The sequence below is a fragment of the Oryx dammah genome, unplaced genomic scaffold, assembly GCF_014754425.2.
Source record: "Oryx dammah isolate SB20612 unplaced genomic scaffold, SCBI_Odam_1.1 HiC_scaffold_21, whole genome shotgun sequence".
Classification (NCBI taxonomy): Eukaryota; Metazoa; Chordata; class Mammalia; order Artiodactyla; family Bovidae; genus Oryx; species Oryx dammah.
The window spans coordinates 35244840-35316928 of NW_024070205.1; the positions used below are offsets into that span (position 1 = coordinate 35244840).

At 43.4% G+C, this 72089-nt stretch overlaps 1 protein-coding gene across 3 annotated transcripts; it reads right to left on the reverse strand.

The window, feature by feature from the left end:
* Nucleotides 1-14432: 14432 nt before the first annotated feature.
* ERRFI1 (ERBB receptor feedback inhibitor 1) lies at nt 14433-28505 on the reverse strand. 3 transcript variants are annotated; one of them, XM_040263336.1, is made up of 4 exons: nt 28348-28505; nt 18098-18293; nt 17910-17986; nt 14433-17051 (listed from the first exon to the last, which is right to left on the reverse strand). In XM_040263336.1, the coding sequence occupies exons 2-4, from the start codon at nt 18217-18219 to the stop codon at nt 15868-15870; spliced, it is 1383 nt and encodes a 460-aa protein (XP_040119270.1). In that variant the 5' UTR covers nt 18220-18293; nt 28348-28505; the 3' UTR covers nt 14433-15867. The 3 variants fall into 3 exon arrangements, with proteins under 3 accessions (XP_040119270.1, XP_040119272.1, XP_040119271.1); XM_040263338.1 differs by lacking the exon at nt 28348-28505 and adding an exon at nt 17495-17610 and having other exon boundaries at nt 18098-18624; XM_040263337.1 differs by lacking the exon at nt 28348-28505 and having other exon boundaries at nt 18098-28249.
* Between the last annotated feature and the right edge of the window lie 43584 nt (nt 28506-72089).

Below are 72089 nucleotides of genomic sequence, written 5' to 3' on the forward strand. Positions count from 1 at the left end.
GGTCATGTATGGATGTGAGAGTTGGACTGTGAAGAAGGCTGAGCGCTGAAGAATTGATGCTTTTGAACTGTGGTGTTGGAGAAGACTCTTGAGAGTCCCTTGGACTGCAAGGAGATCCAACCACTCCATTCTAAAGGAGATCATCCCTGGAATTTCTTTGGAAGGAATGATGCTAAAGCTGAAACTCCAGTACTCTGGCCACCTCATGCGAAGAGTTGACTCATTGGAAAAGACTCTGATGCTGGGAGGGATTGGGGGCAGGAGGAGAAGAGGACAACAGAGGATGAGATGGGTGGATGGCATCACTGACTCGATGGCTGTGAGTCTGAGTGAACTCTGGGAGTTGGTGATGGACAGGGAGGCCTGACGTGCTGCAGTTCATGGGGTCACAAAGAGTCAGACACGATTGAGCGACTGAACTGAAGTGACTGAACTGAAGGTAGTATAATATCTATTTTTAGTTTTTTAAGGAACCTCCATGCTGTTCTCCATAGTGGCTGTAAATTTACATTCTTACCCACCGTGGAGGAGGGTTCCTTTTTTTCCATTCCTTTCCAGCATCTATTATTTATAGACTTTTTGGTGAGATTCATTCTGACCAGAGTGAGGTGATACCTCATTGTAGTGTTGATTTGCTTTTCTCTAATAATTAGTGAAGTTGGCCTGTTGGCCATCTGTATAATTTCTTTGGAGAAGTGTCTATTTAGGTCTTCTGTTTATTTTTGTTGTTGTTGTTTGCTTTTTTACATATTGAACTGTATGAGCTGTTTGTATATTTTAGAAATTAATTTGGAAATTAATCCTTTGTTGGTTGCGTGGCTTGCAAATATTTTCTCCTGTTCTGAGGTTATCTTTTCCTTTGCTGTGCAAAGCCTTTAATTCAGTCCCATTTGTTTATTTTTGTTTTTATATTTTGTTTTTATTTCCACTGTTGCAGTTTATGTCAAAGAGGGTTAATGGGAATTTAACTTATTCCCCTTCTGTGATTACTGAAATGTTTTGACTTATTCTTGCTATCTTATGTTTGCTTTTTACCATGATTTTTCATGTTAAATTTCTTCTCTTTCACCATTTGTTGGATTAATCATTCTCTTAAAGTTTCGTTTTCTTTTTCATCAAGTGTTTTAGGGGCCGTACATCCAATTTCTACCTTCCCTCCTGAGACAATTTTGTAGTCTTGTTTCTTTTTGTGCTGTAGTTTGAATACCATCTGTGCGTGTGTGCATGCTCACTCTCTCAGTAGTGTCTGACTCTTTGCAACCCCATAGACTGTAGCCCAGCGGGCTCTTCTGTCCACCGGATTTCCCAGGCAAGTGTGTTACCATTTCCTCCTTCAGGGGATCTTCCTGACCAGGGTTTGAAACCAAGTCTTCTGTGTCTCCTGCACTGGCAGGTGGATTCTTTACTACTGAGCCACCTGGGAAGGCCCTTGAATACCTTCTACTTACCTTAAAGTTTGTTTTCATGTTCACATTAAAAATCCTTTCTTTTGCATCATCTAATCTGTTGTCAGACTCCTAAAATTTTTTTCAGGTATAACATTTTTCAGGTTTAAGACTTCCATTTGGCTCTCTTTTTACAGTTTCTGTATCATTCCTAAAAAGTTGTCCCTAGTAGGGACTTCCCTTCTGGTCCAGTGGCTAGGACTCCCCACTCCCAGCACAGGGAACTGGGGTTCAATCTCTGATCAGGGAACTAAATCCCACATGTGGTAAGTTAAGAGTTTGCATCACACAACTAAAGATCCCAAGGGCCTCAGCTAAGACCTGGCCCAGCCAAATAAATAAATGTTAGAAAAAGTCAACCCTAAATCTTCACCCATTATATCCATCGTTTCCTGTCAAATCTTTAACACGTATAATAATTATTTTCACATCTTCACTAAGTCTGGCACATGGCTTTTCTGTGGGCCTTCTTCTATGGACTGCTTTTTCTCTTGATTATGGGATGCACTCTCCTGCTTCTTTGCAGGCCTCATAAATTCTGATGTACCCTGAACATTATGGGTGAGGCACTATAGTACAGTGGTTTCTGTCATCTTCCTCTGAAAGGTGATGAACTTTGTTCTAGAAAGCAGTTCAATTACTGGCAGATAAGCTTTGATCCCATGGCAGCTTAGTTCTCTGCTTTGTTCAGGTAGGTTTACTTCAGTTTTGCCCTCAGTCTGGGATGTGGGCTTCACTTCTAAAACATCACCCTTCTGGGGTTTTAGTAGAAAGTCTGAGAGGTTTACCAAGCACCTCGAACTTGAGTGGACTTAAATTCCAAACTCTGTGTATGCAGTTGGGCAGCTGCTGAAATCTCAGCTCCATCCTTTGCCCCTCCAGGTGTCACTTTCAGCCAGGCTCCTTGGAGGCATGACCCATACACATACTGTACTTGAGCCAGCCAAGGACTGAAGAGGTGTTTGTACACAGATTTTGGGCATTCCTCCTTTTGGGATCTGCCCTCCCTCAATTCCCAGCTACTCTGGCAGACCTGAAACCCAACTTCTATCTTTTCAGCCCTGTAAGACGGCCAGCCAAGCAAGAGATGTGGGTTCGATCCCTGAACTGGAAAGATCCTGGAGAAGGAAATAGCCACCCACTCCAGTATTTTTGCCTGGGAAATGCCATGGACAGAGGAGCTTGGTGGGCTACAGTCCATGAGCTCACAAAAGTGTCAGGCACGATTTAGCAACTAAACAACAAGATGGCCACTTTCTGTTTGAGTTCTGTTTCTTGTGTGCAGAGAAAATTAAGAACTCTCAGGGGAAAGCTGGCTACTCATGGATCACCCCTGGATTCCTTCCTTGTAGGGCACTGGTTGCTTTCTAGCACCTTCACATAGTTGTTGTTTATATTTTTCCTGAGTTTATAATTGTCACAAGTAGGCTGGGTGAATCTGACACAAGCTTCTGTGCTATTATCTGAAGTGAAACTTATCCTGTAGATTTTGAAAAAAACATTATTTATTTGACTGCACTGGGTCTTAGTTGTGGCATGCGGGCTCTAGCTCCCTGACCAGGGATTGAACCCAGGCCCCCTGTGTTAGGAGCACAGAGTCTTGGCCACTGGACCACCAGATTTTTAATATACACTGTGTGTGCTCTGTTGCTCAGTCATGTCTGATTCTTTGTGGCCCCATGGACTATAGCCCATTGCATGCTCAGTTGCTTCAGTCATGTCCAACTCTTTGCCACACTATGAACCACAGTTTGCCAGGCTCCTCTGTCCATGGGATTCTCCAGGCAAGAATACTGGAGTGGGTTGCCTGCCCTCCTCCAGGGGGTCTTCCCCCACTAGGTGATCGAAATTCACATCTCTTACCTCTCCTGCACTGGCAGGCAGGTTCTTTACCACTAGCGCAACCTGGGAAGCCCATAGCCCATTAGGCTCCTCTGTCCATGGAATTCTCCAGGCAATACAGAAGTGGGTTGCCATTTCCTTCTTCAGGGATATTCCTGGTCCAGGGGTCAAACCCATGTCTCCAGGCAGATTTTTTACCACTGAGCCACCAGGGAAGCCCCATGTATACTAACAATATTAAAAATATCCAGAATTAATCAATTCTATCCTCTTCTCCAAAAAGACAAAAATGTGCATTTGATTTCACTTCCTCCATCATTCTCCTTTTCCCTGAATTAATCTGGGATCTTAGTTTTCTGTTATTATTAATTTTTTAACTATGCAACGAAATGTGTAGAAATTATTTAAATTTCACTAGAAGTTATAATGGCTGTCCTATTTGCCTCTGGCCCATTGGATAACACAGTTTCCTCCTTCTTGGATTCTCTCTTTCTTGCTCTGTTTCACCTTGAGGAATTCCTTCAGAGAGCAAATCGGAGAGTTACAGATGTCCTGAGGTTTATATGCCCTAAATACTCCATGTGGCCTTTCACCGGAATGCTGATTTGGCTGGGAAAAAGACTCTGGGATCAAAGTCATTTTTTCTTAGATTCTTGATATTGATATTGCTCCATTTTCTTCCAACATCCTGTGTTGCTGGGCCTCATATAATTCCTAACTCTTTGTAGATAAGTGTCTCCTTGTTTTCCTTTGGAAAGGATTTCCCCCTCCTTTCTTCGTATTCTGAAGTTTTGGGAAAGGTGTCTGGGAGTGTCTTATTTCCAGGTAAGTCATTTGTCACCTGAGGGTCCTTCCCATGTGAAGACCTGTATCTTTTCTTCAGATCTGGGAAATTCTCTTCTATTATGATTTTTTAAAAATATTTATTTATTTGTCTATCTTAGCTGCAGCACACAGGATCTTCCACTGTGGCATGTGGGCTCAGTACCCCTACACATGTTCAGCCACCTGATGCAAAGATTGGACTCATTGGAAAAGACCCTGATGCTGGGAAAGATTGAAGGCAGGAGGAGAAGGGGATGACAGAGGATGAGATGGTTGGATGGTATCATTGACTCAATGGACATGAATTTGAACAAACTCTTGATAGTGAAGGACAGGGAAGCCTGGTGTGCCGCAGTCCATGGGGTTGCAAAGAGTTAGCGACTTAGCGACACAACTTAGCGACTGAACAACAACAAGGCTTGGGGGATCTTGTTCCCCAACCAGGGACTGAACACTTGTCCCCTGCATTGCAAGGCAGATTCTTAACCACTGTGCCACTAGAGAAATCCCTGTTAAGTTTTAACAGTATTTCTTTCATGCCATTCTTCATTCCTGCCTCCTCAGATTCTACCTGTGTCTTTACTTTTCTTCCCCTTTTCTGTTCCTTGGATCTTTTTTCCCCATATGTGCTTAGTCACTCAGTCGTGTCCAACTCTTTGCGACCCCATGGACTGCAGCCCATCAGGCTCCTCTGTCTACGGGGATTCTCCAGGCAAGAATATTGGACTGGGTTGCCATGCCCTCCTCCAGGGGATCTGCCCAACCCAGGGATCAAACCCAGGCCTCCCACTTTGCAGACAGATTCTTTTACCAACTGAGCCACCACGGAAGCCCAAGAATACTGGAGTGGGTAGCCTATCCCTTCTCCAGAGGATCTTCCTGACCCAGGAATCAAACCAGGTCTTTTGCACTGCAGGCGGATTCTTTACCAGCTGAGCTACCAGGGAAGCCCTTTTTCTTTTTTTTTTTAATGCCTTGTTTTTGAGTCATGTAATACTGTGTCTAATCTCTGAGGATTATTTTCATGTGTTTGCTTTGTGAAATGTTTGCACGAGTGTTGGTCTCTGTTTATAGAGTTTTGTGCTCTTCTTGATATTAATTTTTTCCCAAAGGCTCAATGATTTTTCATTTTATGCTCATGTTTGCGTTTGAAAACTCCCCTTCTTCTGTCGGTGGATCCAGGCTCAGATCTCATGTCCTAGGAAGAGGAACGGTCCGTGCTTCTGGACAGGGTGTGTGCAGTGGGGACGGGTCCTTTTCATCAGGTAGGGCTTTCCACCCCACCTGGAGACTTCCTTGTCACCTGGGGCCTGTCTCTTGGACACCAGCACTCTAGCCTGGAGGCAGACACTCACTGGCACGGCTGAGCGGGTTGGGGGTGGGAGCGGCTGGCCAGCAGATCCTCTGCAAGTGGTTCCGCAGATAATCACCCTGACAACTGCCCCAGGGCTGCTTCCTGTTCTGTGCCCATAAACACAGAACTTTCGCAGAACTCTTGGAACGGCTTTCACAGAAGTCATTGCCTGCGAATATTTTAGCCTTCCTTTCCCTTTGATCCGATTGCTCCGTCAGACCACACCTATCTGCTCTGAGTCTTTCATGAATTCCTGAAACAGTCTGCGCTGCCAGAGAGATGTTTTTGGCTTTTATTCTTCATTTCGGGAGATTTCAGGAGATGTTTAGCAGGGAGGCAGGAGGGCTATACGTGTTAGGCCGTGGATGGACTCCCCACAGCCCTGCTGTGTTACATCCCTAGCTGTGAACTACAAGAGGGGCTCTGACAACTGCCAAGACCATGTGCCACGGTTGCAGAAACCTGTGCACTTAGAACCCGTGCTCTGCACCAAAAGAAGCCACCTTGACGAGAAGCCTGTGTACCGCAGCTAGAGAGTAGCCCCCACTCTCCACAATGAGGGAAAGCCCGTGCGTAGCAGTGAAGACCCAGAGCATCCCAGAAATAAACGGAGGCAGTTAAAAAAAGGGGGGGGGGGTGCTCTGCACCACTCCAAATAAGCTCCAACTTTAGGAAAAAGACCTTTCAACAGTAACCAGAAAAGGAGTTGAAAGCATAAATTAGACTACAAAATTTTAGAAGGAAACCTTTGTGTGCAATTCCCACCTAGAACCAGTTATGGGGAAGTGAGGTGATCAATAATTCCAGAAAAGTATAAATGGGCTCTTCTAAGTCAGCCACAACTTGTGTCAGTACACACTGATGCATAAATAACACAGCAAGGTTTTATATGCAACTCAGGGCGTGGCACTTCTGTATGATTCAGAAAGAATAATATGAGTTTGCATAGCTGGAAATGAGCATTGGGTGGGGATTAAGCAAGGACAGAATTATAATGCACACTGGGTGGGATGATGTGTGTGCGTGTTGTCACTCGGTCACGTCCGACTCTTTGTGACCCCATGGACTGTAGCCTGCCAGTCTCCTCTGTCCATGAAATTCTCCAGGCAAGAATACTGGAGTAGGTTGCCATTCCCTCCTCCAGGGGATCTTCCCACCCCAGGGATTGAACCTGGGTCTCTTGCATTGTAGCCAGATTCTTTATCATCTGAGCCACCAGGGTAGGAATAGAACACCCCTTTTTGCCTATAAGGCTGTTCAGAGAAAGCTCTGTATCCAGAAAACTGTCTTGTTAGGATTACTGAATACATAAAATCATTAAGAATAGGATTTGAGAAAAAAAAATAGACACAAATAGATGTCTACAGATTGATCAAAACTTCAAATAAGCAGATGATACCATTCTAATGGCAGAAAGTGAGGAGGAACTAAAGGGCCTCTTGATGAAGGTGAAAGAGGAGAGTGAAAAAGCTGAGTTGAAATTGAGCATTCAAAAAACTAAGATCTTGGCATCAGGTCCCATCACTTCACAGCGACTAGAAAGGGAAAAGGTGGAAGCAGAGACAGATTTTGTTTTCTTGGGCTCTCAAATCACTGCAGATGGTGATTGCAGCTTTGAAATTAAAAGGTGCTTGCTCCTTGGAAGAAAAGCTATAGCAAACTTAGAGTAGAGACATCTCTTTGCCGACGAAAGTCCATCTAGTCAAAGCTATGGTTTTTTCCAATAGTCATGTATGGATGTGAGAGTTGGACCCTAAAGAAAGCCGAGTGCTAAAGAACTGATGCTTTTGAATTGTGGTGCTGGAGAAGACTCTTGAGAGTCTCTTGGACTGCAAGGAGATCAAACCAGTCAATCCTAAAGGAAATCAACCTTAAATCGTCATTGGAAGGGCTGATGCTGAAGCTGAAGCTCTAATACTTTGACCACCTAATGCGAAGAGCCAACTCATTGGAAAAGACCCTGATGCTGGGCAAGAATGAAGGCAAAAGGAAAAGAGGGTGGCAGAAGATGTGATTAGATAGCATCACCGACTCAATGGACATAAATTTGAGCAAACTCCGAGAGATAGTGAGGGATAGGGAAGCCTGGCATGCTGTAGTCCATAGGGTCACAAACGGTCGGAGACTGAACAATAGCCGGATACTCCAAGATTTAGAGGAAAATATTTAAAATGAGGATTTCATGGACTTTCTTGGTGGTCCAGTGGCTGAGACTCTGTGCTCCCAACGCAGGGGGCCTGGGTTTGATCCCTGATCAAGGAACTAGATGCCACAAGAGTTCACATGCTGCAGCTGAAGACTGAAGATCCCATGTGTCGTGGCTAAGACCGGTGAAGTCAAATAAATGAAACAAATATTTTTAAAAAATAATAAAATGGGGATTTCAGTTTGATAAATCAATTTCTTTATAAGATCCTTATCAATGACCAGATAAGTGGCTATTTGCTTAATCCCATTAAAGTGTGTGGTTTCTTGCAGAAGGAACAATCGAACTGATTCAGCATCCAGTGAGCCTGGAAGAAAAAAAAAAAAAAACAAACCTATAGCTTTGAAAACAAAAACAAAAACAGATTTCTGGCTGCTCTCCTCAAAATCCTCCCACACAGCTGACTGACGACAGGATCAACACCTGTTGTGTTACCCCCTCCCACGGCTCAGCTTTCTTTCCTGAATAAGCTGCTGACCGGCATGTGCCAGTTGAGATTTTGGTCTCAGTGACAGTGACTTGGTTGCTTGGCTCCAACAGGTGTCTTTTCCTCTTATATGTTCTATTTTTTAAAATATGTATTTATATATTTGGCCATGCCAGGTCTTAGTTGTGGCCTGTGGGATCTAGTTCCCTGACCAAGGATTGAACCCAGGCCGCTGCATTGGGAGCGCTGATTCTTAGACTCTGGACCACGAGGGAAGTCCCCAAGTGTCTTTTCTTTCGAAGAAGATGGCTTGGTTGTAAAGTGGATGCTGATGTCTTCACAGAAGATTTCAGGGTGCCTTGTGAAGACCCTGGGAAACAGAAGTTTCTAACTGTTGGCTGTCAATATGGTCAAGGAGCTGTAGGAAGAGGGTCCACCAGTCAAAGTGGCTTCCCACGATCTGCCTCGTGGGCCACAGCTTCATTGTATGGGGGAAAATCCAGCTGCTTGGGGGCCTGATGTTGTGTTTTTTTGCATTGGTTCTGCTGCGATGCTCAGGAGTTTTCTGCTATGCAAGTTGGAGATCTGGAGGAGATGGAAAGTTGAGCTGAAAGTCTGCAAAGGTAGAGCTTGGTCGGAACCTTGATGGGAGGATACAATGGTGGCAATGCTTGGAGAAGAGCCGCCTGGTTAAATGAACTCTTGTTGTCTTTGGAAGGCAGTTGTTATAATTTATATTGAAATGACGCACGGAGCTCAGAGGAGCCTCGCCCACCGGCTGCGAGGGCAGTGAGAACTGTTCCCGCAATCTCTTCACAGTTCTGGGATCATGTGAGCTGGGCCACCTGGGCTCCTGTGAGCCCCAGACGTGTAATTAGAGGCTCCTGGGCCGGGACGATGCGTGGACAAGTCTTATCATGCATCTGGGCTGCTGTGGGTGCGCTGAGCTGGGCTCCCAGGCTTCCCTGTGCCTTGGGATCCTGCATTGGCTTCTGCTTAGCCAGGAACTGTGATTGGTTACTATCAATAGACATAAAGCTGTGTATAGGACACCAGTACCTGCAGGAACCCCAGCACAGCCAGGGAAACCAGCAAAATAAGCTTCCTGCGCACTAAGCTGGGGACTGCTCCGGGCTCAGCCAGACAGACGGACTCATCCTGCCTTACACAAGAGGGGAGGGGACAGAAGTCACACAGTCCCCGGAGGAGGCACTGGGCTCATCCCTCATGACTGTGATCTTTGAAGAAGCACACCAGAAGCATGTGATGAAGATGTTTATTTGACGTGGATCCACAGTGATTGCCAAGGAATGAAGCTTGCCTTTCTGCATCAGGGCAAAAAGTCAAGATGATGAATGTTCCTACATTCCCAGGGATTGGTCCCTTGATTATAACCAGTTGGTTCCCCCCTTGCCGGCTTCTACTTTGGTTGGGGGAAGGGGAAAGGTAGGCTTATCTGCCATCAGGAATGCTGTTTTAGAGGACTTGCTACAGGTGAGCTCGCTTGGGGTTCCTGGCTGTTTTATGAGATCACGAGGTGAAGGACGACGGCATAGGGGAGGCACGTGTAAGCCTAGTGGCCTGCCAGCAGCTCTCTTTCTAGGCAGAGAAAACCTTCCCAACCAGCTCCACCCACCAGGTGGCCATGGGCTGAGGAACAAAGGGCTGTCAAGGGCTGCTCTGATGTGAAAGCACTTCTGCAAGTGTGGGGAAACATGCACGGTGTACGTAGGTTTGCCACTGAATTCTGGGCATATCATGTGAGAGCCGAGGTGCGCTTGTTTAAACATGCTCTAGTCACAGTTCTGGGTGGCTGAGGGAGAAGTACCTTGAAATTTGATACATGCAAGTGAAAAAGCAAGCATGAAAATTCACACCCTCAGATTGCATTACGCATGCTTGAGTTACATTATTTCACTCAGTTTTTTTTTTTTTTTCATTCCCTGAGCTCTTTTTTTAAAAAAAATAATTTATTCATTTGGGTCTTCGTTGCTGCGCAAGGGCTTTCACTAGTTAAGTGAGCAGGTGCGACTCTCTACATGTTCGAGGCTTCTCCTTGTGGAGCACAGGCCCTAGAGCATGTGGGCTCAGCAGTTGTGGCGCACAGGCTTCGTTGCCCCAAGGCATATAGGATCTTCCCAGACCACGGCTGGCACCCGTGTCTCCTGCATCGGCAGGCAGACTCTTAACTACTGGACCACCAGGGAAGCCCCTCACTTAGTCCTGATAAAAGGAGAGGCAGCCAACTTTGAATGGACTTGAACCGTCTATCCCGTTCTCACTTCTACTTTTTCCAAATAAAACTCCAAAACTTCTCTTAAAGGGTGTAAGGTTTGAATGTGGAGAGGAGAAGGGTCAGAACATTTGTCAAATGGCCTAGTCTGCAAAGCAAACAAGTCCCTCAGTGTGTTTTTGTTTGACCCAAACTTACTTTCTTAAGAACAAGAATTCAAACACCGACACCTCAAGGTTTAGGACTGGTTTAGAAATTCAGTGTGCCTCCTGGCTTGTCTCAGGTTCAGATTCAAAGATATGGAACATTAAGTCTCTGTCTATTTTGAAGGCCTTTAAAGGAAAAATCATTCATGAATCCTCAAAGTCTGAAGTAATATCTTTACTCGAGTTAATGAAAATTAATCTTGCAGAAAATCTTGGCAGATCAAAATGAACATGAGTCAGTTCTATCTTCTCAACTACCATTACCAAAATGTAGAAATTTTTACAAGGTAACATAGTTTTAAAGCTTTATTAGCTTTTCACAAAATGGCTAACAGAATGACGGAACGAATTTCTAAGTTAATTTTTAAAAGTAGGACCTAAGTCTATTTTGATGTAACTATTGCTAAATAAAATATTGTATTATGCATGTTGTTACAATGTAGTCAGCTTCCTGGGGTTATTTTTGGCCATACCCCGGAACTCCCCAACCAAGAATTGAACCCATGCCTCTTGCCATGGAAGTGTCTTAGCCACTGGACCACCAGAAGTCCTCACTTTCCTGGTTTTGATAATGGATGATGATTATATCTTATTGTTGGGGGAAATGGGTAATGGGTCCAGGGGACCTCTCTGTACTGATTTTGAAACTTTAGAATCTATAATTAATCTCAAAATGAAAGTTAAAAAAAAAAAGAAAGAAAGAAAAGCTATATATGAAATAACCAGGAGCTTATTTTTGAGAAAAAGTCTCCATGTACCCTAAAATAATAGATTATGTGATCAAATTAAGAACTAAATTACTGGGACTGCTCTGGCAGTCCTGTAGTTAAGATTCCTTACTTCCACTGTAGAGGGCATGGGTTTGATCTCTGGTCTGGGAAATAAGATCTCGTAGGCCTAGAAGTGTAGCCGAAAAAGGGGAGAAATGAAATAGAGAACAGCATAATAAATATCTTGATTCTTGAACTAGTGGGCGGATGTAGTTCTCTTTTCTGTGAACTGCTCTAGAAAAATATACAGCTTTCTTGTTTTGACTCAGGGCCCTAGCATTGAAGAAACATCCTCTTAATCTTTTCATGACATACTTAAGACAGCCCTTGAGACCTAAGGAAAAATAAGCAACATATAAACCAGGTTAAACTTCATTAGAATGTGGAATTTGGTGAGATTGGCAATGCATATTTGATTGTTGCAGCCAGAGAGACTTTGAATTTAATTTCAGATTTGGAGTTGACTTACAAAAGAGTCCTCTTGAACTTAGCTGTCTACCATGAAACAATCCCTAATAAAAATAGGGCTGGGCCCTGCTCTGCCATGGTCTCCCATGGATGGGGAATAGAGATTGTGGGAGGCTGAGAGGCACCTGCATTTCCTGACTTAAAGCCAGAGCTTTGTTACTGGGTATGACCTCTCTTTAAGAGAGACCTCAACAGTGCGTTCAGTGGCTGCTAAGAGTGGCCATTTCCTTGACATAATGGCCTTATCAACACTAAGAGAGTAGGCCCAGGGCTGTCGTAGGCCAGGGAAGTGCTTAGCATTCCCTCTGCTCTGTGTGCTGGCTGAGGACTGAGTTGGCAAATGGATAACATTCTGGTTGCTAGTGGCAATGGCCAAGAAGAAATAGGAAAAGATAATATTTTTGCAGGACTTCCCTGGGAGTTCAGTGGTTAAGAATCCGCCTTCTAATGCAGGGACACAGGTTAGATCCCTGGTTGAGGAACTAAGATCTCACATGTCCCAGGGCAGCTGAGCCTGTGGGCTGCAACTAATGAAGTCTGCACACCACAATGAAGACCCAACGCAGCCTGTCCCCTACCAATATATATATATATATATATATATATACACACACATATATAATTGCAAAATCAAGGAAAAACTCAAAGGTGAAGAGGGAAGCAAATACACAATGAATTAAGGATTGTCTTGACCACAGCGGACTTCCCATGTGGCTTACAGTAAAGAATCTGCCTGCCAACAAAGGAGACATGCACTCCATCCCTGGGTTGGGAAGATTCCCTGGAGAAAAAAATGGCTACCCACTCCAGTATTCTTGCTTGGAGAATCCCATGGACAGAGGAGCCTGGCGGGCTTCAGTCCACGGGATTGTGAAAGAGTCAGACGTGATTTGGCGACTAAACAACTTGACCACTGTACAAAGAAAAGGCATGCAGAAAGCTGCTGCTGCTGCTGCTAAGTCGCTTCAGTCGTGTTCGACTCTGTGCGATGCCATAGACGGCAGCCCACCAGGCTCCCCCATCCCTGGGATTCTTCAGGCAAGAACACTGGAGTGAGTTGCCATTTCCTTCTCCAATGCATGAAAGTGAAAAGTGAAAGTGAAGTCGCTCAGTCGTGTCCGACTCCCAGTGACCCCATGGACTGCAGCCCACCAGGCTCCTCCGTAGAAAGCTGGGGGATACTTAAGGCACCCCAGGCCACATACCCGGGACTGCCTCCCACATGAGGTCCCCAGCCTGCTGTTTCTACCTTGAAGTATTATCTTCAAAGCCAATTTTTCTTCTTTCCCACTGTCCAATGCTCAGATCTCAGTTCTGACAGCCTGTCCTGAAGTCTCCTTGTTTCCAATCTGTTCTCCATACGACTGGCCTTTTGAAAACACATCCCACCACATCCGTCCTCTGCTTGGACCTCTGGGTGGACCCACCACCCTTTCCCATTGTCCATCTCACTGTATAACTTCTGGCTTTTGGAAAACATCCAGCTCTCCTCTGGCCTCAGTGTCTCCTCTCCTGTCCCTCCCTGTTCACTCTGCCTCCTTCAGCTCAGATTCCACCCCTTCAGACCCTATCACCTTGGGGGATGCAGCAAGGGGACGGTGTGCTTTGTCACCCTGTCACCACCACCGTTCACGCCTTCCTAGGGTTTATCACAAATGGTCATTATGTACTGCTTCAAATTCCTGGGTGTGTGTTCCAAGGATGTAGTTACTCAACGTATGTCTGATAAATGAACTCAAGTCCATTTCTTCATTTGTTAAATGCCAGAAATAATGCCCAACTTGCAGGCTTAGGGCGAGCAACACAGAATCACAAAATCAACTCCCGAACCAGGCCCTCATTATGTGCGTTCCTGGTTTACATGTAATTGTCAAAGGTAATTCCCGTAGGTATCATCCCTGCCCCCCTACTAACTTTACCAGTGAGAAAATCAAGGTACAGATTTTGAAGAATCTGCCCAACGGGTCATTAGAAAGAGCCCGAGCTGAACTTTCAGCCCAGACTGTCTGTGTTGAATCCTCACTCTTGACCCTGGCAGAAACCGAGTATGGGCGGGGATGCAGTCAACGTCATGGAAGCTCTGCCGTCATGTGGGAAGCTTGAGGGGAGAGGAAAGCAAAGCAAACTAGGCGAGTGACGCTGGACAGGAGGATGCCTTCCCCAACAGCATCTCCGTTTCCTCCTACTTCCCAAAACTGTGACTCTGAGAGACCAGGGCAGGCTGTACTTTCTTTGGGGGCCTCAGGTCAAGCAAAAAGCAGGGCCTTCCAAAGGACCCACAGCAATCCAGACCTAGTCCTCAAGCCCAAGATGAGACATGTCACATCCACGTCAGAGCTGGTTCCTTCCTGTTACAATCCACTTCATGGGGACATCCCTCCCCACATGGAAACTGTTTCTATGGCAACATACCAGCATCAATTCAAAAGGACCCTTTTAATTACAGGTAAATACAAACAGCTCATTTTTGCTGTTGTCTGTATACTACTTAAATCTAAACTGCTCAAATTATTTGTCATTTTAGGGAATGATGGTAAATTTCAAGTGTACATTAGATATAAAACATCTTCCTTTGTGCTTAAAAATGGTCAAGTTGTCATATTACTTGAGACACAAAATTATATAAGAGTGTAGGCAAGAAACATTATTAACGGTGTCATAAATAAGTATTATAACTTTATTAAAATGAAAAGACAATATTCAAAATAATGCAACAAAAAATGAATAAAATCCTTTGTCCAATACTGTACACATAAATGCAGAAATCAGTGCCTTTTTCTAAAGCATGTTTTAACCTTCATTTAGTTCATACTAAAATATAAGCTTTAAATAGCTCAAATAACATCACTCAGCAGTTTAAACTGTAAACAGCTTGTTTAATGTGGAGAACATTGTAGTAAGGTACTTCTGTTAATGAGCACCATCTCTTCTGTGCTGCTCTACACGAGATAAATACAGCGAAGCATGTGAAAGTGGAACACAAGCTCTGTGTCTCACCAGATCCAAGCGAGCAGCCTGCCGTGAGAATTTCCAAAGTAGATGATGTGACCTCTGGTCTTAAGACATACTGGGCTATTGGTCAGAAGGGTTTTACTTAGAAAGCAAATAATCCCCAGGAAATACTGAAGAGGAACCAGCAACACAAGGCCAGCTTGTGTTGTATTTGTTTATTCATATGCAACTATAATAGGGGAGAAAAAAAAAAAAAAGAAACCCACAACACACATCTCCACACAGATACTCTCAACCCAACAGCTGACTGTTTCATTATTGCTTCAACTGACATCCTCAACACTGGCCAAGAGTTTGCTTTTCCCCATGTGTCCTGCGTTTCCTGGGGGTGGAACAGAGAAGGAATGGTAAGGAAAAATGACTTATTCTGTTACCTTCCCATTTTTTATGACCCAGACAGGTTCGAATACAGTACCAAAGGTGCTGCCACCCCTCCAGCAAGACCTACAGGATTTAGGTCTCAGGACGATTTAAACCAGGCAGGTGAAGTCATGGAAAGAACGTACGGCCTGCCCTCCATGGAAAAACTGCTTATAGAAATAAATGAAACAAAACAGAACAGGCCTCAGAGCTGGCAATCTTCAACCTTATTATGCAAAAAATAATAATATATATATAATATTTTATGATTCTGAGCTAAACAATACTGTATTCTCTCCCATTTGCTCAATTTTCAGTCTCTCAGGAGCCATCCTCCAGCTTGAGTTTTCATTGTTCTAAATATATATTACTCTAAGACAGGAACTACTGGGTTAACTTGCAACTAGAATCTATGATTTTACCACAAGTGTAGATGCAGGCGTCTAACGTGCACACGTATGCGTGTCCCTCGTCCTTCCTCCCTGCAGTGCACCTTTAAATGACAGGCTTGAGCAGACTTTTCTCTGACGCTCACACGGTCAGGGATGCTCAGCACCTCAGCACCTCCCGACTCTCTAAGCCCTTCCCATTCAGACGGAGAGCTCAACTCTCTGATCCTGTGATCTGGACTATTCTCCTGGGGAGCCTTGACAGGTCTGGGGAACTGCGAGAGAACCACTTGCTCCCATGGCGCCTCTGCTGAGCCGGGACTCCAGCGTCTAAGGAGAAACCACATAGGAGAAATGTTTGCGCTTCACATGGCCTCCCGGGTCCACTCGTGCCTTTAGGTCCAGCTTTTCTGGGGCTGAAGAGATACTGCCATTGGCCAGGAGTGGGTGGACAGGGGTGTTCCCGTGTGTTTCTTCTGCTTCCCTAAAAAATTTTTCAAATCTGTCCAGGTAGGGTGGCCTCTCAGGGAGCAGGTAGTAGTGCGTGGAGCTTGCCTTCTTCCCGTTTTCAATGATGGGCAGGATGCAGGGTGCCTTGCCAGCAGCCCCCTCGCTGTGCTGTCTCTGCAGGGCTTTGCTGCTCACGTACTTGGGGTCGGGGGCAAAGCTCTGCGTGGGGGGCATGACCCCGTTGAGGTAAGATGGGAGGCTTTTGGGGCTTGGGGTGCGGGAGTTGCTCCGGGACAAGGGCTCTCTAGGTGGGACTTTGGGGGGCCTGTCCTCATCGCTATAGGTACTGGAGGTGACCTCGGCCGACCACCTTCTGTAGTCTGGCTTGGCCGGCCGGGGAGGGATGGGGACCCGAGGGGGAACTTCGGGCTTGTCGTCGTCGGAATTGGGAGAAGCCCTGTGCACAGAGCTGGAGATCCTGATGGCCGGCTTGTTGAAGGAGCCCGCGGGGCCTGAGTGAGACCTCCTCAGTCTCCGGTGGGCCTGGGGCGGAGGGGGGTTGGCACTCGGCGCCCCGGCTGCCTGGTCGGGCTCTTGGCTGAGATCCACGGCGGAGACGGTCGGGGTGTCGAAATATGCATAGTTGATCTGTCCGCAGCCTCGGAAGCTGCGCCTGCCGGGGCCGTCAGCCCTGAAGTCGGAGAGCCCGCAGTCTTCCAGAAGGAAGTCTGTGTCCGAGCTGGTGAGGAACTCGACCTCGCAGTCTGTCTCGTCTAGGGCCAGGTCCTCGGAGATGGGCAGTGGTGGCAGGGGCCGGGAGCCCCGCTCGCAGGGCGCTGAGCCGGAGAAGAGGGACAGGGGACTCTTGACAGGGGTCAGCGGGGGTGTGGCGGCACAGACCCCGTTCACCGCCAGCTTCTTCAGTCCACACGCCACCCGGTCCTGCTCTTGCTGGCCCCAGCCTTCACTTGGGGGGATGATGAGGGGAGGTAGGCGGGACTTCAGAGGGGGGCCGTGCTCTGCACAGTGGCTGCTGCTCATCGGGGTGGATCTGGAGGTGCGCCCTGGAAGGAGACGAGAGGTTATGGAGGATGGTCTGTGCTCTCCCCACGCGGGGAACTGGACCCCACCCCAGCAGCCTGGATTCCTGTCGCCTTCGGCTGGGTCACTCGTGGTGAAACACCAGCTGCTGGAACGCTGAGCACACCCAGGCAACTGCCACGGGTGTAATCAACGGCCTGGAGGCGGGGAACGCACCTGATCTGGTTCAAAGAACAAATTATCTCTTCCATCGTCTTGGCCGTGTGCACGGCGCACGCCCACACGCCCCAGACAGGTTCTGTGACATGTGCGAAGTCCACTGAAGGTGAACAGCATGTAATTTGGGGAGCCAGGCCACACCAACCTGGCCATTTGCGAGACGGGCCACCCAGGACACGCAGGGCAGGCCTGAGATAAGACGAGGCCTTACCTGGCCCATTGCGATACCCAGAGCCGGTAGACTCACCCGTGATATGACAGGCAGCCCTTGGCAAAAATCTAGAAGGGCTGATGATACACACATTCGTCCAAGTTTCTGTCAGTATCTGTACTATTCTGTTACTTTCAAACAGGTGTTCGAAGCTAGTAAGGAAGAAGAGAGTTCACGTCTGAGGTTCTGGAGAGTTCAGTGTGTCTCCTGGCTGGGGTGGCTGCATGTCTCCACACAGAGACCCAGGGACTCCGGCTGAGCCACCGAGAGCCTGACAGGATCATGCTTACTTCAGGATCTGCTGCCACTAGGGGTCAGACTCCTGTCGGAAATGGCCTCGGTCACTGCCTCATTTAGAACACAGCACTGGGGGGCAGGCTCCCTCGGGGCTGCCAGTCTCCTCTCCCCACACCCAGGGCACCCGGGTTCTCACGACGCTCTGGATACGTACCAATGGAGGTTAGCTGCTCTTGTGCCCGCGAGTTCAGACTGTAGGCCATGGTTATGGGGTCGATGTTTAAAAAGCCGCTGAAAGGGAAAGACGGACATCTGGGTCACAAACAAGTAGCAACCGCGTCCCCTCTCTCGTTCTGATGTCACCTGCTTAGGGGCTCTGGCGACCCCACATCTTGCACTTACTTCTCAAACTCGCTGCGGCCACCCCAGCAGGCCTTCAGGCTTCCCAAGGCTTGGCCATCGTGCAGAAACCCAGTTTTTAACGGGACTCTGATCTCCTGAGCAGCCACTCCTGCCATGGACATTGTGCCTTATTCTGGGATGTCTTCAGACTTGTGATGCCCAGGGATGCGTACGGTCAACCAGTGGCTTTCATTCCCTGGTTGGGGGGAGGGGAGGGTACAGAGGAGGTTAGGAGCAGCATAAACAATCCCAAAACACGAGGAACTCGAGGGGAGAGAATTTCAGGGCCTGCGGAACAGAAACATCCAGTTACAGACTTACATTTGCTGTTGCTGCTGTTCAGTTACCAAGTTGTGTCCGACTCTTTGCGACCCCATGGACTGCAGCACGTCGTAACACTCCTGAGTTCTTACTTTTCACAAGGTTACTTAAATGCAGACATTAAAAGTCTTTTTGGGGTGGTGGTGGTGCTAAATACAGGCTTCCCAGGTGGCACTAGTGGTAAAGAACCTCCTTGCCAATGCAGGAGGCATGAAGAGATGTGGACTCGATCCCCGGGTTGGGAAGATGCCCTGGAGCAGGCAATGGCAACCCATTCCAGTATTCTTGCCCCGAGAATCCCATGGACTGAGGAGCCTGGTAGGCTACAGTCTACAGAGGTTGCAGAGAGTCGGATATGACTGAAGCAACTTAGCATGCATGCGGAAATACTAAGATTTGAGATGTTTTCAGCCAATGAGAAACAGTCCGTCTCAGGCCAGGGCAGACTTTGAGGTTGGGCGTGGGGGGCAGACAAGTGCACACAGAGAGGCCTCACACAGACATCTCTCCTGCCTCCTAGTAGACCGACCTGCCCGTGTGTGGTTGCACTGAGCGTGGAGCTCATTCCCTACTCCCTGCACCCCACCCTGTCCCAAGCTAAGAAAGTCATTTTAGGAATTACTGTGTTCAATATGGCAGACCCAACACTTTGATGAAGCAGAGGGTCTACAGCTGTCACTGACCCCACAAGCCCAGCACTTATTTAGATTCTGTGTTTCAGGGGTGGGGGGTGGGGGTGGAGGTGGAGATGGGCCCGGGGAAGACAAATTCTCCAGTCACTACTTGTGCAGAAATCAAGAAGTCCTCACACACAGAGGACACTCATTCCCGTTCTCCTGTAAAAAAAAATCAAGTTCTGCAGGATGACCGGCTTCGGGCAGAGGCCTGGACAGCATCCTCCTCCCTTTTGAAGGCAAACTGTGGTCTGCATTCTCTGCATTCTCCCCGGTGAAGTGCCTAGTAATTTATGTGCTGCCTCGCTGCAAGGCATGGGCGACAGAGGCCAAGTCAGTGCAACTTCTCCTACTCCAGCTGCCCCCCTTCAGACCCCTCCAACCACACTGGATGCCACGTTTCTGGAGCCCCCCTCTCCCCTCAGTCCCCACTGCCTCACTTTAGTTTCCTGTATCCACTCGCAAGGTATACTCATGATTAGCACACATCTCTGCCCCCTCTTCAGATACTCATATCTGCTTAGAACAAGTTGAGAACATACCCTGTCGACCCTCTGTGTCACAATGATCCCCCTGTGATGTGTAGATACACTTTATGATCCGTTCTCATCCTCTCGGCAACTGTGTCTGCACAAACTGAGAGCTGGGTGCTGCACTGAGGGCTGTGGGCAACGTGAGTACAAGAGAGATGAGTGTGTGGAGCAGAGGGAGGTGGCACATGGGCCAGGGTTCTGTTTTAGGGACCAGTCTGTCACCCCCTACAGGACTCTGAGCTCAGGAAAGAAGCTGTGTCCCTGTTATTATCACCACCTGAACAGGAGCAGGTGCTGGGTAAGTAGACGTTTGTTGAATGTATGTTTGAACAACGCCATCAAACTATTAGCATTGTCAATATCAACTGAATGTATACAATATGTAAGGCACAGAGTTGTTTTTAAGGTAAGGGTCTAAACAACACTCTGCAATTTTTTTTTTTTTTTTTTTCATAAAAAGCAATGAAGAGAAGGTACTGTTTCAGTGACAAAGGACCAGGGGGCCCAATTACCACTTCTCAGCTTTTTTACTCTCCCAAAGTCAGCTGTTTGAATATACCAGGCAGAGACTTAATAGGTTTGAAATATTATTTCTGTAAGTCAAAATTTATCTTTCATCAGTCTCTAAAGATAAAGAAGAGTTGGGGAGAACCCATCATTTCAGAAATCTAAGTTATTTAGGGGAGGTCTTTGCTGTTGTTTTTGAGGGTTGGTTTTTAGATTAGGAACACAGCAAAATGTGTTTTTACTTCCTCTGAATTCAGTTTAAGCTCTAAGAAAAAAATTTTAAAGACAAGTTTTAGAAAAAGATTTGCTAGACACTTCTTCTCTGTCCCTGCCTGGTGGTTTAGAGTGCTCTTCCTAAGAGATCTACAAGCGCTGGCAGGACGACAAGGAGCGTATCTGCGCTGATAGAAAAATGAAAGGCCAGAGAGGAAGAAGAATATGGCATTTAAGTGGTTTGAAAGCACACGTTTGAAGATCGCCCATCCAGATTACAGGAAAGTGCTGCGGGGGACTGTGGAGGCCCAGCCCCCACCTGTCTGCAGGCCAACAAGAACTACCAGTAATTACTGTGTGTCAGACTCCTAATGCCATCTAAATCTTCGCTTTCAACAGACTGATTGTGTAACCATCGCCTCTGCTGAAATGGCCTCGGAATCCTGGCCCTCCATGTCAATGGTCCCTTAACATCCTGTATATGTTCTATAAAAAGTTATTTTTCGGTCATTGTTTCTGTCACCTACTTGTTAGCTTTCTTAAAGGGAAAAAAAAAAATTTTTTTTTTTTTTTTAGTATAAAAAGAATTGTGTTCACTAAGGCAGCTCGCTTGTAACCACAATAGTGTCTTTGTGCATTCATCGAAGGTGACCTGCCTCTACATTTCAATGGGGAATTGTGAATGGGCTGTGTTATGAAACTGTCCAAACCTCCCACTGGCTCGCACGGGGAGCTCCGCAGCAGTGTCACTGCTCTCTCTCTCTCCTTCTGGAGAATAACTCCCCCCACAGTGGACTCCCAGGAGGGCAGCCTGCTCGGGGTCCAGAAGCCAACTTCTACAGGGTGTTCCCCAGGCAATAAACTGTGGGTGTGGGACGGAACCACCTGGAATTCTTTTATGTCCCTCAAAAAACTCTAGAAGCATTCAATATATGTACTCCTTGGAGTAGGGGTGGTGGATCCATCCATTGGTCAACCCTGAATTAAAAGAAATGTGTGCGGAGCTTAAGGAAACTTAAGCTGATACTGCTGCGTTGTGAATTTTGTCCCCTTACATGTGTAAAATGAGCTCTGCCTTCCAATTCATTAGGAAAACAACTGCAAAAGATACCCCCCTCCCCCACCCTGGGGAAAACCAGGATCTACAAGTCCAAGATGACACTGGGTGACGAAATGCAGAAACACGAAACCTGATTGGAATCCGGGCAGCCTAGCACACTGACCAGGGTCTCCATAATCTTGGGCATGGTAGCTCTTCTGAAATATGTGGACTAATCTTTAGCCTTTTAGGGTTGAAAATGCTGTTCAATACCAATGGCAGGTGTGAACTCCTTTTTCCTACTAACATGACTTGATTTTTTTTTTTTAATTCAAGGAAAAACAAAGGACAACCCTAAAACCATCTGTTTCTTGAGGTTGCCCCTTTACTTTCTGTCCTAACAACCTGGGCCCCGCCTTGAGTTCTGATCCCCGTAGAGGGCTTCAACCCCGCATCACAGCTCCTGAATCCCAGGTCCAGCCCTGGCTCAAGCCTCCACTTTGTATGTCCTATTGTCTGGTGACTACCTTTCCACTTGGATGGTCCCCTGGCATCTGGAACTCCACAAACCAAACCCCTCTTGCCACACTCCCTTCCCAAACTAGTTCACGGTCTAAGCAGATCACATGTCTCCCAAAGGCACCATTTTTATCCTGAGCCACAGCAGACGTGTGTTGAATCACCAAGGGCCAGAGCTTATTTCTATGCTGTTTTTCTCAAATCTATCTTCCTTCCGTCCTAATCTGCCTCGGCTATGAAGATCCTCAATCCACCCTTCACGCTGGATCTCTGTCCCTGACCTAACCTAAGCTCAAGCTTAGATCTTCCGCTGCTCAAAGACCTTCAAAGGCTTCTCCATACATGCCGCTCAGCCTGCCATTGAAGGCCTCAGGAACAAGGCCCCCGTCCACCTTTTTCAAGCTCTTGCTTCTCCTTTCCCCAAACTGCTGTTAGAAATCAACGTATCCTTTAGGGCGGCTTCTCACGCTATCTTCTCCGTGAACCTGCTTCCTCCGGAAAAGCCAGAGAAGTGTCTCCGGGGCCTGATTATTCTGCGCTGTGCCCTAGTCCCCTTCTGTCATCCTGATTTTCTAAAACAGGACTCTCCGCCTCCTCTCCTCCAACAGATCCTGGCCTCATTCATCTCCAACATGTGCTTATTAAGTGGACTCAGACAACATTCACCTCATTTTTTTAAAAAAAGTAATTACATGAAAGACTCATGTAATTTATAATATAAATCAGTGAAGAAGGGAAAAAGCACAGACTTGTAAGGGATAAACTTAACATTTGGTAACACTGCTCCATTATAATACAAGTCTAGGGACATGGAACCAGCAAGGAATGCTCACTAAATTCCAGATGGTTTTGAGACTGGGTAGTAAAAAGATTAGAAGCTTAAATGGTTAACACTGTAACTTTCCAAACTAGCAGCTGTTACTACATGCTTGCTTGAAGCAATCAGGTGGGGGCTTCCTAACAACAATGTCAGCTTCTCTTCTGGATTATAAGGCACCTACTGTGTTTTTGCTGCTAAATTTAAGTTCATTTTCCTAAAAAAAAAAAGGGGGGGGGGGAGGGTACACCCAAAAGCATATTCCACATTCTTTATTAAATAGGTGAAATCACGTTTTTTGTTTGAGGATAACCTCTTTGATACTGTTCTTTAAAAAAAACCAGGCTACCTTAAGACAGTAACCTAGATATGCTTACCTGGCCACAGATCTCATTAATAAATCTCAGAAGCAATCCACGAGAGGGGGAGGGGCACATTTTTGTCACACAACTCATCCAGTTCTACTCAGTGCTTCCTTATTTAAAAGTGTGATGTAATTTCCTTCTTTCAATCTGGTTTAAGAACCTGATTTCTGTTTATTCAGAGTGATAAATGGTCTCCTCAGCTGCATTTAACAATTACCTCCCTAACAATTTCCATATCCAGGGAGATATCAGGTAACTCTATTTAGAGCCAAAATTTGAGAAAAAAGAAACAGACTTCAGACTGTGACAAATACCAGGATTTTAGATTCTCCCCCCACCCCACCCCCTAAAGAAACCAACTCATCTTTCATTCTGAAAATGTCTAAAATAGTCACCTTTGGGAAAGTGAAAAAAGAAAACCAAACCAAGCCTCACTATTTTTCCTGTGATCAGTGTCTACAGCACTAATGGCCGAGCGATCTGCACTGAACATTCAGTCTGGCTGTTCTAGAGGGTTTTCATTTTCATTAGGAATATGAGAAAACTTACTGATTTGCTCCTCACCTAACACATTCCGTGTTCATAACTGCTATGGTGTTGTGTGGTCTGAGCTGATTCACTGAAAGCAGAAGGCTCTTCAAGAATCACTGGCTTTAATTCAGGGTGTTGCTCAGATTTTAACAGGTGTGATCTGATGGCGGGCGGAGGGGAGAGGAAGAGAGGGGGCCGCAAGGTAGGGGCCGCTCTGTGGCAGCATCAACAGCTTCACCCTGAATGCCCAGATGACCTACAAGGGTGTTGAACGAAGTTAATAACATGGAAGGAAACTCGGTGGTTTCTGTGAAGACACGAGTGGCCCAGTGCAGTGGGAATGGACATATTTTGTCCTCCTGAGGCTCCAGACCTGGTACCCAATAGCCCATTGGTAGGTGGTAAAAACCAACGCGACCAGGAGAATATTCCACCTTCACTCTGTCACAGTCAAAGCTGGATGACCTAAGTTCAGGAATAACTCAGAATATTTTCTAGCTAAGTATTTTAAGAAATGGCAAGCCAATGGAAAACCTATTTGCTCAGCTCCACGGTCACTGCCAGCCTCTGGACTCCCGCCATCTCCCACGGGCCCTGGTGACCCAGCAGGAACACCCCGCGGCAAGAACAGACGCTTCTGTCCTTTGTCCCTTCCCTACAGACCACCGCTAGTATCAGCAGAACACACAGACACACCGGAGGGGAAAACATTATACCTTTCAGACACGGGCATGGTAGGTTTCCAATTGTAGGAGATGCAGGATTTCTATTCAAATCTTAATGACGATGAACACAATAGTCTAATGATGGGAAGCGTATCTTTCAAACTTCAAATTTACTTAACGAGCGTTTAAGTCACCCAGTGGGTAACCTGGGATTGTTACAGTGAACAGAAACCCAGCAAGCATAATCACTAGTTCCCTGGATGCTTATCTGACGGGCATTGTTCTAAGTGCTTTACCTAATTTAATCCACAGCCCTGGGAGCTGGGTGCCTGTGATTACCCTCATTTACAGACAAGGGACTGGAGGCACAGAGCTGAGGGGCCCAGGCTCCAGGCTTGAGCCAGGTTCTCCCACACACCTCGCCGACAGATGATCTGAGCCACTATGGAGCCCAAGTCTTCGGTGGGGGGGCTCAGACAGGCTGTCCTGGGGCTCTGTTGACTGGTAACAGTTTTTCTTGGTTAACTTTTAGTGTATCAAAGTTCCTATTTAACCTCCAGTCCCTCAAATCTCCAGAAAGAGTTATTACTTGCAGTTCTGTCCTATCATCCTCTAAAAGGAGAGGGGGGATTAAGGTAGTGATCTGTTCTGTGACCTCCTCAAACAGTTCTTTGAGACCCTCGACCTTCAGTGACACAGGGACGCTCCGCCGTCATATAATCTGTTTGATAATAACGCAGGTCTGTCTTGACCCATAAAAAGGGGTCACAACATATACCCAGAGAGCCCCCCGGCCTGGATCTCTGTGGGGCATTATTACAATAGAGTCTCATAATCAGGCTCTACTGTAAGACCCAGAATATAATGATAGAATGTCTTGTATTTGGAAAGTGTTCCACAAATGACAAAACACTTTCTAACATATCATCCCACTTGATCCCGACAACATCCCTGTAAGAAGTGGCAGGGATCATGATCTCCATTTTGCAGAGGAGGAAGTGAAGTGAGGTGAAGCATCCTCCTATCTGCTAAAGGTCAGCACGGTACAGCATCTTCCTCACTACACTTTCCTCACCTCTCCTTTTCTAGAGTGTCTGCTTTGTAGGCGACAGCCACGTTTCTCCTCCTCTTGGTTACAGGTGGGGAGACTGATACACAGAACAGGACCCGAGCGCTGGTCCACTGGGCAGAGCAAGACTGAACTCAGCTCCTGTGTTTAGCTCATGGGTTCTTAAGAGGGCAGGGTTTCACTGATATTTTCACAAACAGCTACCAGATGCTTACTCTTTTTGACTAGATACGACGCTCATTGAAAGGGACATGGTGCTGCCAGAGGAAGGCCCAGTCTAGCGAGGAGAGAGTTAACAGGCAGGCAAGCAGTTTCAGATTGTGGTCACTGTCAAGGGACCAAATGGGGAACAGTAGAGGACAAGGAGGGATGATGACCTATTCACGCAGGCAGTGAAGGCAGGCTTCTCTTGCGTGATTTTTCAAATGTGAATCTAAAGGATGAAGAAAAGGCAGCCGTGAGAAGACTCAGGAGGAGAGCATTTCATGCAGAGGGGAACAGTATCTTCAAAAGACAACCTGTGACTTATCGAGTTTCATATTCTGGGGGGGCCTTTATTTAACAAGAGCTCTTGGACAGTATCTTCTCATCCTTACCTTCCTACTGTGTCCTCTGTTAGACTGTAATGTTTTGTGGGATCATGGCGCTCTGGAGTTGAAAAGGGCTAACTCATGTAGCCAGGGCCTCATATTTAAAAAATATATTCGATGGCCTTTTGGTAATATTGCCCAATTTGATGGTACAAGGGACTGGATTCAAGTATCAGCAGTGACTCCAAATGGCAGAACCCTTTTTTTCTCTCTTCTGAAATCTGAATCCCATGCTAACTCTCCCTTACCTTAAAATAATTGCTGTATGAAGCTAGTCACTTAGGTTCAGAACCCTCGAAACTCACCAATTTTATCTATCTTTATAAAGCATGTGTTTAATGCTGTGCGGATAATGCCAGAATGCCACAATGAAATTTTGTTTCTCTAGTGAGTTATCCATCAGCTTTTAAAATGTGTGACCAAACAGCAGCACCAAAGGATGCTCCAGGAATCCTGATGCTGCTGCACGGATTCAACTGTATTTAGATCAAGAAAAGAGTTGTGCCTCTGCTAGGGGGAGCCTGTGACATTCAAATTCCTGGAATTACCCTTGGCACCACCTTTCCCCTCCTCTGCTCATCCTTCTAAAGAAACCTGATGGTATGCAGAAATTCAGGTCAGTTTCCAGCATGTTAGACTGCACCTGTAATTTGGGTGACTTGCTTTTAAAAGCTACCATTACTACCAGCAGAAGGGAAGTACTATCTGGTTCGGCTTCCGAGGAGCGGCAGTTGAGAGCTCTTTCCACACAAAAACTCAGGTATACACTGTAATTAAATCTCACAGAACCGAGCGACTAGCATCCACTGTGAACTTAAAGTAGGAAACCCAGTGCATCACAATGCTGGTTCTCCCTATCTGTCAAAAATACAAATAATCCAAACATTTCATAACAGCCATTCGAAAAAAGCAGATTTGTTTTCTGAGGTTTATCAGTGACTGGTGCAATCCTGCTGAATTTTAAACTGTAAAAATATGCTTTCCTGAAATTATTTATCAATCATCAACTAATGTGCAAAGCTGCCTAAGACAAGAGAAGCTGTGCAAGCCAGGGTTCCTGCCCTTAAGGAGTTTACCATCTAGTATCTGTTGGGTTATATACTGTTAGTCCCAGTGAGTGTCCACAAGAACACACAGCTGAAAAGGAAACCTCTGTGTTTGAAGTGAAGGCAATGAACTCTATGCTATAACCAATTTGTAGTTCTTTTCAAATATGCTAATATCTGCAAACAAGCCTGACTGATTGATAACACACTGCTAACCAATCACCGTCAGCCTGTTAACAAGGACCTGATTTCTTTCATTTTGGTCTTAACAAAATTTGGTCATTTCCTGAAATGGGTATCAAAACGCCTTTAAGGAAAACTGCACTTACAACTACATAATTCCAGTGAGGTTTAAAAAAGAAAAGAAAAAGGAAAAACAAAAAAACAGAAATGCAGTTTAAAAAAAGAAAGCAAGACAAGGTATGGTGAACTTAATCCGATGCTTCAGTCTTCTCAACAAATGCTTTCTCACTGCATTCTTAACAGATTTATAAAAGCTTGAAATTTTGCAGAACACTTGTTCTCCAGAAGAGAAGGGGGAGAAAAAGCATTTTAACCTCACCTTTCTTCACCCCTGACAGTTGCCTAGAAACCAGTCTTGCCCTACCTGTGTTGCAGGTGTACCTAAAGTCACCAACACATCTCTTTTAAAGCTACAGTCTCTATTCTGACTGCACTTAAGTTTATGACTAACAATCTATTCATATTTTTTATCAGGTAAGAGACTGGTTTCTTTCAAGCAATGACGAAATCCTAATAAAGACTTTCCAAGTACCAATACAGTACTAATCCTGGTTAAAGAGTCATCTAATTTGTACAAGACTACGATATACATATAAATACACGCACAGAGGCGAAATATCTAATAAGCGTTCGCGTTTCGAACACAATTCTGCACTTCTTTCCCTTTTGAGACAGCATTTAGGACGTTCTAGCAAAGAATCGCGTTCCTGGGAGGAGGGCACAGGGCTGCTCGGATGAATTAAGAACACCGACTGGGGATGACCGTCGTCGCCGAGACCAAGCAGTGGGACCGCGGGTCAGAACCCGCGCCGATCCCGGCCCCCAGCAGCTCTCCGACCCAGTCTGCGGGCGCGCGATGTGGACCAGACTCGCGCAGCCCCGGGAAAGAGAAGGAAAGAGCCCGAGGCCGCCGCCAACCCGCGGCCGCAGGACCCCCAGCTCGCCGCTCCTGGAGCCGCGCGTCTCCAGCGCGCCGGGCCGGCCCCTCCCTCCCTCCCGGGAGACTCCGCACCGGGAGACCCTCTCCGCGCCCGGGGACCCGCCCCGCGTCGGGAGCCGCCCGGAGTCCCGAGGGGCGCGGCGCCGCCCTTCCCGCCCCGGGCCCATAGGCCCCTTACCCCAGCAGAGCCGCAGCTGCCCCACGGAGCCCTCCCGCGCATGTCCGTCCCGGCTGTCTCAGCGCCTCGGGCTCAGGGGCCAGACACCGCGCAGGCGCCTCGCCCCACGCCGGCCGCTCGCTCCCGCTCGCACTCCAAGCTCGCACCCGGCAGCCGTCGTCGCTGCTGCCGCCGCCTCACTATATAGTAAGGGGGCGGGGCCGTGACGTCACCGCTCACCGCCCCACCTCCGCCGCGCAGCCAATCCCGGCCTCCAGCCGCTTAAAGGGGCGATGTCGCGGTCAAGGTGCTCGCGTGGGGTCCACTGGCGTCGGATGGCCCCTCGCCAGGGAAGCAGTCTTTGTCTCCCGAGGGACATGTTTTTGGCCTGCTGCGGCCCGGGCGTCCCTGCTCTGCCGAATCCGGGAGGCCGCTGCCCGGCTCCTGGCACTCCTTCCCCTGAATCTTCCTCTGAATAGTGCAGGCCGCCCGGCCTCGGCCACGGTTCCTGCCCGAACCGAAGGCGGCGTCATGCCTCGCACGGGGTTTCCGTCGTTTGCATCCCTGGGGAGGGTTTTCCCTTCCTCTGTCCGCGGGCCGCGTGGGTGGGCCGAGGTCACCGCCGGGAGGCGAGCGGAGCCTCTGCGGGCCGGCCTGGGGAGGTGGGGGGCGCATCTCCTGCAGGACCCGGGCTCACCACGAGGCCCGCGGGCCAAGGCGTTGGAGGGACAGCGCGGGGCATCAAGGGTCTGCGCAAGACAAGAAAGGACAGAGCGGGGCATCGGAGGACAGCGTGGGCAGAGTGGTACAGTGTGAGACGGCGAGGGTCAGGAGGCCACATTCGTGAGGGTGCCCAGCCATCTCTCGTGACCACACGTCTGCACATGGAGGCCAGGCCTGGTTGGCAGTTGACTCGGATAGGGCCGCCCACAGGCTTCCAGAAGGTGTCCCCCACCCCCAACCCGGTGTCCGCTTGAGTTCCAACCTCTTGTTTACTTAATAGACCCACGCAGACCTCAACATCTCTTGGCATCAGGGCAGCCACTGATGTCCAAGGACAAAACACCAGCGAGCCGGCGGGAGGAGGTTTCTCAGGGCGCCAGTGATGCAACTTAGGCTTATAGTTTAACCGTAAAATAAATAATACAAATGATAACAAACCAAGAGTAACTAAAGTAAGAAAAAAAGCAAACAGACAGAAACCCTCCAGTTTTAACTAGAACAAATCCCCTGAATGGTACTCTGTTGAGTAGAGGCCAGAGACCTCCTGCTGACCTCTTTGGTCTCTGCAGAGGCCCGTTTTGCATTTCAGCAGTAAAGCCCGATAGTTAGACATTTAGCGCTGCCTAATTGGGGTAGTTTAACATATGGAATGAGATTGCGACCTCATTATCAGGTTAACTATTAACTTTACACTGCATGGAATGATTTGCCTTCTCCACACTGTTATTTACTTACTTTCTTTTAAATTTCATTCAAAGGCCCAATTTTGAATTCAAGGCCTTAAACACCAAAAAAAAAAAAAAGAAAGAAAAGATAAAACAAGAAAACAAAACTCTTTTGTGTACAAGATGTTTAGCCAAGAGAACTCTATCCCCCCATTTTGATGGGCTCCTTTGGGTCATTTTCATGGCTAGGCTACTTATCAACAGTTCAGTTGTTCCATCTTTCTTTTAAGTTTTCTTATTGCCATTTAGTATTATTTTAGGAAACGATGGCAATTAGGCATAACTAATTGCTAACTTTCTTATTGAATCAACTAGGTTTTTCGATTCACAGTTACAATCCCCCCCCCACCGCCATTTTGGTTTCACAAAAGTTTACAGCTTACCCATACAACTGTTATCAGTGTAAAAAAGGGATCAGCATGAGAACTTGCCAGAGAACATCTTTTCAGACCTCACAGTCCAGCATTTAATGAATGGGGACTTAGCTGAGCTCAAGTTTCACCCAAAAGGAACTCTAGTTGCACTATTTCAAGTCACCACAATACAGCTGTAATTTGTGCTTTGGCCTCATTGGCGAGCTTTTACATTCTCCCATTCATTAAACAGTGATAATCACTAGAGCAACCATCGAACACAACCCTTCTTTGGAGAAAGAAGATCAACAGGATACTCACTATAGGATTGGGAGCTGGGAGCCGAATGAGGGGCTGTTTTGGTAAATTATTAAAAAAACCAAAACCCACAAAATCACAGGAGTCACTCCTCATGAATCCAATTTTTTTCCTCTGATCTATTTAAAACTTGCAAAATAAATATCTTAAAAATTTTTCTTTATTGAAGTAAAGTCGACTTACAATGTAGTGTTAGTTTCAGAAATACAACAAAGTGATTCAGTTATATATATATGTATATATTTTTCTTTTTTTAACATTCTCTTCTATTATAGGTTATTATAAGATATTGAGTATAGTTTCCTGTGCTATACAGTAGGCTCTTGATTATCTATTTTAGATATAATGTGTATATTTTAGTTCCAAACTCCTAATTTATCCTCCTCCCCAAAATAAACATTTTGATTTATTCATTTTGGAGGAAAAACCAGTTATAGCTGATGGCTTACTGAATTTTGCTTATAATTATATTCACATAATATGACTTTCTCAGCTGTGGATGAATTACATGAGAAGACTTAACCCCACAAATCTTTTAACTCAGACTCTATTAATGATATTTTGTAATAGCACTAGCATGTCAATAATACTGTGGAATATTTGGGGAAGAGTTTAAATGGAAAATGCTAAGCAAGTTGAAATGAGCCTTTTTTGTTTATCAAGTGATCATTTGGTGACTTTTCACAGATTAGAACACTAAGAGGTTTAGGGGGAAAAGTACCTTCTTTGTACTGAATCTAGCATGTTTTTAAATTATCTCCAGTAAGGAAGAAATTTAAAGTCAGAATGTTTTTTCACATCTCTCTGAATCCATCTAATTTCGAGGTTACCTCCCAAGGAATGTATATTATCTGATGTTATTTAATATAAAAGATTCTAAACATAGCATCTAGAACATTAGACTTATATCACATTGACCCAGATTGTCACTTGGCACTTGTGCTTCTTTCAGAGTAAGAGGCTGTCCTTGGAGTAAGAACAGGGGGAGGTTCTGGCTCAGAAGTCTTACAATCACAATCTCTGCTTTCCTGAGGACATTGTTCCTGTCTGTCCTTTCCCAGCACACTTGCAAGTCGTGTGTAAGCTCAGATTGTGCCAGAGAGGGGCCTTGCAACCCTTCTGAATTTCTGTTTTGATATTATGTGAATCCTATAAAAGAGGATCACAATTTGGCATTTATTCATCTTGATTACAGATGTTTTTGCATTTTGACTTGTTTATAGAGACATATTTTAAAGTGAGACACTTTCTGCATACCTGCTTAGTCCTAGAGCCTTTTCTATTCATGATATATGTAGATATGCACTTTCAAAAAACTAATTTATAGTTGTGTGCAACTAAAAAATACATGACAATAAAAGAATTGCATTTCATATAGGTCATTAGTTGTCACTTTATGTTTTGGAAACAGCTGGGCACACACACACACACACACACACACATAGATACATGCACATATATATGTATTGGAAATATACATGTGTATATATATAATATATATTTATGTAGTATTTCCAATAAACTTTGTGGATTATTTTAGACACTCACACTGATAAGGGCTGAGATTCACCCATAAGGATTGCCTCGTCGAATCAAAGTCTGCATGGAGCGTCCAAATTTAGCAGTCATTTGCAAAGTTTCACAGAAGAAGATTTTCTTTACAACTTCCATTTTCCCCAGGGATATTAATGAAGGATATTACTTCACCTTCTTAGCTTTCCCCCTAAATATATATATATATATATATTTATGCAGTATATTCAGCCTGGGAAAAGACCAAACAGGCTGGTTTTAATTTATCTGTCTACTGGTTTAAGTGTTAGGGCCAGGGCTTACCTGTCTTTGCTTAGTATGAGTTTTGGAGGGCTGTTTGTATAGTTTTCTTTCAACTGGGCCACTTTTTCATTTAATGCTCCCTTAACAAACATTTGATGCTGTTGGCAGTTATTGTATTTCTAGTTTTATCCCATTTCTAGAATTTGAAAACTTTTTTTATTGTCCTATAGATACATTAATGTATAGATGTTTATAAGACAATTTTTTTCAAATTGCTTTGAAACACTAATCTGATTTTTATCTTCAAATTTTAACATGACATTTTCTTCCAAGTAAATGCTGTATTTCCCATGAGCTGGCCAGTAGGGTGTGCTCTAGCCCCTTGCCAAATTAATTAATTAATTAAAAATATTAATGTCAGCTCTCCATTAAGAGATTTCAGAAATATATTTCAACTCCTTCACTGCCACCAGCATTGATGAGGTATGGTTATATAGACACAAGCTAATAGTTCAGCACACACAACATATATGGAAAGTTACATCATTATATGAAAGCAGGAAAACTTAGAGCTATTTACTTCTTTGGATTTAGTTCTAAAATAATTTGGTATGGGGACTTCCCTGGAGGTCCAGTGTTTAAGACTCCTTGCTTCCATTGCAAGAGGCCTGGGTTCGATCCCTGGTTAGGGAACTAAGATCCTACATGCCACAGCTAAAGGTCCCACGAGCCACAAGTAAGACCCTACAAAGCCAGTATGTAGTCAGTGCTTGTGTGTGTGCTCCATCATGGCCAATTGTTTTGTGACCCTGTGGACCAGGCTTCCCTGTCCATGGAATTTTCCAGGCAGGAATACTTTAGCAGATTGCCATTTCCTTCTCCAGGGGATATTGCTGACCCAGGGATCAAACCTACATGTCTTGGGTCTCCTGCATTGGCAGACAGATTCTTTACCACTTTGCCACCTGAGAATCCCTAAAATCTGAAATAGCCAAAGAAATAAAAATAATATTTTTTAAAAGGCCAACGTGGTGTGATTTTACCAAATTGGTTCCTTGGTAAGAGATATTTTCTTTTCTTCAGGATGAAAGAAGAATAAGGAAAATGGTGCAGTGATGAAGGGTCTGTATTTGGAGGGATGAGTTTGAATCTCCACTCTGTCACTAGCTATGAGCTGGGGCTAACAGTGCTTCCTACTCTGTAGGGTTACTGTTCCAATAAATAAGATTGTACACCTAAAAGTATTTAGATCATGGCCTGGTCCCAATCAGGATTCAATATGTGTTGTTATTCAGTTACTAAGTCATCTCTTATTCCTTGCAACCCCATGGACTTCAGCCCTCCAGGCTGGTCTGTCCTTTACCATCTCCCAGAGCTTGCTCAAATTCATGTCCATTGAGTTGGTGATGCAATCCAACCATGTCATCCTCTGTCATCCTCTTTTCCATTTGCCTTTAATCTTTCCCAGCATCAGGGTCTTTTTCCAGTGAGTCAGCTTTTTGCATCAGGTGGCCAAAGTACTGGAGCTTCAGCTTCAGCATCAGTCCTTCTAGTGAATATTCAGGGTTGATTTCCCTTAGGATTAACTGATTTGCTCTCCTTGCAGTCCAAGGGATTCTTAAGAGTCATCTCCAACACCACACTTGGAAAGCATCAATTCTTCAGTGTTTAGCCTTCTTTATGGTCCAACTCTCACATCCATACATGACTACTGGAAAAACTATAACTCTGACTATCTGGACTTTTTTTGGCAAAGTGATGTCTCTGCTTTTAAAAATGCTGTCAAAGTTTGTCGTAGCTTTTCTTCCAAGAAGCAAGTGTCTTTTAATTTTGTGGCTGCAGTCACTGTCTGCAGTGATTTTGGAGCCCAAGAAGATAAAAATCTGTCCCCGTATCCACTATTTCTCCATCTATTTGCTATGAAGTGATGGAACTGGATACCATGAACTTCGTTTTTTTGAATGTTGAGTTTTAAGCCAGCTTATTCACTCTCTTCCTTCACCCTCATCAAGAGATTCTTTAGTTCCTCTTTGCTTTCTGCCATTAGATGTTCAGTTCAGTTCAGTCACTCAGTCGTGTCCAACTCTTTTCGACCCCATGGACTGCAGCAGGCCAGGCTTCCCTGTCCATCACCAGCTCCTGGAGCTTGCTCAAAACTCATGTCCATCAAGTCAGTGGTGCCATCCAACCATCTCATCCTTTGGCGTCCCCTTCTCCTCCTGCTTTCAATCTTTCCCCAGCATCAGGATCTTTTCCAGTGAGTCAGTTCTTTGCGTCAGGTGGCCAAAGTATTGGAGCTTCAGCTTCAGCATCAGTCCTTCCAATGAATATTCAGGACTGATTTCCTTTAAGATTGACTGGTCTGATCTCCTTGCAGTCCAAGTGACTCTCAAGAGTCTTCTCCAACGCCACAGTTCAAATGAATCAGTTTTTCCGTGCTCAGCTTTCTTTATGATCCAACTCTCACATCCATATATGACTACTGGAAAAAACATAGCTTTGACTAGATGGATCTTTGTAGGCAAAGTAAGGTCTCTGCTCTTTAATGTGCTGTCTAGGTTGGTCTTAGCTTTTCTTCCAAGGAGCAAGCATCTTTTAATTTCATGGCTGCAGTCACCACCTGCAGTGATTTTAGAGCCCCCCCCAAAATAAAGTCTCCATTGTTTCCCCATATATTTGCTATTAAGTGATGGGACTGGATGCCATGATCTTCATTTTTTGAATGTTGAGTTTTAAGCCAACTTTTTCACTCTCTTCTTTCAATTTCATCAAGAAGCTCTTTAGTTCCTCTTCGCTTTCTGCCATAAGGATGGTGGCATCTGCATATCTGAAGTTACTGATATTTCTCCTGTCTATCTTGATTCCAGCTTGTGCTTCATCCAGCCTGGCATTTCACATGATGCACTCTGCATATAAGTTAAATAAGCAGGGTGACAATATGCAGCCTTGACATACTCCTTTCCCAATTTGGAATCAGTCTGTTGTTCCATGTCCGGTTCTAACTGTTGCTTCTTGACCTGCATACAGATTTCTCAGGAGGCAGGTCAGGTGGTCTGGTATTCCCATCTCTTGAAGAATTTTCCATAGTTAGATCCACATAGTCAAAGACTTTGGCATAGTCAATGAAGCAGAACTAGATGTTTTTCTGGAACTCTCTTGCTTTTTCAATGTTCCAGTAGATGTTGGCAATTTGGTCTCTGGTTCCCCTGCCTTTTCTAAATCCAGCTTGAATATCTGGAAGTTCTTGGTTCACATACTGTTGAAGCCTGGCTTGGGGAATTTTGAGCATTACTTTGCTAGCGTGTGAGATGAGTGTAATTGTGAGGTAGTTTGAACATTCTTTGGCATTGCCTTTCTTTTGGATTGGAATCAAAACTGAGTTTTTCCAGTCCTGTGACCACTGCTGAGTTTTCCAAATTTGCTGGGATATTGAATGCAGCACTTTCACAGCATCATGTTTTAGGATTTGAAATAGCTCAGCTGGAATTCCATCACCTCCACTAGCTTTGTTCGTAGTGATGCTTTCTAAGGCCCACTTGACTTCACATTCCAGGATGTCTGGCTCTAGGTGAGTAATCACAGCATTGTGGTTACCTGGGTTCATTAAGGTCTTTTTTGTATAGTTCTTCTGTGTATTCTTGCCACCTCTCTTAATATCTTCTGCTTCAGTTAGATCCATATCGCTTCTGTTGTATTGTGCCCATCTTTGCATGAAATGTTCCCTTGGTATCTCTAGTTTTCTTGAAGAGCTCTCTAGTCTTTCCCATTCTATTGTTTTCCTCTATTTCTTTGCATTGGTCACTGAGGAAGGCTTTCTTACCTTGTCTTGCTATTCTTTGGAACACTGCATTCAGATGGATATATCTTCCCTTTTCTCCTTTGCCTTTTACTTCTTTTCTCAGCTATTTGTAAGGCCTCCTCAGACAACCATTTTGTCTTTTTGCATTTCTTTTTCTTGGTGATAGTCTTGATTACTACCTCCTGTACAATGTCACGAACCTCCGTCCATAGTTCTTCAGGCACTCCGTTTATCATATTTAATCCCTTTAATCTATTTGTCACTTCTATTGTTGAATCATAAAGGATTTGATTCAGGTCATACATGAGTGGTCTAGTGGTTTTCCCTACTTTCTTCAATTTAAGTCTGAATTTTGCAATAAGAAGTTCATGATCTGAGCCACAGTCAGCTCCTGATCTTGTTTTTCTGACTGTATAGAGCTTCTCCATCTTTGGCTGCATAGAATATAATCAATCCAATTTTGGTATTGACCATCTGATGATGTCCATGTGTAGAGTCTTCTCTTGTGTTGTTGGAAGCGGATGTTTGCTATGACCAGTGCCTTCTCTTGGCAGAACTCTGTTAGCCTTTGCCCTGCTTTATTTGTACTCCAAGGCCAAACTTGCCTGTTACTCCAGGTATCACTTGACTTCCTACTTTTGCATTGCCATCCCCTATGATGAAAAGGATATCTTTTGGGGGTGTTAGTTCTAGAAGGTCTTGGAGGTCATCATAGAACTGAAGTTCAGACTTGGTGCTAAAATAGGGGAGGGTGGGCATTAGAAAGGTTTAAGTTTGCATGTTAGAGATGTCACTCCTATTGCCATGGGTATTGTGTGACCAAAAGAGTTTTAATTTGGGGCTGTGATGGTGGCTAAATTATCTTCCTAGTTCTGCACCATCATTTCTTGTTAGGGCATCGGTTCTTCTAATCCTGGGATGTGGAGACCTGCACCAATGCTTGGCAGTGATTACAAAGTGAATGCGAAATAAGAAGAAAAGGGAAAGGCAAATACAGAGATTTGGGGTCAGTTCCTTGGTTTTCAGCTTCCCTAGAGGCTGCTGTCTCTGGGGTCGCACAAAGTCGGACACGACTGAAGCGACTTAGCAGCAGCAGCAGAGGCTCAGACAGTAAAGAATCTGCCTGCAATATAGGAGACCTGGGTTGGATATCTGGGTTGGGAAGATCCCCTGGAGAAAGAAGAGGCTTTTGTGGTACTTATTATATTTTTCTCATCCCAATTTAGAGGTTTTACCCTCTGTTTTTCTTTTTTAATGTGCTTATATAGATTGTAAAATGGATACTTGACATGCTGCTAAGTCGCTTCAGTCACGTCTAACTCTGTGCGACCCCATAGATGGCAGCCCACCAGGCTCCCCCATCCCTGGGATTCTCCAGGCAAGAACATTGGAGTGGGTTTCCATTTCCTTCTCCAATGCATGAAAGTGAAAAGTGAAAGTGAAGTCGCTCAGTCGTGTCCAACTCTTAGCGACCCCATGAACTGCAGCCTACCAGGCTCCTCCATCCATGGGATTTTCCAGGCAAGAGTACTGGAGGGGGGTGTCATTGCCTTCTCCTATACTTGACATAGAAAAGTCTAAAACGATTATTTTTATCCTCCTGAAAAATAGGATGAATACTTTGGGAATATGTTAACTCAAATTGCTGCCTCCCACTTTTCATTGCATTGTCTATAATTGTATTCCCTTTCTTCATCACCCCAATTAGACATTGTTATCACTGTTTATACAGTCAATATTTATTTAGATTTAACTTTATATCTTTTTTGTTCATCATGCCTTTTTGTCCCTCAGATGTTATTTTAGGGTTAGTTTTCTATCTACCTACTATATATTTCTTTTGAAAGTTCCTTTGAAGTTGATATGTTGATTATAAACTCTATCAGTTTTTTTTGCTGATAGATGTCTTTTTATATCACCCTTAGGGCTTCCCTGGTGGCTCAGAGGTTAAAGCGTCTGCCTGCAATGTGGGAGACCTGGGTTCGATCCCTGGGTCGGGAAGATCCCCTGGAGAAGGAAATGGCAACCCACTCCAGTATTCTTGCCTGGAGAATCCCATGGACGGAGGAGCCTGGAGGGCTACAGTCCACGGGGTCGCAAAGAGTCGGACACGACTGAGTGACTTTCACTTTCTCAAGAGATGATTTCATGTATGTACAACTCTGAGTTGACAATTTTTTTCCTCAGAAATTTGAAAGTGTTATTTCACCGTCTTTTAATATTATCATTATTGATGAAAAATTATTTGTCAGTTTAATTGTCTTTTCTTGCAGGTATCATCTTTTCTTTCTGTCTTTAAAGACTTTCTTTTTGTTGATCATTGCTGGTTTATGGAAGTTCTTTCATTTATATTTGAGGAATGTTGTATTTCTTTTGTTCTGGGAAAATGTTAGGCATTATTTCTTTTGCCTCCTCCCTATTCTTTCCTGTCCTTCTATAAGTTTGATGAGGAATAAACCTTCTTACTCTATCCTTTGTGTCTCTTATCTCTCTTGTATTTTCTATTTCTGTCTCTCTGTGTTGGATTTTGTGTAATTTTTTCACATCTATCTTCCAATTTGTTATTATTCTCTTTCACTGTATCTGCTACTTAATATTAATGTACTTTGTAATATCAGTGTTATTGCATTGATGCCATGGACATGAACTTGGGCACACTGTGGGAGGTGGTGAGGAAAAGGGAGTCCTGGTGTGCTGCAGTCCATGGGATTGCAAAGAGTCAGACATGACTGGGTGACTGAACAACAACAATATCAGTGTCATACTTGTCATTTTTAGATATTGTATTTGGTTCTATGTCAAATATGCTTGTTCATTTTTAATCATCTCATTTTTCTTCTCTGATATTTTCTTTTATTTTTAAAATTATAGTAGACATAATGTTTTACATTTGGTATCTAATAATTCCAGTATCAGCGGTCTTTGTGGGTCTACTCTTGATGTTTGTTTTTTCCGCTTAGTTTTACTCTCTGTCTACAATATATTTCTTTTGAACATTCCTTTGGGGGTGATATGTTAATTGAAAGATCTATCAGTTTTTGTTGGCTTATAGATGTCCTTTTTTTTAACCCTCCTTCTTAAAAGATAGTTTCATGTATATAAAACTCTAAGTTGACAATTTATTCCCTTGTGTAACTTGTTTCCTCATGCATTTTGTGCTTTTTGATTTGAAACTTTGATTCTCTGGAACTTTATCTATGGGAATTCAAGGATTCCTGTTTGTTTATGCTAGACACCTAGGGGCACTACTGAGACAGGATCACTTGAATAAACCAAAGTTTTGACTAAGACTTTTTTTGGACCACTTCAGAGATAATGTGGGTTCTGACCTATGTGAGGATGGACTTGGGGTAGGAATTCTCAAAGAAAACATTTTCCTTTCTACTGCAGCTAAGATATGAACAAGCAAGTATCCCCTTCATCTCCCTTTTCAGACAAGCATTCTCCTAATTCATCTACAAGTTGTCACCTTTTAGGATCCCAATTTTACTCACTCTTTCATGAGACATCCTACTCTATGCACATGCCTGGCTTTGTTTCCCCAATCCCATAAACTCAACCCATGAAAACTCAGGACCAAGAGTCAGCAAACTTTTTTTGCAAAGAGTCACAGAATAAATATATTAGGCTTTGCAGACCATATGGTCTCTGTGGCATCTACTTATCTCTGCTGTTTTAGAATGAAAGCAGCTAGGGACAACACATAAATGAATGCATAGGGCTGGGTTCCAATAAAACTTTATTTACAAAAAGAGGTGATAAAGGGGTCTAGGCCAACAGGAAATGGCTGATGCCCTCAGAGCAAATGCCAACTTCATCATTTTCTCACCTGCTTAGAGTCAGGCTTTCTTCTTTTGTCAGGTCTCTGAAGATTTTACTTACTTTTTTGCCAGTTCAGCAATGTATTTATGAGGATGTTTTAGGATATTTTGTTTGCAGTTGCATTGTTCGGCACTGGGAAGATTTCTCTGGATGGAAGTCAGCAATGAGAGTCAGATTCATCTTGAAAATGAAAGTGAAAGTCTCTAAGTCATGCCCAACTTCTTGCACCCTCATGGACTGCAGCCTGCCAGGTTCCTCTGTCTACAGGATTTTCCAGGCAAGGATGCTGGAGTGGGTTGCTATTTCCTTCTCCAGGGGATCTTCCCGACCCAAGGACTGAACCCCTGTCTCGTGCAGGGCAAGCAGATTCTTTACAGACTGAGGTAGCAGGTTTTCTCAGACTTTCAAATCACTGGGAGAAACTTTAATAACTACATTTGCTTAACATGGGCTTCCCTGATAGCTCAATTGGTAAAGAATCCACTTGCAATGTAGGAGACCCCAGTTCAATTTCTGGGTCGGGAAGATCCGCTGGAGAAGGGAAAAGCTACCCACTCAGGTATTCTTGGGCTTCCCTTGTGGCTCAGCTGGTAAAGAATCCACCTGCAATGTGGGCCACCTGGATTCAATCCCTGGGTTGGGAAGATCACTTGGAGAAGGGAAGGGCTACCCACTCCAGTATTCTGGCCTGGAGAATTTCATGGACTGTATAGTCCATGGGGTTGCAAAGAGTTGGACATGACTGAGTGACTTTCACTTCACTTTACTTAACATATTAAGTTCAAACTTCTCAGATGGGTGTTTAAGGCTTTTTAATCTCTGTCTTTAGCGAATCTTTCCAATCCTTAGCTCCCTCTACTCCCTTTCTTTCTTTAAAAACATGATTTATTTGTATTTTTGGTTGCACTGAGCCTTTGTTGCTGCTCTACGGCTTTCTCTAGTTGCAGTTTTTGGACTTCTCATTTTGGTGGCTTCTCTTGTGAAGCAGGGGCTCTAGGGCACAGGCTTCAGTACTCGTGGCACACGGGCTTGGGCTGCCTTGCAGCATGTGGAATCTTCCCAGACCAAAGATGGAACCCATGTCCCCTGCATTGGCAGGCAGATTCTCGACCACTAGATCACCAGGGAAGTCCTGTACTTCCTTTCTTGAATAAGCCTTTCCCCCCATCTCTCCCATTTCATTCTGTTCCCTGTACTATCCTTACACATTTCATCCCAGCTGCTTCCCAAGGCAATGGCAGCCAGTTAAAAAATGAGTCTCTTTGCAGATCTCCTCTCAGATACCTCGTCCTTAATTTTCATCTCAGTTGGATATACTCTCTCCTCCAGTGTTATGCCTTGTGTTATAGTTTTTTGTAAAACTGTTTTGACCATCCCTGCTAAATTGTAAACTTGTTTAGGACAGAGAACATCCCTTATCCAACTTTGTAGATTTCTCCACTTCCCTCACAGAGCCCCCAGCACACGATTTTGACTACAGCAGTTACTTAGATATTTGCAAAATGGATGAATATATAGATTTTTTTCAAGTTGGGAAAATTCAGTATTTTATCATGAAGCCCATGGCATTTCTCATCTTTAGCTCTTCCTATGAACTGAACTGAAGGCTCATCAGCTTCCATGAGAGCCATTGCCTTCCATCAAGAATAGAATCACAGCTGTGCTTATATCCTACAACCCATGTAGAATCTCTTTTCATGGTATCTGAAAGTTACTGCCCACAAAATCATGACACCACCCAAAGATAACTGCTGTTGACAGTGCATGTATTGTTAACAACGATATTATCCCCATTGTCACTAAGCACCCTTTCACAACAGGATTTTTTCATAGTTACTTTGTAATTCATCATACAGATACAGCACGATTGTATCTGTATGATGACCAACCAGTCCCAAGTATTAGACTCTGAACATAATATTATTATAAGTAATGTTTTTTCCCTAAAGATTTTTTTGATGTGGACCATTTTCAAAGTCTTTATTGAATTTGTTACACTATACTACTTCTTTTTATGTTTTGGTTTTTTTTGGCAAGGAGGCATGTGGGATCCTAGCTCCCTGACCAGGGATTGAACCCACACCCCCTGCATTACAAGGCAAAGTCTTAACCACTGGACCACCAGGGAAGTCCCCTAAATAATGTTATAATGAACTGGTTTGTATGTAATTTTCCATCTCTCTGCTTCTTTCCTCAGGATAAATTCTACCAAGTAAAGAAAATGTTGAATCAAAGAGACAGATCATCTTTCAAAACTTTTTCAGTTGCTAAATGGCAACCAGATTGTTGGGACACCTAGTAGAAGTACAGTGTTCAGTTAATGATATGCTCTTCAACTTTGGAGTTTTGGGTTAATTTCAGATTTTTTTCTTGTTTCTTTGTTTTTGAAGGTTGCTTTAGTAGATGAAATTTTTGCATAGCTCTCAGAAAATGTGCATTTCTCCTATTGGTACTGAAGTTGAATATATATACACATATATGTATATATATACATATACAATGAATATATGTATATATATGTGCGTGTATCCATATGTACATATGTATATATATGTACACATGTATATGATGGTTAGCCCTCATATTTCTTTTGTGATTTACTTGCTCATTTCTCTTTTTTATTGTGGCATTTGTTTTTTCTTATGATTTATATATTGATGAATTAATTCATTGTCTTTCACACATGTTACAAATATATGTATATACATTTTAGTATATATCTCTTTTTGTTTATGACAATTATTTAAAATTTTGACATAATTTCAAACTTGCAGAAAAGTTGCAAGGTTAGTGCAAAGAATTCTCTAGTACCTTCACCCAGAGTCCTCAGATGTTAACATTTTAGTATTTTCATCTTATTCTTTTTCTTTTTGGTTTTCTCTATCTATATAATTTTTATTTGAACTGATAGACATGAAGCTATGGCATATAAAAAAATAACATAAGCATGTTTAAAATAAACTTTATAGTACTTAGAATTAAAGAACCAATATTGACAGGTTATCAGCTAAAGTGAATCATTTATTCACATTTTCTTAGTTTTTACCTAATATATCTGCTCTAGGAGTCTACCTAGGACACTATATGGCCTTGTGTCTTCATGTCCCCCTAACTTCCTTGGTACTGTGACAGTTTTTAAGATTTTTCTTATTTTTGATGATCTTTGAGTTTTGAGGAAGACTGGTCAGGATTTTGTCTAATGTCCTTCTAAAAGTGTTTTTCTCATGATGTTACTGGTTTGGGGGAGGAAGACCATGGAGGGAAAGTGGTATCTTCATCACTTCCTATTAAGTCTGAATTCATGTCAAAAGACTATTAACTTCATTTGTCACTGTTGATGTTGACTTTGATCTCAGGAATCCAGAGCCTTTTAATGTCTATATAAACATCCTCGGTTTCAAATGAACTTATTTACAAAACAGAAAGAGATTCACAGACATAAAAAGCAAACGTATGGTTACCAAAGGGGAAAGATTGGGAGGAGGGATAAATTGGGAGTTTGGGATTAACATATACACACTAGTATATATAAAAGTGATGAACAACAAGGATCTACTATATAGCACAAGGAACTCTGCTCATTCTGTAATAACCTAAATGAGAAAAGAATTTGAAAATGAATAGACGTACATATATGTATGACCAGTTCACTTTGTGTATGCCTGAAACTAACACAGCATTGTGAATCAACTATAGTCCAATATAAAATAAAATAAACATCATCAGTGGCATTTAGGTCAGGTCAACTATTCTGAGCAAAATTTGGAGGTTCAAGTTGTATTTTATTTTTATTTTTTAAAAAGTATTTTTCTTTCCTTGGCTGCTTTGGGTCTCAGTTTTGGCGTGGAGGATTTCGGTTGCATCATGTGGGATCTTTACTGCAGCTTGATAACTCAGTAGTTGTGGAACTTGGGCTTAGTTGTTCTGCAACATGTGGAATCTTAGATCCCTAATCAGGGATCAAACCCAAGTCCCCTGTATTGCAAGGTGGAGTCTTAACCACTGGACCACCAGGGAAGGTACCTCAAGTTATCGTTTAATCATCATGAAAGCTGCACAATAGCTAGAGAACTGTTATATTCATTGCAATTCACGAACCTGAATGATACCTTGATGAAAATTCCTTGACTATAAGTTACTGTTATACAGTGTGTTTTTGGTGATACTACAAATTAGGAATTAATCTTAGAGCAGAAAGTCTTAAAATTGGTTCTTCAAAACATTCAGCAAATTATTTGAAGGGCAAAAATACTTGTGCATATCCCTTGTTGTGTGATCTGTACACCTCTGTGTCCCAGACGTAGCCTTTGACTTTCTAGTATTGTTTTGCAGAAGACCACATCTTATCTATTGTAAATGATTTAGCTGTCTCGTTTCGACTACTCTTGTTTTCCCATTCACTGAATAAACCTTTTGAATGTTTGAGCAGTTAGATTCCCACACCCTACGTTTGATCATTTCCAGGAACCAATAAGAAAGTTTAGTAAAGTGAATCTGAATGATTTATTTGTGCAGAAAGAGTGAATTTCCTCTTAGTCGTACATCCGACACCCACACGATACCTCATCTGTGATGCTGGGAAGGAACATTTTCAGGAGAAATTTGATGCCCAATTAGTGTGTTTTAATTTAGTCAGTGGAATTTCCATCTGGCTGCAGCACATATCCTGGAGGGTAGACAAGCGCTGAGTGTAATACTTGATGAGTTTGTGAGATGGGTCTGCAGATACAAAGGACACTTTACCCAAGCAGGATTTTAGAGAGTCTGAGTTCCCCCACCGCCACCTCTATTTGTTAGTTACAGGATGAATGGGAACAGAAATAGCGCGTGTAACTTATTTTGCAAATAAACAATATATAATTCAGTTTATATATAAATATAAATTAACTGCCACAGGAAAGTCTGAGATTAAACAAGCCTATTATAAAAAGTTAAGTTTTCATGGAAGGTTTTGGTTCTTATTATGTCTAAAAATAGAGGGGATTCCAGAAGTCTATAATCCTTATCCAAAAATTCTGTTTTCCCTTTTGTGGAAGATATCTTTTCAGTCCATTTCAAACAGTAATGTGTTGTGTTTTCTGACCTTCAGTTGTACTGTTTGCATACACTTAGGAATGAGCTTACACAGCTGACATTGATCTTTTCTACTTCCTAAAAATCATAGTTGCTCCCTGGACACCTTTATCTCTGAAAGTCCTGTAACATTGTTAAGTGATGTCTAGATTTGGCTAGCTCCTAACACTAGGAATTCATTATTTTTAGGAGGGAAAGGTGATCATGTACCTATAAGACTTAAATACTGACCTTTGCTAATACAGTTCAGATTGTGTTTAATCGTGACTATTGGGACGTCATCGAACAAGCCCCAGGCAGAGACGTTCATGACAGAAACACCCTGTCCTTCCAGGAACAGAACCAGAAATGTCTGCAATATGTCTGTAGACTCTGGACCTCAGACTGTGTGAACGCTTTCCTGGGTTCCACTGTACCCTCAAGTTTGTTTCCTAGCCATGGAAAATGGCTGTGAGAAATGATTGTGCAACTGCGAACTGTTAGTCACTTTAGATTTCCTGAATATTCCCTGTTTAATTTCTCTGGTAGCTGGCAATCACATTGAGGATTTAAGCTGCTGAAGGGAATTCGGGAAAACCCACATAAATGTCCTGGATGAGGTTTGGCAAGCTATGTGTCTTGGTGACATAACAATGTCATAACTAGAGATTTCATCAAACACAGCAGGCAGGAAATCCCTCTCACTGCCAGACACCCACTTACAGTCACTGGAGTCTGAGAATCATTGTTGGTTAGAACGGATTCTACACAGTTTTTAATTTGATTATCAGGCTGCTGGAATACAAATTTGGACCCAGAGTTTAGATGCAATGAGATTTCGTTAAAAATGGGCATCTTCAGAGACTTTTTAGAAAAGGAAAAAAAAAAAAATTAAAATGTAGGAAAGTTTCTGTAAAGGGAACAACAGCTTCTCCAGGAAAAACCCAGCCTACTCCCTCCAGATGAGGCCTGAGCTCTGGGGCCAGAGCTCTGCACCCGGCCTAAACAATCAGCCAGGCCAACCACTGTAGACCTTCTTCCCAGGCAACCTTTCCTCACCCCCAAGAGCCTAATGAACAGGACCTTTCATTTGAGACCCCATGGACTGCAGCCTGCCAGGCTCCTCTGTCCTTGGAATTTTTCAGACAAGAATACTGGAGAAGGTTGCATTTCCTACTCCAGGGGATCTTCCTGACTCAGGGATCAAACCTTCATCTCGTGTTTTATTTATTGGCAGGAGGATTTTTTTTTTACCACTGTGCCACCTGGAAAGCCCTAATTTAAGATAGCATTTTGTAAATTGATGTGTTATATTTATCTTAGTCACTATGAAAAATAGTCTGATGTTCTGAATTTTATCCCATTCTAGAATGTTGTTTCCTAGTGTGTAGGTTTAGATTACTTCAAGATACCTTTTCTTTTCATTCATTTTTGAGGTCTTATTTAGATCTAAGACTATCACCAAATTCTGTTCTAGAATTCAGAAGCTTTTAGGAGAGAGATTGTATAGTGTTAAAGAAAGTTGACTTTGACCTTCCAGTTTTCTCCATTTATTCCTGCTCACTGTCACATTTTTGTATCACCCAGGGTTACTTTCTCTAATTCTTTGATATTTAATTCTGTCACTTGGGTAAGTATTGAGATTCCAGGTACCATTATATATGTTTATTGGTCCCATTTTCACCACTGAAGACATTTTTATTATATTCATTGGAACATGAATTTAATGTAATGGTTTTTTTTGTTTGTTTCTTTGCTTTTAAAGTATTTATTTATTTTGACTGCCCCAGGTCTTTCTTGTGGCATGTGGGATCTAATTCCCTGACCAAGGATTGAACCTGGGTCCCCTTCATTAGGAGCCTGAGGTCTTAGCCACAGGACCACCAGGGAAGTCCCCACAGTGTTATGTTTTTATTGTCTAATGGTTTACCATTATATGGTGATTTTTTTCTGCTTTGCTCTTGCTGTGGCATTGATTTAATCTGATACTATGGTGATCACTCTGCTCTTAAATTTGTGTAGGTGTCTTAGAGTATAGACCATCTTGCTAATTCAAAAGTTGACCTCTGTTCACATATGTGTAACTCCAGTTGTCTGTTTGTAGCAGACTGTGGATTTTTCTCTATAGTGAAGTCTAGTCTATTTGCTAATCGTATTCTAACTGTATCTCCAAACTGACCTCTTTACCGCAGACTCCCCTCAACTCCAGACCTCGAATTTCTAATAGGCATTTTATTTGTTTCCTGGGGTTGCTGTAACAAAGCACCACAAACTGAGTGGCTTAGAACAACAAAAACGTATTGGTGCACAGCTCCAAAGTCAAGATGTAGGCAGGGCCATCCTCCTTGGAGTTCTAGGTAGGATTCTTTCTTGCCTCTTCCAGCTTCTGGTGGTGGCCAACAGTCCTTGGAGTTTCTTGACTTGCAGCTGCCTTCCTGCCATCTCTGCCCCCGTCATCACATGATCTTCTCTTAAGGACACTAGTCATATTGGATAAAGGGCCCCCTTAGCTCCACTATGATCTCACCTTAACTAATTAATTATTTCTATAAAACCCCTTTTCCAAATAAGATCCTGTTGTAAGGTTCTGGGGGTTGCTGCTGCTGCTAAGTCGCTTCAGTCGTGTCCAACTCTGTGCGACCCCATAGACAGAAGTCCACCAGGCTCCCCCGTCCCTGGGATTCTCCAGGCAAGAACACTGGAGTGGGTTGCCATTTCCTTCTCTAATGCATGAAAGTGAAAAGTGAAAGGGAAGTCGCTCAGTCATGTCCAACTCTTTGCGACCCCATGGACTACAGCCTACCAGGTTCCTCCATCCATGGGATTTTCCAGGCCAAAGTACTGGAGTGAGGTGCCATTGCCTGGGGGTTGAGACTTCAGTATATCCTTTTGGAGGGACACAACATTAAAAAAAAGAAAAAAATGTTAATTTTGTATTGGGGTATAGCCAAGTAACAGATGAGCTTCTCTGGTAGCTCAGCTGGTTAAGAAACCTCCTGCAGTGCAGGAGACCCCAGTTCAATTCCTGGGTTGAGAAGATCCCCTGGAGGAGGGCATGGCCAAGAGAATCCCCATGGACAGAGAAGCCTGGCGGGCTAAGGTCTGTGGGGTCACAGCAAGGAGTCGGACATGACTGAGCAACTAAGCACAGCACAAGTAAGGAACAATGTTGTGATGGTTTCAGGTGAACAGCAAAGGGATGGAGTCATACGTACACATGTATCCATTCTCCCCCAAACTCCTCTCTCATCCAGGCTGCCGTGTGACATCGAGCAGAGTTCCCTGTGCTATGCAGTAGGTTCTTGTCAGTTATCCATTTTAAACATAGCCGTGTGCAACACAGCATTTTTAACGGAATTTTTACAGCTTTGTTGAGATAGCTTCTTGTGTTGTTGTTGTTGTTGATTTTTTAAATTTGGCTGCGTTGGATCTTAGCTGAAGCATGCAGGATCTTTAGTTGCAGCATGGGAACCCTGAGTTGTAGCATGTGGGATCTAGTTCCCTGACTCGGGATAGTACCCAGGACACCTGCATGGGAAGAGCGGCGGCATCTTAGACACTGGGCTGCCAGGGAAGTCTTTGCTTCCTGCGGTCTTCTGAAAGATAGTTTCTGTCTTAGGACTTTGAATTTGCTGTGTCTCTGCCTCCACTTTCCCCCACCCACTCCCCAGTCTTCTCATGGCTTACTTAGATCATGCAGCTCCTTGCTCAAACCTTATTTCTTCAAGGAAGCCTCTTCTGACCACCCTACCTAAAATAGAAACTCATCCTCTTACATTTACCACTATCTGACATTTTATGGGGTTTTTTTGTTTGTTTGTTTTCTGTCCCCAAGTAGAATGTAGGATCTGTGAGAGCAGGAAATTAATCTTCATCTGATCAATCTAACCCCAGGGCTTGAAGCAGTACCTGGCACACGATAGATGCTCAATCAATATGTGTTGAATTAACACAGGAAGGGATATCATTGTAGCATCGTTACCTTATCAAGCGTAGATCTGAGTCAAGTGAACAAGCAGAGTGCTGGAAGACACTACGGGCAAAGGGCCTGAGGCAAGACCCTGCTCGGCGTATTCGAGGACCAGTGAGTCAAGGTGAGTGTTGAGAGATGCCATCAGAGGAATGGACTGCGTGAAGCTCTTCCCTTGTTCATGATGTTCTGGCCACCTGTGCTCTTTCCCTGGCTGTTCGCATGGTTGCTTTCTCATTCTTGGTGGCTTCAATGTAACCTCCCTCTCATTACTCTGTGTCACACCACCTCATAGCATTTACCACCAGCAGTAAATCTATTTATTGCTTTATTGTCTTGTCCTACTACCCCACCGGGCACAGAAGTGCCACGCGGGTCAAAACTGAGTTTGTTTAATGACTGTTGTGCTCCTGGAAGCTAAAACAGTGTATGTTCCCACAAGTGTTGGTTAAGTGAGTGAACAAAGATAACCTTATACTGGTAAATGAATTCCCCAGAGTAGTTTAATTCCGCTTATAAAAACATGTCTGGCTTTTACTGGGAGGAGAGAAGGAGGAGAAGAGAAAAAGGCAGCCATATCTAAATATGTTTCTACCTCCCATAATGATTACCAAATAATATAAAGATATTTCAGTCATCTTCCTATGTGACAATTCTCTATTCCCATGACCTTAAAGCATATCCCCTATGAATACTAAGGCTCTGTTTTTTCTCTTACCGCATGGATCAAGTTTTTACCCCACATATTTTCCCAGTGTTTCTTTATTTTCTTTTCACATATTCTTCATAACATTAACCATATAAAGCATATAAACATTTCTAGTCAGAGTATAAATAAGAAAAAGGTGAGATTAATGGGCTACAATTAGCAAGCATATTGATTAGCTTCTTTTTTTTTTGCCAGTTCTTCATCTGTTTATTGTGTGCCTACTGTATACATGCTTCCCTGGTGGCTCAGACAGTAAAGAATCTGCCTGCGATGCAGGATACCCGGGTTCGATCTTTGGGTCAGGAAGATCTCCTGGAGAAGAGAATGGGTACCCACTCCAGTATTCTTGCCTAGAAAATTCCATGGACACAGGAGCCTGGTGGTCTCAATAGTCCATTGGGTAGAAAAGAGTTGGACACAATTGGGAGACTGACACTTTCACTTTACTATATACAAAGCACTGGGCTAGGCTCTGGGGCTTCCAGGGTCAGACAAGCAGGAGACATGGTTCCCACCTTCCTGAAGTTTATGTTCTATTGTGAAAAGGACCTAACAGAAGCAGAAGAGATTAAGAAGGGGTGCAAGAATACACAGAAGAACTATACAGAAAAGGTCAACTGGCCCAGATAATCACAATGGTTTGATCACTCACCTAGAGCCAGACATCCTGGAGTGTGAAGTTGAGTGGACCTTAAGAAGCATTACTACAAACATAGCTAGCAGAGGTGATGGAATTCCAGCTGAGCTATTTCAAATCCTAAAAGATGATGTTGTTAAAATGCTGTACTCAATATGCCATCATACTTGGAAAACTCAGCAGTGGTCACAGGACTGGAAAAGGTCAGTTTTCATTCCAATCCCAAAGAAAGGCAATGTCAAAAGATGTTCAAACTACCGCACAATTGCGCTCATTTCACAAGCTAGCAAAGTAATGCTCAAAATTCTCCAAGTGAGGCTTCAACAGTACGTGAACCAAGAACTTCCAGATATTCAAGTTGGATTTAGAAAAGGCAGGGGAACCAGAGATCAAATTGCCAACATCTGTTGGACCATAGAAAACATAAGAGATTTCCAGAAAAACATCTACTTCTGCCTCATTGACTATGCTAAAGCCTTTGACTGTGTGGATCACAACAAACTGGAAAACTCTTCAAGAGATGGGAATACCAGACCACCTGGCCTGCCTCTTGAGAAATCTGTATGCAGGTCAAGAAGCAACAGTTAGAACCGGACGTGGAACAATGGACTGGTTCCAAATTTGGAAAGGAGTGTGAGAAGGCTGTATATTGTCACCTGGCTTATTTAACTTATATGCAAAGTACATCATCATCAGAGAAGGCAATGGCACCCCACTCCAGTACTCTTGCGTGGAAAATCCAATGGACGGAAGAGCCTGGTAGGCTGCAGTCCATGGGATCGCTAAGAGTTGGACATGACTGAGCGACTTCACTTTCACTTTTCACTTTCATGCATTGGAGAAGGAAATGGCAACCCACTCCAGTGTTCTTGCCTGGAGAATCCCAGGGATGGGGGAGCCTGGTGGGCTGCTGTCTATGGGGTCGCACAGAGTTGGACACGACTGAAGCGACTTAGCAGCAGCAGTAGCAAGTACATCATGCGAAATGCCAGGCTGGATGAAGCACAAGCTGGAATCAAGACTGTCAGGAGAAATACCAATAACCTCAGATAAGAAGATGTCACCATCCCTACAGCAGAAAGTGAAGAAGAACTAAAGAGCCTCTTGATGAAAGCAAAAGAGGAGAGTGAAAAAGCTGGCTTAAAACTCAACTTTCAAAAAATGAAGATCATGGCATCCAGTCCCATCACTTCATGGCATATTGATGGGGAAACAATAGAAACAGTGACAGACTTTCTTTTCTTGGGCTCCAAAATCACTGCAGATGGTGACTGCAGCCATGAAATTAAAATGCTTGCTCCTTGGAAGAAAAGCTATGACCAACTAGACAGCACATTAAAGTGCAGAGACATCTCTTTGACGACAAAGGTCCATCTAGTCAAAGCTATGGTTTTTTCAGTAGTCATGTATTGATGTGAAAGTTGGACCATAAAGAAAACTGAGCACCAAAGAATTGATGCTTTCCAAGTGTGGTGTTGGAGAAGACTCTTGAGAGTCCGTTGGACAGCAAGGAGATCAAGCCAGTTAATCCTAAAGGCAGTCAACCCTGAATATTCATTGGAAGGACTCATGCTAAAGCTGAAACTCCAATACTTCGGCTATCTGATGCGAAGAACTGACTCATTGGAAAAGACCCTGATGCTGGGCAAGAATGAAGGCAGGAGGAGAAGGGGATGACAAAGGATGAGATGGTTTGGATGGCATCACTGACTCAATGGACAAGTTTGAGCAAGCTCTGGGAGATGGTGATGGACAGGGAAGCCTGGACTGGAAGTGCTGCAGTCCATGGGGTCGCAAAGAGTTGGACATGACTGAGCAACTGAACTGAACTAAATTGAACTTACCTGCATCCTGAGAAACCTGTATAATGTCAAGAAGCAACAGTTAGTTAGAAGAGGACATGGAACAACGGACTGGTTTCAAATTCAGAAAGCTATATCTAGCTTGTATATTGTCACTTTGCTTATTTAACTTAAATGCAGAGTATATTATGCGAAATGCCAGGCTAGATGAAGCACAAGCTCGAATCAAGATTGTGGGGAGAAATATCAATAACCTCAGATATGCAGATGACACCACCCTTATGGCAGAAAGTGAAGAAGAACTAAAAAGTCTCTTGATGAAAGTGAAAGAGGAGAGTGAAAAAGCTGGCCTAAAACTCAACATTCCAAAAACTAAGATCATGGCATCCAGTCCCATCACTTAGTGACAAATAGATGGGGAAACAATACAAACAGTGACAGACTTTATTTTCTTGGGCTCCAAAATCACTGTGGATGGTGACTATAACCATGAAATTAGAAGGAGCTTGCTCCTTGGGAAAAAAAGACAAACATAGAGAGTATATAAAAAAGCAGAGACATTACTTTGTTGACAAAGGTCCATCTAGTCAAAGTTATGGTTTCTCCAGTAGTCATGTAGGGATGTGAGAGTTGGACTATGAAGAAAACTGACTGCCGAAGAATTGATGCTTTTGAATTGTGGTGCTAGAGAAGACTCTTGAGAGTCCCTTGGACAGCAAGGAGATCAAACCAGTCAATCCTAAAGGCAATCAACCCTGAATATTCATTGGAAGAACTGATAATTTTAGGAAGAACTGCCCCAAATTCTACTGATTTATTCCCAGTTGTGATCAAACTAATTATCCCAGTCCATGCAAGGGTCATCCCAGCCCCTAGACCTTCTCAGTCTGTGCGCTGCTGCTCCTCCTACAACAACCAAGAGCCTGCCCCTTAGGTCCAACTCTAAACAACCTGGAGAGTAGTCCACAGACTACAAGTTCAAAACTAGTCCAGAAACTATTACAGTCTGCAACAGGATGAGCAGAGAACAGCATTTGAAGACTTGGGCAATTTAGCATCACCCCAGCATCTAAGCATGTGACTGATGAATTCGTCTTGTTGACAAAGCATAGAACCCCTGAGTGCTGTCAAACTCAAGTGATGAGTTGGACGCGGCCCCAGATATTCTACAGCCACAGGCAACAGGACCGCTTCTTGGTTCATGATGGATTGAAAGTTAAAAGTGGTCCCTCACCATAGAGAATTTGAGCATTATTCTTATTCAGTCGCTAAGTTGTGTGGGACTCTCTGAAACCCCATGGACTGCAGCATGCCAGACTCCTCTGTCCTCTACTATCGCCCAGAGTTTGCTCAAATTCCTGCCTATTGAGTCGATGATGCTATCTAACCATCTCATCCTCTGCCACCCCCTTCTCCTCTTGCCTTCAATCTTTCCGAGCATCAGGGTCTTTCCCAATGAGTCAGCTCTTCACATCAGGTGGCCAAAGTATTGGAGCTTCAGCTTCAGCATCTGTCCTTCCAATGAATATTCAGAGTTGATTTCCTTTAGGATTGACTGGTTTGATCTCCTTGCAGTCCAAGGGACTCTCAAGAGTCTTCGGCAGCACCACAGTTTGAAAGTATCAATTCCTCATCATTGTTCTAACCCACATCTTTCTTCCCTGTTGTGCGTCACCATGGTGATTCTGTCAGTATCGTCTCATCTTATACTGGATCTTTTATTTTTTTAGCTTTATTCTAGTTGCTTTGTCTGTGGAGATCTCACTTTCTTATTTGTATTGCAAGATTCATGAGGACAGAGATCATCCTTTTTCTGTGTTCTTGTCTACCCTAGCACTTAGCCTTATCTTGGTCCCATACAGTAAGCACTCAAGCTTTTTTGTTTCGGGTTTTGCAAGGGAGGTGTGATGGTGTTTCTTTCTCTCTCTCTCTCTTTTTTTTTTTTTGACCCTGATTCAAATCATAAGACAAGGCTGGGGTTGGACAGGCAGGAAGAGAAGAGTCAACTTTGCTTTATTTTGTGCTAGAAGGGAAAAACATTTAACAAGTGATTTTTTTTTTTTTTACAGATACAAGTCAAGGAAAAACCTCAGGCACACTATTGTAACAACCATTTGTGGTCTGGGCCTCCCCAGTGGCTCAGCGGTAGAGTCTGCCTGCATTGCAGGAGACACAGGAGAGGCAAGTTCAATCCCTGGGTCCGGAATATCCCCTGGAAGAGGAATTGGCAACCCACTCCAGTATTCTTGTCTGGGAAATCTCAAGGACAGAGGAGCCTGGTGGGCTACAGTCTGTGGAGTCAGAGAGTCGAACAAGACTGACCACACGTGCAATCATGCATTTGTGGTATATGCCAGGCATTGTGTTAGAGCTTTATTTATTTACATGTATTATTTCATTTAATCTTTGCACAATCTCTTGAAAGCTGTAATTACGGGTATCATTTCCACCACTTTGCAGATGAAGGAAGTGATGTGTCAGAGGTGAGTAACTTGCCCCAGGTCACACAGCTCCCAAGTGGTGGTGGTCCATCTGCCTTCAAAGCCCGTATACTTTTTCTTGTTTCCATTATTACTTAGTAAGAACATTCATTGCTAAAAGGGCATGTTACTGGATTTAGAAAAAATACATGTACTCTTGTCATTTTTCTGAACTTGCTTTCTTTGTCATGGCTCTGATGTCTTATATTTCCATTAAGGCTTTTCCCTTATATACTTTTCTCTTACTGTAGAGGATGGAGTTTTAGGCCGCCCAGAAAATTACAATTCCAGCTTTACCTTTGTATCTCTTGGGAGAAGAAAGAGACAAAGCCTTCTTCTCTGACTCTAATTAGGCTGTAATTCAGCCTCTTAGCCATGGAGGTCGGGACTCACAGCTTTAGCAGAGGTCTGTGTCCTGTCTCTGAGAACAGTGGATTTGTTTCATGCTTCTCTGGTGTGTCATCCTTACTGTGTCTCATATGGGGTTTTCAGGTGCCGCTCTCTGGTTGTCAGTAATAATCATTTTTTAGTGTTTGTAGTAGTTTTCAAAGGCTTTTATCATTTATGGTCAATATATATTTCTTAGTTTTTAATTTTATCAGTCTTTGACAACTATTTGGACAATTTGCTCCCCTGAGTTAGAACAAAATTGCAAATTTGATGAGACCAAGGCACGTTTACTCTCAACTAAGATCCTCAAACTCATTGTTTAATTATACTCCAGAACATAAACGTATCATTGTATTCCTTTAGGTGTATTTTAGGAAACTGATTACTTAACGGATAAAATTTGAAAAAGGTCAAGTGGAGATTTGTATGTGTGTGTGTGTGATATTGGCATTTCTATGTCAGAATCAAGTCTGTACGTTAGAAACAACTTTTATGTTCTAAAAAACAAGGTTACTAGGGATTGTCTGTATTTAGTGTGATTCCATCGGTCCTTAATAAGCTCAAAGGAAACTTGATGATGGAAAGATGATTGAGAAACCAATTCTTTCATACTGTATTTATCTTGAGGTGACTCAGTAATTAAAAGTGAAAACAGAACAATTGTGATTCAGGATGTTATTATAAGGAGGGGAAATACAAGGAAGGAAAAAATGTAAATTCCCCTCTTTGGAACTTATGTGGTCTTCTGAAAAGTTGTTTACTCAGCGTAGTGCCTCTAAAATACATGCATGCGTATGTATCCAGGTAATTTTTCATTAGCCAGCTATCTGTTGCATCACTCTTCTTTTCATCTCTCACATCTAATTGGTGACCAAAGCTCTGAACTCTGTCTGGTAAATGAAACTCTTCATCTGTCCCTTCCTCTCAATCCAGCTGCTCAGCAGCTGCTTTCCCTTCTTGCCTTTTAACTGGTCTTCTTATTGTTGTCGCTTAGTCACTCAGTCGTGTCCAACTCTTTGTCGCCCCATGGACTGTAGCCCGCCATGTTCCTCTGTCCATGGGATTCTACAGACAAGAATACTGGCATCGGTTGCCATTTCCTTCTCCAGGGGATCTTCCCGACCCAGGGAACAGATCAATGTCTCCGTGTTGGCAGGCAGATTCTTTACCATCTGAGCTATAGGGAAGTCCCGAACTGGTCTTTATAACTCCCAAATCGTCCATTCTTCAACTGCCTCTTACACTGCTGCCCAAGTGGTGGCGCCTTGGAAAACGTACCTGGTTATGTCATTCCGCCACTTAAATTTCTTTCATCTTTACTTCTTCCAGAAAGAAAATAATAATAATTTTAAAAGCAGAGATATACACACAGAAAATATAGGAACAAGATAAAACAGACCTTGTCTTCTAATTCTTGCCCACCCTTCTTTCCTCCTGATCACTGGTATTCCAGCCTCAGGGACAAGCCCATCACTCCTGGGTTTGTCTTTTTGATCATACGGTGCTATAGGCCTAGAATATCCCTTGCCAGTCACCTTTCCTCCATGAGGACCAGTGAAGGGTTTGACATCATCACCTCCTTGATAAACCTTTTGTGATCAACTCTTCTCTCCCTCTTCTGCTTCTTTATACATATATATATATTCATTTATTCAAAATACATATAAATATTCATTTATTTGGCTGCACTGGGTCTTAGTTACAGTAAGTGGGATCTTCAATCTTCATTGCAGCTTGTAGGATCTTACTTCCTTGACCAAGGATTGAACCCAGGCCCCCTGCATTGGGAGTGTGGAGTCTTAGTCACTGGACCACCAGGGAAGTCCCCCTACCTCCTCTGCTTCTATGTTACCAAAAGCCCAATGTGTTCTCAATATTAATCTAGGTTTTATAAGTTTTAATTATTTCATTTGTATGTAATCATTGTGTTTTAATAGCAATGTGGTTGAGGAGGTTGAGACCTCCATGCTGATTGCCTGGTTTCTAATTCTAGCTTTGCCATTTCCCAGCCGGGTTATTGGGTGAATTACTCAAGCTCTCATACTTCAGTTTACTCATCTGTAAAAGGGGATAATAATAGCTCCCACTTCCTCCACTGCAGTGAAGTCTCAGTGAATCAATGCAAGTAAAATTCCTCGAACACTCACTGGTTGTGACAAGCTAGTTATCACATTGCTCATTCCTGGAGGAAGTCATTATGTGCATTGCATAGATCTCATTAGAGAAAGTGCTTTAAAAATACTTTATTTTTTTTATTATTCATTTAATTATATTAGTTAAATGTTAATAAAGAAATAAAAGGGCTTCCCAGGTTATGGCTGTATTCATTTGTAAGATAAAGAATTGGATCATGTTAAAGGCAGTCGCAACAAATTGCTGTTTGTTGGTAGGGTTCTTACTCAGGAAAATGAAAAACTTTCTAAATAAAGGGCTTGTATACTCTTGGGCAGAAAAGTTTAATGCAGTTCTTGAATTTTAGTTAATTTAGTCAGATTGATTCGTAGATTGCCTACAATTTATTGAACTCAGTGACTTGGTTCCTGAAGAACACAGTGCACAGATTAAACTACATTAATGTACAGTATTCCCACTCCAGTATTCTTGCCTGGGAAATCCCATGGACAGAGGAACCTGGCAGGTTACAGTGCATGGGGTCACAAAATAGGTGGATACAACTTAGCGACTAAACAACAAATCTTACCAACAGTGTTTGAAAGTGTTCACTTTCTTTATATTTTGGCTCTCCAGAAGTAGGAAGTAAAGACTTCTGGCAGGTCTCTTGGCCACTAGTGGTCAGGGAAATGCAGTTTCATTTTTCAGTTCTCCCATGGATGATTCCAATTTTCACTGTTATAAATGATGCTGAAATGAACATCTTTTATCCAAAACTTTTGTGCACCTTTAATTATTTCCTTAGAATAAATAGATCAAAGCACAAAGCAGAATGATCAAACCAAAGGAAATGATTGAGTCTTTGCATGCTAATTGCTAGCTTATTTTCCAAATAGGGTTTTACTCATATATACTCTTTTTTTTTTTAAACTCATTTATACTTTTACTGAAGGCATCCCTGGTGAGTCAGTGGTAAAGAATCTGCCTGCCAGTGCAAGAGATACAGGTTTCGTTCCTGGGTCAGGAAGATCCCCTGGAGAAGGAAATAGCAACCTACTCCAGTATTCTCATGGGATTCTGGGAAATCCCATGGACAGAAGATCCTGGCGGGTTACAGTCCATGGGCTCGCAAAAGAGTTGGACACCACTTATCAACTAAACAACTACTCTTACCAGTAGTGTTTTAAAGTGTTCATTTTCTCTATATTTCGGCTATCAAAGAGTATTTGCTTTCTTATCTTTCCTAAATTCATAAGCAGAGAAAAAAAGAAGAAAATAGGAAAAACAAAGAAGGTATAGCTCATTCTTGCAGGGGAGAAAACATTTCACTCTCAGTTACATTTCTTTATTAGTTTTTAAAAAGGTGTGCTTCAGATTTCACTGTTTTTCTGTTCACAGGATTTTTAACAACCGAAACTTTTCATATCTAATACTTACCAAAAAAATCTACATAAGTTAAACAAAAGAAGAGACAGAGATACTGCTATTATGTGTATTAAGTGAGATTAAGAAAGATGACAAGACTTTAAAGTCCAGAGCCTAAAGACTGACTTTTAAAAAGGACAACAGGATTTGCAACCATTGGAATCATAGAAACTCAGTTTGGAACTTGGTATTTTCCAATTACTAGATAGGAGTATGTAAAGTTTTATTAATAATAGAGAGGATTTTTGGTGACTTAAGAGACATCTGATCTATATTATTTGTGCGTGCCTGCTTGGTTGTCCAACTCTGCGACCCCATGGACGGTAGGTAGCTCACCAGGCCCCTCTGTCCATGGAATTTCCCAGGCAAGACTGAACTCACGTCTCTCATGTCTCCTGCACTGCAGGCCGATTTCTTACCAACTGAGCCAACAGAGTGGCTACTATTATTTGTGAACTAGCTCAAAATTTTACAGTGATCTAGTTTGAAAAATGATTGGAACTATTATTCTTTTTATCCAAAAAAGTATGTGAATTAGAAAGATGCATGTATAACTTTAGAGAGATTGGCAGTACTTCTTTTTTAAAAAATACTTTTACTTAGTTGTTTATTTTTGGCTGTGCTGGGTCTTCGTTGCTGCTCAGCCCTTTTTTCTCTAGTCGCAGCGAGTGCGGGCTTACTCTCTAGTTGCCGTGCGGGCTCTTCTCACTGCCGTGGCTTCTCTTGTTACAGAGCACGGGCTCCAGGCTCTTGGGTTTCAACGGTTGTGGCTCTCTGACTCTCAAACATAGGCTCAGTAGTTGTGGCACACAGGCTTAGGTGCTCCGAGATATGTGGGATCTTCCCTGATCAGGGATGGAACCCATGTCTCCTGCATTGGCAGGTGGATTCTTTACCACTGAGCCACCAGAGACGCCCTGGCGGTACTATTTTACTTACTGTCTCCTGCAGTGTTCTCACTTGCTGTTTGGGTTGATGATGTGTGTATGAGAATGTGACTCATGCTTCTATCTAAAAAGTAGTCAGAGGAGGATTTTCAGAGATATACATGTATTTTAAATTCAAATAGTCTTCATGGTATTTGCAGGCAGAATTCTGGGGACCTACAAGAGGGAAGGAAGGGGTTAAACAGAGTAGGAAGTTGCTGGGGCAGGCCGCTGGGCTGACTTCTCATTAGGAAATCTGGTATTTCAGGTTGGACTGGGCTTGAGGCATGGCTGCTCCTTTGTTCTAGAGAAAAAGTGCTTGGATCTGCCTGCCCTGTCACAAGGGACTTGTAGAAAATGAATTCCAGCGCTTTCTAGCATTAGAAAGTGAGGCCGGGCCCCCGAAGTCCCTTGAACACATTTCACCCCCATAAATCTAAGACCACATCCCCTGATTTCCTACGCTTGTGCATAATAACTGAGCCTGCAAAACCCAGCCCCACTGCACACCCACATGTCCTGGGAGTGCATTTGTAAATGTTAGGGATCTAGTTCACCAACCTTCCTCTTTCTAAGTGCTGTGAATTCCTTTCACATCTCTGATGAGATTACCCCTTAAGGAAAAATTACCTTGAAGTTGCCTTTTTGTTTCAGGTGAATTTGTTTTCTCACTTTTCATAGGTGGTGATTCATGTCTTTCTGTTTCTCTGATGACCAGCATCAGCGTGTGGATTCCTTCTTACCATTTGTTTTTTTCAGTTGCTTCATTTAACCTGTGACTAATTAGTTAAATAAAAGCAACATGTACTCCTAGAATTTAGGAGTACGTCTTGTTCCCGGCCTGATAAAAAGGAGTAGATTGCACTGTTCATTCCTGTCGTTCTTTCTCCCTCCCTTCCCTTCAAAATTATCATCAAGGTCTTGCTGGAAAGTTCTTAATTAATGATAGAGTGCCCAGGGCATGTTTGTTTTGAATTAAATTGATTGGTTCATTTACAAATGTACCTACCAAGCACTAACTTATCTTCTGATCATCTGTGAGTTATTCTGTGAATGTTCTCACCAGCCAGCTCACAGGCCTGAGGGCTTCAGTTTGTACACAGTGCCTGAAGGAAAGAAAGTGGTCAGGAAGGAAAGAATGTCTTGTCTACACAATGGAAACAGGGTTGACCAGAAGTATAGAAACCTGGGTTCTGACTGAGTTCTCTGCTTGGTTGTATGATGTTGCACAATGTCATCTAAACTCTCCAGTCCCTGTTTGCTCCACTTATAAAATAGAAATTATAACCCCTAGGTGGCCTGTTTCCCCAGGATAATTGTGGGAATCCAATGATACACTGTGTGCAAACTCACTTCGTAGAATCACTTTCTAAAGCTCTTTCTGGAAGTAACTTGTAGTCATTATTTTAGAAAGAAACTGTGGTACAGTCAGGAAAGTGCTTCCATGTTGGGAATTCATTCTAGAGTGAGGTTTTAGTGATTCCTGGAAGACCCATCTCTGAATAACTTGTATGACAATTCCTCAAGGAAGTTTTCCCTGCCCCTACCCTTTCCCACACCCAGATCTGTGCTCCCCAGACACGCCCTAGCCATCCTGTACTCTTGTGTCCTTTAGCATTTTGCTGACAGTGTTATCATTGTCTATTTATAAAGCTGCAAGTCCCTTGAGGTCAGCATCTAGTCTTATCCATCAATGTGTCCAGAGAGTCAGGCGTTGTGCACGTGTTGTCATTTAGTCACCGTCTTGTCCAACTCTTTAGCGACCCCATGGACTACAGCCCACCAGGCTCCAATGTCCATAGAATTCTCCAGGCAAGACTGCTGGGGTGGGTTGCCATTTCCTTCTCCAGGGGATCTTCCCGACACAGGGACTGAAACTGCATCTCCTGTATTGCCGGAAGAATTTTTTTTTTTTTTTAACCACTGAGCCACCTGGGAGGCCGGCTGTACACATAGGGTACACTTAATAAACAAGTGAAATTATTTCTCATTAGTAAAATCCTGAAGAAGGCATTAAATCAGAGTCATACATCAAAGGACTCTGATGGACTCTGTATGGAAAAGTCAGTGGATTGAAACCAGGCTTGGTGTTCAAAAGCCTAAAGTCCTAACACTTCTCACTTGTTTGCTGTGTTACCTTGGGAAAGTGATTTAACCTCTCTGAGCTTAAATTTCCTCATTTGTAAAATGAAATAAATTACCTTTCTGGGCTTTCCCTTCTTCAGCACCATTAATAAGTCATTTTTGTACTTTACTAATGGCACATTTAACTTGATGAATGCTCTGAAATATTTTGTTTTAATTACTCCTGCAAACTTTGCAGTGTTTCTAAAATAATACATACAATCGTAATAAAAGAATCATTTTGATCTTAGCTCATCTATAGCCCTCTTCTCTCATTGTTTAGATTGTTGGGTGATTTGAATCATGAAGGTTTGAGGGACACGGAGTATCTAAGTAAGGGTGAATTTTTTATATAGACTCATAAACTACATTGCTGGTATGTCTTTCCTATGACCACTAGCCTAGCGCAAGCTTCACTTAAAGCCTGACTTCTCCCTGCCCAAAAATCAAGTCCAGGATTCTTCTGGAGCTGCTGCTCCTTATTATGTCTCTCTGTCTCTGTTGTTGTCCTTTCATTACCCTTCAGGGAGCTGGATCTAATCTCCTCAACCCCAAACTTTGTCCTGCTCTTTCCTCTGCCTGCAATATTCTTTCTTCTCATTGTATCTGGCCAATGGTACTGTCAACCGGGTCTCAGTTTCAATATCACTTTATGGCAGTTCTTTCCCGACTCCTTAGGCTAGACTGAGGGTCCTTGTGACCTGCTTCCTGAACATCTGTATTCCTGGCACTTCCTGACACTTGCTGTTCTAACGTCTCCTTCTCTAGACCAGACTGTCAGCTCCACGAAGGCAGGATTGGTCCCTTCCTGTCACCTCTGTACATCTAGATGCTGTGGAGTAAGGTGTGTGCCTTCCTCCAGGAGTAAGAGCTGGCAGGAGGTGCCAGGTCTGTGTTCATTGAAATAGAAGGGAACCTCGCCCAAAACAGAACATTGAATCTATCACGGTTCTCATTTGTTCAGATACTGATCCCCTTACTCTGGGTCTGGCACTGTTCTCGGGGGTGGGGACACAGTGATGAACATGCAGCTGCACGTTCTTGCTCTCTTGGGGTTTATAGCCTAGTCGGGAGAGTCTGTTAGTAAACAAAGCCAGATGTGGAGTATGTAAGCTGATGGCAAGTGTTGGAGAATAAGAAGGCAGGAGAGAAAAGGAACCCTCCTACACTGTTGGTGGGAATGTACACTGGTGCAGCCACTGTGGAGAATGGTCATAAAAAGACTAGAAATGTAGTCGCCATGTGATCCAGCAGTCTCACTCCTGGGCATGTATCCGGAGGAAACTCTATTTTGGAAAGATGAATGTACTCCAGTGTTCATTGCAGCAGTGTTTACAATAGCCAAGACATGGAAGCAACCTAAATATCTACCAACAGATGAAATATTTCTACACCATGAAATATTACTCAGTCATAAAAAGAATGAAATAATGTCATTTGCAACAACATGGATGGGTCTAGATATTGTCATACTAAGTGAAGTCAAAGACAAATATACCATACCATATCATTTATCTTCATTATCTAAAAAAAATGATGGAAATTAATTTATTTACAAAACAGAAACAGACTCCCAGAAATAGAAAACAAACTTATGGTTACCAAAGGGGAAAGGGGAGGACAAATTAGGAGTTTGAAATTAACATGTTCAGTTCAGTTCAGTTCAGTTGCTCAGATTCTTTGCAACCCCATGAGCTGCAGCACGCCAGGCCTCCCTGTCCATCACCAACTCCTGGAGCCTACCCAAACTCATGTCTGTTCAGTCAGTGATACGATCCAACCATCTCATCCATTGTTGTCCCCTTCTCCTCCTGCCCTCAATCTTTCCCAACATCAGGGTCTTTTCAAATGAGTCGGCTCTTCGCATCAGGTGGCCAAAGTATTGGAGTTTCAGTTTTGACATCAGTCCTTCCAATGAACACCCAGGACTAATCTCCTTCAGGATGGACTGTGTGGATCTCTTTGTTTCCAAGGGACTCTGAAGAGTCTTCTCCAACACCACAGTTCAAAAGCATCAATTCTTCTGCGCTCAGCTTTCTTTATAGTCCAACTCTCACATCCATACATGACCACTGAAAAAACCATAGCCTTGACTAGATGGACCTTTGTTGGCAAAGTAATGTCTCTGCTTTTTAATATGCTGTCTATGTTGGTCATAACTTTCCTTCCAAGGAGTAAGTGCTTTTTAATTTCATGGCTGCAATCACCATCTACAGTGATTTTGGAGCCCCCCAAAATAAAGTCTGACACTGTTTCCTCTGTTTCCCCATCTATTTGCCATGAAGTGATGGGACCAGATGTTATGATCTTAGTTTTCTGAATGTTGAGCTTGAAGCCAACTTTTTCGCTCTCCTCTTTCACTTTCATCCGAAGGCTTTTTAATTCCTCTTCACTTTCTGCCATAAGGGTGGTATCATCTGCATATCTGAGGTTATTGATATTTCTCCTAGCAATCTTGATTCCAGCTTGTGCTTCTTCCAGCCCAGTGTTTCTCATGATGTACTCTGCATAGAAGTTAAATAAGCAGGGTGACAATAGACAGCCTTGACGTACTCCTTTTCCTTTTTGGAACCAGTCTGTTGTTCCATGTCCAGTTCTAACTGTTGCTTCCTGACCTGCATACAGGTTTCTCAAGAGGCAGGTCAGGTGGTCTGGTATTCCCATCTCTTTCAGAATTTTCCACGGTTTATTGTGATCCACACAGTCGAAGGCTTTGGCATAGTCAATAAAGCAGAAATAGATGTTTTTCTGGAACTCTCTTGCTTTTTCGATGATCCAGTGGATGTTGGCAATTTGATCTCTGGTTCCTCTGCCTTTTCTAAAACCAGCTTGAACATGTGGAAGTTCACAGTTCACATATTGCTGAAGCCTGGCTTGGAGAATTTTGAGCATTACTTTACTAGCATGTGAGATGAGTGCAATTGTGCAGTAGTTTGAGCATTCTTTGGCCTTTCCTTTCTTTGGGATTGGAATGAAAACTGACCTTTTCCAGTCCTGTGACCACTGCTGAGTTTTCCAAATTTGCTGACATATTGAGTGCAGCACTTTCACAGCATCATGTTTTAGGATTTGAAATAGCTCAACTGGAATTCCATCACCTCCACTAGCTTTGTTTGTAGTGATGCTTCTTCCTAAGGCCCACTTGACTTCACATTCCAGGATGTCTGACTCTAGGTGAGTGATCATACCATCGTGATAAACTGGGTCATGAAGACCTTTTTTGTACAGTTCTTCTGTGTATTCTTGCCACTTCTTAATATCTTCTGCTTCTGTCAGGTCCATACCATTTCTGTCCTTTATTGAGCCCATCTTTGCATGGAATGTTCCCTTGGTATCTCTAATTAACATGCACACACTATTATATATAAAATAGACAATCAACAAAGACCTATTTTGTAGCACAGGGAACTATACTCAATATCTTGTAATAAACAATAGTGAAAAAGAATCTAAAATAGAATATATATATATATATATATATATAAAACTGAATCACTTTGCTGTACACCTGAAATGAACACAATATTGTAAACCAACTATATTTCAGTAATTTTTTTTTAAAAAAAGGTTTAAAAAGATAAAAAAAAGAGGATAGGAAACGCCAGGTGAGGTGGTAGAGGGTCTGTTTCTGATTGTAATAGGTTAGTAAGGAAGATTTTCTGGAGGTGGCATTTGCATCTGCAGGAGGTGAGGGAGTGAGCTAGAAGGATATTTGGGGAAGAACTTTCCAGAGAGGACAGCATTGCAGAGCAGACATTTTCAAGGACCAGCAAGAAGGCTAGTGGGCTAGAGCAGAGTAAGCTGCAGGGAGAGCATGAGGAATTGAGGACTTTGAATTTTATTCTGCATAAGAAGGGGCCATGGGAGGTTCTGAGCAGAGGAGGGGTGTAAATCCATCGTACATGTTAAGAGCTGGAAAAGGGAATGGCCACCCACTCCTGTGCTCTTGCCTGGCGAATCCCATGGACTGAGGAGCTTGGTGGCTGCAGCCCACAGGGCCCCATTGAACTGAGCACATGATAGAAGGGTCCATCTGACCTGAGTATGACTTTGCTTCAAAAGAGCAAGACCGAAAGCAGAGAGGCTTGTTGAGAGGCTTTGTGACAATCCAGGTGGAAGACGGAGGTGATTTGACCCAGAGTGTTGGTGGCAGGTGTGCTGAGATGCAGTGAGATTCTAGATCTGTTCTGAAGGAAGGGCCAAGAGGATTTGCTGATAGGTTGGGTGTAGGATGTCAGGAAAAGTGATGATTCCCAGGGTTTTGGCCTGAATGGCCAGAGGATGGGGTCATCAATAAGGGGATGGAGAGAGACTCCGGGGAGAGCAAGGTTGGGGAGACAAGTGAGGACATTGTCATCTACAAATGTGAGATGTTACTGGTTATCCAGGATGCTTTTTAATTCTAAAAATAATACATCAGAGAGAGCAATTTACTTTCATCTCTCCGTGTGGTAAAGACATTTTACCACATTCCTAATTGCTCCATAGGAATGGAAATTTAAAAGGCCCTTTTGTGTAAATTTCTGTGCGTGCTTAGTCGCTTCAGTCACATCTGACTCTTTTGAGACCACATGGACTGTAGCCTGCCAGGCTGCTCGGTCCATGGGATTCTCCAGGCAAAACTGAAGTGGGTTGCCATGTCATCCTCCCAGGCAATCTTTCTGACACAGGGATCAAACTAGCATCTCTTGCATTGCCTGCATTGCAGGCATTCTTTATCATATAGATTTCTACACCTGGCCATTTCCTGTTGTGGCAGGACACAATTTCATTGCTCTTAAACAACACTGGGATTCTGTTTTAGAACCAATAGAAATGTTGTCCAGGCCTGATGTTTGCTTTATTATATAAAAAGCTTTTTGAAAAAAGAAATTGTGACGTGTTGTCTGCTTCTGGCCATACCTATGTATGTGTGTGCTAAGTCGCTTCAGTCATGTCCAACTCTTTGTGACCCTATGGTCTTCTGGATCCAGGGATCCAACCCATGTCTCTTGCATTGGCAGGCGGGTTCTTTACCACTAGAGCCACCTGGGAAGCCCCTCTGGCCATACCTGAGCACAATTAAATATAACAATCTCATTACTGAGGTCTTGGGTCATTATTTAGATCATCATTAAAACAGTCATTCTCCGTAGACTTCCCTGATAGCTGAGTGGTTAAGAATCTGCCTTCTAATGCTGAGGATGTGAGTTCGATCCCTGGTTGGGGAACTAAGTTCCCATGTGCCCTGGGGCAACTAAGCCCGCACACCTCTTCTGAGCCCACTTGCTCTACATCCTGAGTGCCGCAACTAGAGAGAAACCTGCACGCCACAACAAAGATCTTGCTTACCACAAGCTGAGACCCAACACAGCCAAATAAATAGATATTTTTAAAAAGTCATTTTCCATCATTCATCAAATGTGCATCCTGAGGACCTACTATCTGCAGGTGGCTTTTCTATCCCATTATAGGGATGGCATGTGAGGTCTCTGAAGAGACAGAGCTTTTTGCCTCCAGACTGGCTTGTTCTACAGCGGTTCTCTTTCCTGTCCCAGGGAGTCACCACTTCTTGTCCTTGTGTCTGCTCCTTGGTGCATGATGAGACTTAATGGACTCCTTGTTGCTGCTTTGACTGTTGACCAATCTTTTTCTTCTTCTCTGCAGAGTTCCAATTAACTCTAGGTGAGATATTGCTGATTTTGCATTTTCTCTTCTGCAATGTTACTCCTTCATTTTAACAGAGCTGGAGGCCAGGAAAACTACAGAGGGTGATGACAATGCTTATCTGGCTGGATATTACCTCTAGGCATAATTAGCTTGTTTGCTTCTCCTCAATTAGATTATGCATTTTACAGATTCTCTACAAGAAGATCATCCTTTCCATAGGAATGCCTCAATACATATGGTTGATAACTGACATCTCACAGGAAGAACCAGCTCAGGAAAAGTGTTACTGAAACTACAGGACTGCGTGTGCCACAAAGATGAATGTTTAAAGGAAAAATGTGTTGTTAGAACTTTGAATTGAAAATGAATTTATCACTGAGTTAAATAAAAAAATATATTGCTTAGCCATATAGAAAAAAAAAATCTTTTAACTCTAGGCACTGAACAATAAACCATAGTTCCTAAAACACATGAGTTCTTCTGACAGCTGGTTTACTCCAATTATTCAGGGTTTTTCCTGGAATTCAAGTGATTTTCCAAGAGAATTGTTTCCTGACAAAGCTGTTCACCCTCTCTTGAAATCAAGAGAAGGAGTGAGTGTTAATTTGCATTCTCTAAGGCTTATAGAATTCTCTCTCTGTCCAGTAGTGTTTTATGGGGTTCAAATACTTATGTCAGTCACACAGATGACAAGAATCATATGAAGTTAGGAAACTGTCTTGATAGGAAGAGGTAAAATCGTGCCAGCCTACAAGCTAACAAATATTTTATATCTGGGATCTCAAAATTGCTGAATAAGCAGTGTTGGCAGAGAGAAAAGAAAAACACTAAAATGGAAATGTCTCTAGCTGCTTGTCTAATGATATATTTTTGTCGTGTTTTGTGTTACAAAATAGAGTCCGAAGTTCAGTATCATTTTAAAGGAGTGGGGGATGTAAAGTGATAAGTGAGGCAAAAGAAATGAACTTGAAGGACAGGAAAACACACATCCTTGTGGACCCCTGTCTCTAGGACGGAAAGGGACTTGGCAGGAACAAGCTTTCTGTGGAGTCAGAAGGGAATTTGTTTCCCAGCTGTTCTGCTGTATTTTCCTTTGCTCCCACGGTCTAAAAGCAAATACCGGATCTTAGCGCCTACAGTCCTGGTGAAGAACTGCAGTTTCCCTCATGGGTGACTCATAGACCAGAGCGAACCACCTACTGTACCAGCTGGACATGTACCAGGCCAACCGCCCAGAGCTGCGTCTGCTTCCACTTGACCTGGCTCACTGTGCTTTGGACCATTGCTAGCACCTTCTGGGGATGATAACAACGGGGTTTATTTTATTCTATTTTTAATTTAATTTATTTTTACTTATTTATTTTTGGCTTCCCTGGTGGCTCAGATGGTACCTGCAATGCAGGAGACCCCAGTTTGATCCTTGGGTTGGGAAACTCCCCTGGAGGAGGGCATGGCAATGCACTCCAGTATTCTTGCCTAGAGAATTCCATGGACAGAGAAGCCTGGCAGGCTATTGTCCTTGGGGTCCCAAAGAGTCAGACACTATTGAGCAGCTAACATTTTTATTTATTTGTCTGGACCGGGTCTAAGTTGTGACATATGGTGTCTTTTAGTTGTGGCATGTGGGATCTAGTTCCCTGACCAGGAATCGAACCTGGGTCCCCTGTGTTGAAAGCATGGAGTCTTAGCACCAGGGAAGTCCAACGGTGGGGTTTAGATACAGATACTTGACTCATTTTTCCTCAAATGTAGTTCTCAATTGCCATTAAGAGATCATAGAAGATATATGTTATCTTAACTTTCAACTGAGGATGCTTTGAGGCCAGTGCAGTTGACAACGTCATTGGTTGAAAATTCTGATGTGTGTCCTTTGGCACATAAATAATGCATTTCTTGAAAAAGAAGGGCTTCTCTGGTGGCTCAGACAGTAAAGAACCTGCTTGCAGTGCAGGAGACCTGGGTTTGATCCCTGGGTCGGGAAGATCCCCCAGAGGAAGGCATGGCAACCCACCCCTGTATTCTTGCCTGGAGAATTCCATGGACAGAGGAGCCTAGTGGGCTACAGTCCATGGTGTCAGAAAGAGTCAGACACGGCTGAGCGACTAACACTTTCATTTTCACTTCACATTCCTTTGAATGGGGTGACCTCTTTTCCCTTCTGTATCCACTTTCCCTCTCCTCCATTCAAAGACCAGTTCTTGAGGCTTCTTTAGAAACAGGAAAAACATTGTTCTTGCCCTCAGAAAGCTTTCTGAACCAACTGTGAGTGTTTAGCACATAAGAATCACAGAACCACAAAGGAGTACAAATACGATGCAGTTTTGGAGAAAGGAGAAACTATTTTGGGCTCTGCTTGGACCCCAGTGTCTGTGCCTTTTGGCTTAGCGGTTCACTTGATTTTAGTCCTGTTTCTGAAAATTTGTTCTGCTGGATGATAGACACCTTGAGTTGGAGGCTATGTTATTTTCACCTTTCTTTCTCCTCTCTATTCTAGTACATTCAGTAGCCCCCTTTCCCCACCACCATCCTTCCACAGGACACATAATAGTGAAAGAAACTGAAAGTCACTCAGTTGTTTCCGACTCTTTGCTACCCAATGGGCTATACAGTCCATGGAATTCTCCAGGCCAGAATACTGGAATGGATAGTCTATCCCTTCTACAGCGGATCTTCCTGATCCAGGAATTGAACCAGGGTCTCCTGCCTTGCAGCTGGATTCTTTACCAGCTGAGCTACCAGGGAAGCCCATACACATAATAGGGCCCAGTAAGCATTTGCTGACATGGTTGAATTGGGGAATGCTTCGTTGAGAATGTGGAGCTTGAGTTCTACTTGAGACAGAGAGAGGTCTTTGGATGGTGACAGACTGCTCCTACATGAGTCATTTGTCCTGGACCTTGAGAAGAATTTGAAAAGCTGAAACAGAGTGGAGACGCACCCTTGGTGGAATGACCACAACAGAGTTGACAAAGTAAGGGGTCAGGGAGGAGGCAGGCCAAGAAGTTTTGGAGCCTAATTGTGATATTGCTGTTTAGTCACTCAGTTGTGTCCAACTTTTTGCAACCCGGTGGACTGTAGCCCACTAGGCTTCTCTGTCCATGGGATTTCCCAGGCAAGAATACTGGTGGATTGACAAATGGGTGGGGTCTGTTAATATGATTTCATCATTCCTTTCTTTGCACCTGTGTGTTTTATTGATTCGTTAGTTTTAGAATTGGTTTGTTTTTAAGAAAGAGGTTGAGTGAATTTTGAAAAACTGTTGGAAAAATTGGAATGAGATCTGAAACTAACACAACACTGTAAGTCAACTATACTTCAATTATTTTAAAAAAAAGAAACCAAACAACAACCCCCCAAAAATTTGGATTGAGAAAATTAAAGTTTTTTTCTTTTTTCTTTTTTTCTGGGAAGAGTCTTGGCTAGTTTTGTAGAAACATCATGGATTAAAAAAATATAGTCTTTAAAATAAAAAAGATATCTACTTTGGGGCAACTGCTTGAGATGGGAAAAGCAGGGGGAAATAGCAGCTTTGAAGAAAGAAATAAGAGTTTCGTTGTTGACAGTGTTTGTAGACCATCTAGGAAGCAATGGAAAGAATGAATTGAAATCAGAGCTTCATTTCAAGAATTCAGAGCCAGAAGGAAATTTAGCAGACAGACAGCTGGAATTGGGAAATGGTGCCAGGAGAGCAGGTGGAAGGAACCCTAACTGGGATCCACAGTGGTTCCGTGATTAGGACTCAAGACTCTACAATCAGCAGAGACAAACAGTGTTTTCTGTGAGTTTCTACTTGTCATGCTGCAATGGAATGTGTCTGTAACTTTGATCAGATCCTGAGAGGTATCCAAAGGTCAATGAATAGATAAGGAAAGATTAGCGCAAAAAGGTCAGACTCTGAGTGGAAATCAGCATTTAAGGAGGAAGTGAGAGGAGTTTAGGAAAAAAGCCAAAAGATAAGGAGGGCAGAAACCTATCCTGGAAGTTAGGAGGACGTGGAGAGCGTGGTGTCTTGAAGGCAGATAGTATTGACCATTAGGAAGTCATCCATGTGACTGGAAAGGCTGTGGCGATGAGCAGAGAATGAGAATCAGGGAGTAGGGACCATAAGTCTAGCCTTCTCTTTTTGAAAGGTTGTTGTTGTTTTTCAGTTGCTAAGTCATGTCCAACTTTTTGTGATCCCATGGACTGCAGAATGCCAGGCTTCCTTGTCCTCCACTGTCTCACAGAATTTGCTCAAACTCATATCCATTGACTTGGTAATGCCATCCAACCATCTCATCCTCTACCATCCTCTTCTCCTTTTGCCTTCAATCTTTCTCAGCATCAGGGACTTTTACAGTGAGTCAGCTCTTCACCATCAGGTAGCCAAAGTATTGGAGCTTCAGCTTCAGCATCAGTCCTTCCAATGAATATTCAGGACTGATTTCCTTTAGGATTGACAGGTTTGATCTTGCAATCCAAGGGACTCTCAAGAGTCTTCTCTAGCATCACAATTTGAAAGCATCAATTCTTTAGTGCTCAGCCTTCTTTATGGTCCAACATTCTGAAAGATTGACATTTGACAAAAGTATTTACTGAGTTCCCGAGAAGGGCTAGGACCTGTACCATTTACTGTAGACATGAACTTGAGCAAGGGGGCAGAAGGTTGTGCTTATCGATCTTAGGGTCTCGTGGGAGAAGTAGGCACTGATTTTCAGGACCCAAAGTAAGTGGATTAATCATCACAAACTGAGTCAGCACTTCAGCAGGAAGAAACAAGGTGCCCTGCATGGAATATGACCTCATTTGAGGTCAAGGAAGGATCCCTGGGGAGGTCTGAGCTCAGACCTGAAGGATGAATAGGAGTGAAATAGTTGGGGGTGGGGGCAGAGAGAAGAATATTCCAGGCAACTTGGAAAGTGGGTGGAGAGGGCCAAAGGGCATTAAGGGAGTCCAAGCTGTTTTTGTTTTTTTAATTTTAATTTTTATTTA

Coding starts and splice junctions, on each gene's coding strand:
- ERRFI1 (XM_040263336.1), bottom strand. CDS start 18,219: ATGTCCATGGCAGGAGTGGCTGCTCAGGAGATCAGAGTCCCGTTAAAA. Junction 17,987..18,097: donor GGCCGCAGCGAGTTTGAGAA/GTAAGTGCAAGA, acceptor TTTCCCTTTCAG/CGGCTTTTTAAACATCGACC. Junction 17,052..17,909: donor AGAGCAGCTAACCTCCATTG/GTACGTATCCAG, acceptor GTCTCCTTCCAG/GGCGCACCTCCAGATCCACC.